Source organism: Bos mutus, chromosome X (assembly GCF_027580195.1).
Source record: "Bos mutus isolate GX-2022 chromosome X, NWIPB_WYAK_1.1, whole genome shotgun sequence".
NCBI classification, from domain to species: domain Eukaryota; kingdom Metazoa; phylum Chordata; class Mammalia; order Artiodactyla; family Bovidae; genus Bos; species Bos mutus.
Genome location: NC_091646.1, coordinates 35,010,973 through 35,083,061, shown reverse-complemented (window position 1 = coordinate 35,083,061; position 72,089 = coordinate 35,010,973). Strand labels below are relative to the sequence as shown.

Genomic DNA, 72,089 nt, shown 5'->3' with positions numbered 1-72,089 from the left:
TGCCTTCTCTGCAGGTGATGTTGAGTAATACCCAAATTGGAACCCAAAACATCTGTGCTTCCTTGACTCCAAAACATGTTTCTAAAGCAGAACTCTGTGTTGTTCCTCTCATCCAAACTTCTCCCTTGCCTCAAGAAACAAATAGCACATAAAGTAAATGCAATAAGTGCCATTCATTTGGAGTTATAAAAGAAATAAATCATTTATAGACTCTGGTGCCATTTCTCTATTGTACAATGAGAAAAAATTCCCTCCACATTTCCGTATTTAGTTATGTGCCAGAACATGTGAAATCATGAGGAAAGTCTTATTGTCATGAATTACAAAATATAATCTAGAAATGCATCATTGGCATGAAAAGCTATTCCTTACATATTGTTTTATGAAAAAGCCAGCTGCAAAACACACACAGGTTAAAGATAAATATCAAGACATTTGAAGTGAATATTTCTAGACAACATTAATACTGGAAATTGCAACTTCATCTTTATCCTCTGTATTTCCAATTTTAACTTTTTCAATGAGCATGTGCAGTTTTTGTAATTAGAAAAAAAGTTATGAAGGTGAAAATGGTAAAATTATGTTTCTCCTTTCTTTTTAGTTGAGATAGGGGCTCTTGGATCTTGAAGTTCCTCATTTGCTTTCTGTTCCCTCTTACTTCTGAGAAGCACCTGGTATAAGTGTCAGAACTCTGTGGATCCTGGCTGAGAAGCTTCCCCTCTCTATGCTACCTCCTTGCCACTCTATCTTCTTAGGTAAATTTATGCTGTATTTCTATCTTTGGTCACAGGTGGCATTTCATAATTATTGATGCTTTCTAAATATTCTCCCATTAAAATGATCTTAATTTTTCAAAAATGGCAACAAACAAAACTTTCAAAGAACACTATTAAATGAATTCCTTATTCTGCTTTTTAAATGTACAGGTATAAAAAATATAGGAAGGATATACCCTCAGATGAATTTGCTAGAGACTCACAAATTTACATTTCATTTCTTTATTCATTTAACAAATATTTACTAGTTGCCTACTATGCGTCAGCCAAAATCAATTAATCCTTCTCAGCATCTCAGACTTTTCTTCTGAGACTCTGTTTTCTATTGTCTGCTGATATTGACCATTTGGACTGAGGCAAATCATTGTCCAACCATATGGGCATAACTCTGCATAAACACATACTCATCACTTTTGACCAGTTTATCCTTTAATCCTGGAGGCTCACCATGTAATGTGGAGACAGTATGAAAACACAGGAAAAGTGAAGAATTAAAGTCAGAAAAACTTTTGCAGTAATAGCCCTTTTCTTATTTCAAAACATTTGTAACTGATGAAAAGAATTCTTGGTTAGGCAAGAAGTAGAATAATAATATCGTTTCAAATGCAAGACATACCTATACCAACCAAAGTTGAGAGTCATAATAGCCATTGTGCATTTGACAACCGTTGATGTAGGTGATTTCCAAGGCCTGCTCCTTTTTTCCTCAATGCTTATCAAGCTCTTGCTAAGAGCCCTAGCCCTTGGCTAGTACCTGAGACACAGCAGTGAACAAAAAGTTCCTGCCTTATTGATGCTTATATTCCAATTTACACACTTAAAAAAAGTGAGACAAAATTTTTGTACCGTGAAATTCACAGATCTTAAGTGTATACAACTGAGTGTAAAATAGGACATTTCCATTACTCCAAAAAGTTTCCTGTTCTCTTCTCAGCCCCCTCCCACCACAGGTAGTCATTCAGCTTATTTCTATCAATTTATATTATTTTTGTCTGTTGTAGAATTTCATGTAAATGGACTACAGCATGCACTCTTTGGTGTTTAACATCTTTCATTCATTTGACTTGATATAATGTTTTTTAGATTCATCCTTATAGTTGTGTGTATTGGCAATTGATTCTTTTAAAATTATTGCTGGATAGTATTCTGATTCTTTGTGAGCATACGGACTGTAGCCCTCCAGGCTCCTCTGTCCATGGGATTCTCCAGGCAAGAACACTGGAGTGGGTTGCCATGCCCTCCTCCAGGGGCTCTTCCCAACCCAGGGATCAAACCTGTGTCTCTTACGTGTCCTATATTGGTAGAGGAGTTCTTTACCACTGTCTCCACCTGGGAAACTGTCAATGCCTTGAAAGAAGGCTAGAGGACTGTTCTTGATTAAAAGAGATTAGAAGACATCACAACTAAATGTGCTGTTTGAATAAGGACTATAGTTTAGATAACAGTATTAAAGCAATGCTAAATTTCCTGAATGTAATCATTGTATTGTGGTTGTTTAGGAGACTGTCCTTGTTGTTAGGAGACAAAAGCTGAAGTATTATAAAGTCTGTTAGCTTAGTCTAGCTTAGTCTATTAGTTTAGAATATTAATAGTTCAGTGTTGAAAAAAAGAAAGGAAAAATATATATTTCTGTCTCAAGAAAGAGAAAGAAAATATGTATATATATTTCTCTTTCTTGAGAAAGAGATAGTAGTTAGCAAAATATTAATTGGTGAGTCTAATTTAGATGAAGGATTAAGAGTATAGGGGCATTCACTCTATTATTCTTGAAATAATTTACAGGTTTGAATTTTTTAAAATAAGAAGTTGATGGTGGGGCTTTCCTGGTGGTTCAGTGGTTAAGACTCCATGCTTCCACTGCAGGGGGCATGGATTTCCCTGATCAAGGAGCTAAGATCCTGCATGTCACGTGGCACAGTCACACAAAAAAAGTTCTGGGTAGTGGTGGGGGGCGGGGAAGAAGAGATATCTTGTCAGTCCTCCAGAAGAAAAGGTTGCAGAATGAGAATCTAGAATCAAGATTGACGAATTTAGTTATCTTTAAGGATGAGGTATGTTGATTAAAGAAAAGCAACTTAAAAGTTGTGAGTTTTATTCAGAGACCTTACTGAGGACGATAGGCCAAAGAGATAGCCTCTCAGATAGTTCTGAGGAACCGTTCTGAAGAGGTAAGAGAGGAGCCAGGATATATAGGAGATTTTGCTGAAAAATAAAACATGTAGTCAAACATCAAAACATTACTGCTAATTGCAACAAGACAAGACAAAACAAATTCAGACATTTCAAGTTAATGATTTTAGTGCTTTCCTATGTATGGGAAGATGTAAGAATCTGGGCCCGTAGAAATTGTTCCTCAGATAGAAATCTTAATTATCTAGGGCCTGTATCTTGTTATCCTTTTCCATCCTGAATTCCCCTCAAGGTGCAATATTGAGAGGTGGCTGCACAGGGCTTGTTGGCAGCAACATTCTTTGTTTATTGAAGTGACAGGAGACATTCTTTGTCCACAGGTGTGACAGGTTATACAAACAACTTTAGGGGAACACAAAAACAGGGATAGCAGGCTGAACTCTGCTTCTGCAATAGTATAAGAAATCATTCCATAAGTCAACTTGTTGGGACAGACCACCACATGTCACCAAAACGTTTTGTGAGAGTTAAAATAGCAATATCTATACACTGTGGATATGATCACACTCATGCAGGAGGACGAGAGCTAGGGACTTGAGAACATTTACATATCCAGTTAAAGTGGACTAGGAGCAACTGTAGGGTTAAGACAAAAAGAAGCATGTAGTTGAATAAGAAAAACTTATAGTATTATATCAGATCGTGATGTGGAAAGACCATGTGAGCTGCTTTGCCAGCAATGAAAGTATGAAAAAGAGAGAGAGTCACAGGGATCAAGGTTAGCCCTGTTCCATTAAACCCCCATCCAGTACAGGAGGAAAGCAGTGGTCAGGAACCCCAGAGCAAGTATTCAGAGAGTGAGTGGAAGGAAATGTAGGGATGCTCAGAATGGAGTAATAGGGTATGAGGATGTAGCAAGGATGAGAGTAGAGCAAAAGAATCCAAAGCAAGAGTAACATAGTCCACATTTACACAAGGCCCAAAGATTCAGACTACAAATATGCCAGAGCTATAGTAATAGTAGTTTCTCAGGACATAAAGTTGCCTAGCAAGAGCCACGTTTTGCTTTTGCTCCAATCTTCTAAATGTTACACAAATGGGGTGTATCTCCAATGACAGCTAAAAGTTGCCATGAGAATACATGAAAATGTTCTCTACATGTTACGTTCTTCTTGCCTTTAAGAATTCTGCAAAAGCAGATTGAGAATTTCCCAAAGATATGCTGGCTTCATAGGGCTGTTTTAAGGATTATTTAATGTGACATCTTCCTATATATATGGAATTCTGGAACCATCCTATTATGGGATGGGGCAACTTCAGGTGGGGAGTGTGAAATAAAATTCGTATTTTATGGCAAGACCATAAAAATTTAAACATACTTTTTTTTTTGCCTTTTGGCCTCCTCTCTCCCTACTGCTGTCCCTTCTGTATCTACATTATGGATTGCCCAAACATCCCCATCGGCAGAAATACCTGCTCGTCCATAAAGAGCAACATTTCTCCTAGAACCCACAAGATAGCTCCTTAAAGGATAATATTCCTTCTTGATCTAATAAGGGGCCAACACATGACCCACTAGTCACTTTGTACACTTAGATCTGATTTGTGTAAACTGTCAGTAATATGTCATGTAATGTACAGCCCTCTGTCTCGAAAACATGTATAACTGCACTTTGACCTCTTAACAGTGAACAGTTCTCAAAGCTTTCTGAGAGGCTGTTCCTGAGTTATAATCCTCAATTTGGCTCAGATAAAAATTTCCATTTCTGTTTTAGATGGACTGGCTAATTTTTCGTCAACAGGAGGACAGACAGGAGGCAGTTACATTAGTTTAAAGGAGGATCAGCAGCAGGTGTTGGTGACTGACTGCAGGGGGAAGACACCAAGAGAAAGTCTAGCATGGAGAACTGGTTGAATCCTGAAGCCATTAATTTAGCTATGGGTCCCAGAGAGATTTGGCTGTGAGAGAGAAGAACTCAGAAAATAGTTTAGGGTAGGACATTTAGGTGGAAAATCCAAAAGTAAAGTAGATAAAATAATGTGGAGCTCAAAAGAGAGATATAAGCTAGAGACACAGCTTTAGGAGTCAATGCTTATGTGAAAGTAAAAATCATAAGATTATTTGAACACTGTTGTAGGCTGAACAATGTTCCTCAATGGTATCTAGGTCTTAAATCCCTGAAACATTTGGATTTCATGAAACATGAATTTCACCTTAAATGGTAAAAAGGACTTGGCTGATGTGATTAAGTAACAAGCTAAATGGGAAAAGAATTTTAAAAAGAATAGATACATATTTATGTATAGCTGAATCACTTGCTGTACACCTGCAACTATCATAACACTGTTAATCAACTATGTGTGTGCATGCCACGTCGCTTCAGTCGTGTCCGACTCTTTGCAGCCCTATGGACTGTAGCCTGCCAGGCTCCTCTGTCCATGGGATTATCTAGGCAAGAATACTTGAGTGGGTTGCCATGCTCTCCTCCAGGGATCTTCCCGACTCAGGGATCAAACCCGCATCTCTTATGTCTCCTGCGTTGGTAGGTGAGTTCTTTACCACTAATGTCACCTGGGAAGCCATAATCAACTATGCTGCTGCTGCTGCTAAGTCGCTTCAGTCGTGTCCGACTCTGTGTGACCCCATAGACGGCAGCCCACCAGGCTCCACCGTCCCTGGGATTCTCCAGGCAAGAACACTGGAGTGGGTTGCCATTTCCTTCTCCAATGCATGAAAGGGAAAAGTGATAGTGAAGTCACTCAGTCTTGTCCGACTTAGAGACCCCATGGACTGCAGCCCACCAGGCTCCTCCGTCCATGGGATTTTCCAGGCAAGAGTACTGGAGTGGAGTGCCATTGCCTTCTCCATAATCAACTATACTCCAATATAAAATAAAAAGTTTTTAAAAAGATCTTGAGATGGGGGGATAATCCTGTATTATTCAGGTGGCCCCTAAGATGTAATTACAAGATGTCCTTGTAAAGGGAGGCACAGGGAGAGTTGACTTTAGGATACAGAAACAGAAAGTGTAGAGGTGCAACCACAAGCCAAAGATATCTGGCAGCCCACGAAAGCTGGAGCCTTCAGAAGGAACCAGTCCTGCCAACACCTTTAGTTTAGACCTGTAAAACCGAGAATTTGGAGTTCTGATCTCCAGGACTTTAAGACAATACACTGCTGTCATTTTAAGTCACTAAGTTTGTGGTAATTTGTTACAGTAACAATAGGCAACTAATAACATTTAGAGAATAACAAGAAAGGTCCATGAAATAGCTGTTGTTGTTTAGTCACTCACTCGTGTTCGACTCTTGTGCAACCCCATGGACTGTAGCCCACCAGGCTTCTCTGTCCATGGGATTTTCGAGGCGAGGATATTGGAATTGGTTGCCATTTTCTTCTCCAGGGGCATCTTCCTGACCCAGGGATCAAACCCACATCTCCTGCATTGGCAGACAGATTCTTTATCACTGAGCCACCTGGGGAGCCCAAAAGAACTGTAAGGGACACCAGTATTTCAGGGGCCTGCAATATAACTGATTGGCTATGACCATAAGTGGTGGTGTCAAACAGATCTGGATTCAAATTCAACTCTTCACTTAAGAGCTGTGTGACTCTGGGTGAGTTTAAAAAACTATATACCTAAGTTACCCTGTCTGTAAAACTGGGACAATAAGACAATGTATCTCAAAGGACATTGTTGAGGATTAGAGGTGAATAACCAGTCAATGTACCTGGTACATTAAATACTTCATAGATAGCAGTTTTCAAGAGCCACATGTATAAGCATGACTTATAGCTATTATTGTGTACTTTATGTTTTTAATGTGAAGATGAGCCAAACCTCGAGAGTTGTATTAGATTGTCCAGCTCAGTTTAGCAATGTAAGAGACTATATGAGGCTTGCATGCCAAGGCCTGTACTTTTTAAAAATTTTATGTATTTATTTTTATTGGAAGATAGTTACAATATTGTGATAGTTTTTGCCATGCATCAATGTGAATTGGCCATTGGTGTACATGTGTCTCCCCCAATCCTGAACTTCCTCCCACCTCCTTCCCCACCCGATTCCTCTACAAGGCCTGCACTTTTAATAAAGAATGCATCCACCTGGGCTGCTGTATGTGTATATGTGTGTTGCATACATGTACATCCAGGTGGCGCTAGTGGTAAAGAACCCACCTGCCGATGCAGGAGTCATAAAGAAACGTGGGTTTAATTCCTGGGTCTGGAAGATCCCCTGGAGGAAGGCATGGCAACCCACCCCAGTATTCATGCCTGGAGAATCCCATGGAGAGAGGAGTCTGGCGAGCTATAGTCTATGAATTCTCAAAGAGTTGGACATGACTGAAGCAACTTAGCACAGCACACATACATTGGGAACAAACAGGTAAAAATACAGCTTGTTGAGGATGTGAGATGGCACAAAAATCTTTTTCTACTTTAATAGTTACTTAATGACTGTGACAATGACACCACATTCTCTATTAAGGTTGCTCTCTCCTTCTTGATCATTTACATAGAAGTGAATTCTGAAAGAGATGGGAATACCAGACCACCTGACCTGCCTCTTGAGAAATCTGTATGCAGGTCAGAAAGCAACAGTTAGAACTGGACATGGAACAACAGACTGGTTCCAAATTGGGAAAGGATTACGTCAAGGCTGTATATTATCACCCTGTTTATTTAACTTATATGCAGAGTACATCATGAGAAACGCTGGACTGGAAGAAACACAAGCTGGAATCAAGATTGCCGGGAGAAATATCAATAACCTCAGATATGCAGATGACACCACCCTTATGGCAGAAAGTGAAGAGGAACTCAAAAACCTCTTGATGAAAGTGAAAGTGGAGAGTGAAAAAGTTGGCTTAAAGCTCAACATTCAGAAAACGAAGATCATGGCATCTGGTCCCACCACTTCATGGGAAATAGATGGGGAAACAGTGGAAACAGCGTCAGACTTTAATTTTTGGGCTCCAAAATCACTGCAGATGGTGACTGCAGCCATGAAATTAAAAGACGCTTACTCCTTGGAAAGAAACTTATGACCAACCTAGAGAGCGTATTCAAAAGCAGAGACATTACTTTGCCAACAAAGGTCTGTCTAGTTAAGGCTCTGGTTTTTCCTGTGGTCATGTATGGATGTGAGAGTTGGACTGTGAAGAAGGCTGAGCGCCCAAGAATTGATGCTTTTGAACTGTGGTGTTGGAGAAGACTCTTGAGAGTCCCTGGGACTGCAAGAAGATCCAACCAGTCCATTCTGAAGGAGATCAGCCCTGGGATTTCTTTGGAAGGAATGATGCTAAAGCTGAAACTCCAGTACTTTGGCCACCTCATGCCAAGAGTTGACTCATTGGAAAAGACTGATGCTGGGAGGGATTGGGGGCAGGAGGAGAAGGGGACGACAGAGGATGAGATGGCTGGATGGCATCACTGACTCGATGGACATGAGTCTCAGTGAACTCAGGAGTTGGTGATGGACAGGGAGGCCTGGCATGCTGCGATTCATGGGGTCTCGAAGAGTCAGACACGACTGAGTGACTGAACTGAACTGAACTGAATTATGGTTACAAAGTTAATAAATTACCTCTTTGAAGGAACACAAACTTGAAATGTTTTTCAAATCCCTTGGTTCTTTCTGAAGTTTCTAAAGTAAGTTGGTGCAATGTTAATAATCTCAAAAAAATTTTTCTCCTCTCAAATAAAATTAGCTTTATGGTATTTATGATTTGAAAAGGAAACTATGCAGAAAAAATCCTGAGAATTAGTAAAAATCACACTTTAGATCCCTGCTACCTTGCATAACAAAAGCAGGGTACTTGGTAGGCATTGATGGCTGGGGGAAAAGGTAAGAGGGGGAAGGGAGGTGGTAGGAGAGGCAGAGGACAGAGAAGCAGAAAAGGCCAAGGCCTGGTGGAAGTAGGGATGGGGAATGGATGGAGATCTTCATTAGTAACCAGAGAAGGGCAAACTCCAACCTAAGGCTGTGATGCCACTTGTAGTTCCTCAGGTTGGTGAGGACGGGAATGAATGACAGGGCAGTGTGCGGACAGGGGCTCCCTGCACAGATTGGTGGAGGGAGGGGGAGCGTGTATGTGGCAAGAGTGAGGTAGGGGTTCCTGCTGCACATCCTGCCAGCTGAGAGGTGGGTGGGGGCCCTTGGAGCTGTTTGTGTGTTGGGGGAGGGTGGTTGGCAAGCTCAGTAATGATGCGAGGGCTTCCTGTGACCAGGAGCCAAGGTGGGCATATGTCCCTCTAGTTCAGGTCTTTTTTTCTGCAGTATTCACTCCCCTTTTCCATTGAGGGAAGCTGGCATCTAGCCAAGAGAGGGAAGGGGATGAACACACTTCCTCAGAACAAAGCAGGTCTGTGTGAGCAATTGGACCAGGAACTCTGCATGTGTCATGGCATGCAGGGGTGTGGAGGCAAAGGAGGACAAAGACTGAAGTTGGTTTGGGCCTGTTTCACTGAGACCTCTTTAACTTCTCGGAAGAAAAATGATGGGCTTCGGGATGGAGAAGAGAAGGCTGGAGAAGAATGGTCAGGGAGGGAACACAGAGACTTGAGAATAGTTTGGAAATAATCTGTTGCTTTTATACCCTGTCTACAGGGAAGTGGTGTATAAACATGGAGATGACCCTTGAAATGAAGAGGGAGGAGGTAAAACAAATGGTCATGTAAGGGCACACAGTGCATTAACAAAGACAAACAAATATTTAAAATGAATTCTCTATTCCAATATGGAGGCATTTAATGGCTGGGGATAGGGGAGAGGCAGGGCAGGAAGGGGCGTTTTGAGAATTGAGGGGATGGGGTAGGCCAATCTTGAATGAGACCCTTGTTTAGAGTACTGGTCTAGCCACCAAGCAGTTCCATACCACACTCTCTCTCATCTGTCTGCAGGTCCAAACGTCCATTAGGTGTGTCTCAGTCCAAGAAGGGAAAAAGGAGGAGGAAACTGCTTGTGACTGGGGCAAGTAGGTATGACACAGTGCTCTGGGCCGGAATCCCTGGTGGTGGTGGGGTAAAGGAGTAGATATGGTCCAGGACATAACCAGGACTTCACATTGCTTCTACCTGCCCTTCATTCAGTAAAAGAAGAGACTCATAGAAAAGACTAAAGGGGAAATTGTTGAACGAGACTGAGGGAATCTAGAGGTGCTCTTTGGGTATGGAAGAACGGCAAGGACCTGAATAACAGGATGAGAGGGAATTTTACACTCTTTTCCTTGATTCAATAAAGCAGATGGGTGATGGAATGGACAACACAATAGAAAGATGTCTGGAAAAGACAAAAAAGATTAAGAAATAAATTTAGAGTAATGCATTGGAAGCAATGATAGTCCAGGAAGCAGCCACATTCCATTTAATTCTTTTTGCCTTGAATTTTTTTTCCCTATATAATTAGAGCCTGACTTTTATTTTTGATAGGGCTTCCCTTGTGGCTCAGCTGGTCAAGAATCCGCCTGCAATGCAGGAGACCTAGGTTCGATCCCTGGGTTGGGAAGATCCCCTGGAGAAGGGAAAGGCTACCCACTCCAGTATTCTGGCCTGGAGAATTCTGTGGACTGTATAGTCCATGGGGTTGCAAAGAGTCGGACATGACTGAGCGACTTTCACTTTATTTTTGGTTGCATTCTCTAGTTATAACTGTGCTTATCTTATTTTTAAAATTCTGATGTTACTGGTTTTATTTTTATTGAAGTGTAGTTGAATTACAATGTGTTAATTGTAATTAACTGTACTAATTAACTACTTAACTGTAATAAACTGTACTGCTGTATGGCAAACTGACTCAGTTATACATATGTATCCATTCTTTCTCATATTATTTTCCATTATGATTTAACACAGGATGTTGAGTACAGTTCCCTGTGCTATACAGTAGGACCTTGTTTATCCATTCTATATATACCAGCCTGCATCTGCTAATCCCAAACTCCTAATCCGACCGTCTCCCACCATCTTCCCCTTGGCAACCACCAGTCTATCCTCTATGTCCCTGATTCTGTTTCTATTCCATAGATAGGGTCATTTGTGTCATATTTTAGATTGCACATATAAGTGATATCATATGGTATTTGTTTTTCTTTTTCTGACTTACTTCACTTAGTCTGATAATCTCTAGTTGCATCCATGTTGCTGCAAATGTCATTATTTCATTCTTTCTAATGGCTGGATAATATTTCATTGTGCATATGTACCACATCTTTGTCCATTCACCTGTCAATGGACATTGAAGTTGTTACCATGTCTTGGCTACTGTGAATAGTGCTGCTATGAACATAGGGATGCATGTATTTTTTTTAATTACAGTTTTTTCCTGGATACATGCCCAATAGTGGGATTGCTGGATCATATGTTAAGTTGGTTTTTAGTTTTCTGAGGAACATCCATATAGTTTTCCACAGTGACTCCAGCAACTTAGACTCCCACCATCAGAGTATGAGGGTTCCCTTTTCTCCACACTCTCTCCAGCAGTTGTTATTTGTAGATTTTTTTAATGATGGCCCTTTCTTGGAGAAAAGGGAACCCTCTTACACTGATCGTGGGAATGTAATTTGGTGCATCCACTGTGGAAAACAATATGGAGATTCCTCAGAAAACTAAAAAGAGAATTAATGTATGATCCAGCAATCCCATTCTCCAGCACCACAGTTCAAAAGCATCCTTTCATTGGTGCTCAGCCCTCTTTATGTTCCAACTCTCTACATCCATACACGACTACTGGGAAAACCATAGCTTTGACTAGATGGACTTTTGTTGGCAAAGTGATGTCTCTGCTTTTTAATATGCTGTCTAGGTTGGTCATAGTTTTCCTTCCAAGGAGCCAGCGTCTTTTAATTTCATGGCTGTAGTCACCATCGGCAGAGATTTTGGAGCCCAAGGAAACAAAATCTGTCACTCTTTCCACTTGTTCCCTCCATCTCCCTTCCCAGAAGTTCATCCTGTTTGGTGGAACAGTTACAAATGTGCTTGGAAAATTGCCACTTAGAAAAGCATGGAGAAAGGTAATATATATAAAGACTTTTTATTGGTTCTCAGGTCTGTCCTGACTGAGCACTTCTTACAACCCTAATGCCTAAAGCAGTGCTGTTCATACCTTAGAGCACAACACTATCACTTGGCAGACTTGTAGACACAGATGGTTGAGCCCTACCTTCAGAGCTTTTATTCAGTCTGGAGTGAAGGGGGGAAATTTGCAATTTTAACAGGTTACTAGGTGATGCTGCTGTCCTGGCCATTATACTTTAAGAACTACTGACCTACAATAGTAGTTAGTAGCCATTCAATACATTTGTTAAATAAATGAATGAAATAAATTAATCTTAACAACAATTATTTGAAATACATTGGAATTACTTTTTTACAAACAGGGCATCTGGGGGACAAAGAAGTGAAGTGAATTGTGCAAGGTAAGAATTGTACCCAATTTTCTTATATCTAAAGACATGGTTCTTCAAACAAGATTGCCGGAGGGGAAGGGATAGTTGGGGAGCTTGGGATGGACATGTACATGCTGCTATATTTAAAATGGATAACCAACAAGGACCTGCTATATAGCACATTGAACTCTGCTCAATGTTATGTGGGAGCCTGGATTTGGGGGAGAATGAATACATGTAAATATATGGCTGAGTCTGTTGTCTGTTTACCTGAAACTATCACAACACTGTTAATCAGCTATGCTGCTGCTGCTGCTGCCAAGTCGCTTCAGTCGTGTCCAACTCTGTGCGACCCCATAGATGGCAGCCCACTAGGCTTCCCCGTCCCAGGGATTCTCCAGGCAAGAACACTGGAATGGGTTGCCGTTTCCTTCTCCAATGCATGAAAGTGAAAAGTGAAAGTGAAATCACCCAGTCATATCTGACTCTTCGAGACCCTGTGGACTGCAGCCTACCTGGCTCCTCCATCCATGGGATTTCCCAGGGAAGAGTACTGGAGTGGGTTGCCATTGCCTTCTCCGTTAATCAGCTATACCTCAATAGAAAATAAACAGTTTTTTTTTTTTTTTTAAAGAAGGTTAAAAAAAAAAGTTACGATTCTTAACAACTATGTTTTGCTATGGCCTCTGGGTAAATTTAATGGTTTTAACTTTAAGATATTAGAGAATTTATTACCACACTCCAGTGTTTGGATGTTTTTCCTATTAGCATTGTTCAATTGTTTTTTTTTTTTTTTTTTTTCTTTTTCTGCTATAAGCATTACTGTAATCAGAAAATTCCATAAAAATATTATAAATGCCTTAAAATAAAATAACATCATAAAGTATGTTAAAAATACATATAAACAGTGCAATGCAATATTTACAACATGTGTTACTGATTTGGAGTTTTTCATAATATTTGGGTGGCTCTTACAACTCAGTAGCATAATAGACTTGGACATGAATGGAAAATTCAGAGTAAGGGAAACATAAAGGGCCAATAAACAAATGGAAACTCAACTAACAACAGAAAAAATACAAATGAAAACAAAAAAAATCCTTCCTTTGTTTAATCAAATCATAAAAATTAAAAAGGCTGATAAGATTCTGGTTTGTCTGGGAGTCAGTAAATATAACTATCATATGCTGTGGGTAGGAATAATATATAAGCACAACCTTTACAAAGTAGGGCTTGTATACAGACGTCAATTAGAACAATTATGATAATATTGAAATTTGAAAACAACACAAATATCCATGAGTAGAGAGGACTGGTTCGATACATTATGATACACATACTGACAAGGAATACAGGCATACTGTGGAGACATTTTTTGGCTTGGTTCCAGACCACCACAATCAAGGGAATACTGCATAAAATTCATCACACTGGTTTCCCAGTGCATATAAAAGTTATGCTTACACTATACTGTAGTCTCTCAAGTATGTAATAGTATTATGTCTAAACAAAGTCAGAGAAGGCAATGGCACCCCTCTCCAGTACTCATGCCTGGAAAATCCCATGGACGAATGAGCCTACTAGGCTGCAGTCCATGAGGTCGCTAAGTCGGACACGACTGAGCGACTTCACTTTCACTTTTCACTTTCATGCATTGGAGAAGGAAATGGCAACCCACTCCAGTGTTCTTGCCTGGAGAATCCCTGGGGTGGGGGAGCCTGGTGGGCTGCCGTCTATGGGGTCGCACAGAGTCGGACACGACTGAAGTGACTTAGCAACTTAGCAACTAAACAAAGTATGTACCTTAATTTACAAATACTTTATTGCTTAAAAAACATGAACTATCATTTCAGCCTTCAGTGGGTCACAGTAGTAACAGCTATGTTACTACTATGTTACTAACAGTAACAGCAGTAACTTAGTAGTAACAGTAGTAAAGATTACTGATCACAAATCACTATAATAAATATAATAATACTGAAAAAGTTTGAAATATTAAAAGAATTACTAAAATGTGACACAAAGACATGAAGTGAACAAATGTTAGAAAAACAGTCCCAATAGACTTGCGTGATGCATGACTGCCTCAAACCTTCAGTTTGTAAAAATACAGTGTTTTCAAATCACAGTAAATTGAGGTATGCCCCATATAGATGTGAATATGTGAATGTATGTGTATATATGAATGAGCACCTATGTCTGAGTGTGTATCTATACATATACAAGTATTGTCTAATTTTTTCCACCCTAATTCTAATTCACTCTAGTTTTTCCTCCCAGAGAGCTTGGGAGCCCAGCACCCCAATAGCAATAAGCACAACTAGAGTCCATATCTTGTCTTCTAAATACTGTTATCCAATAAAAAGGACAAGGACTCTTTGGAGAAATGACTGATTACATGGACAGGGCAGATAAAGAATACAATGGGCCCAGAACATTTTGCTGTGCCAGAAAGCAAGTGCTCAAAAGATGACGGGAGGGGAGCATACCAAAAGGCCACAAAGGTCAGTCTGAAAAGGCTCTTTAGAAACCTGATAAGATAGAAAACAGAACGGCTACACTTCCATGATATTCCTGCCAAATATGCATAACCTGAATCCACTTAAGAAATATTAAGCAAAGCCAAATGGAGGGGCAATGTAAAAAATAACTGAGCTCCAATGTTGTGAGAGCCAAAGAAAGTTGAGGGCATATTTTATACTGAAGGCAAATAGACATGACAACTACATGCAACTGGGGATTCTGAACTGGATCCTTTTGCCATTGTTAGAATAACTGCTAAAAACCTACTGGGATCTGAGTTTAGATGATAGTAATATATCAATGTTAATTTCTTATTTTGATAATTGTATTTTGGTTGTGCTGGAAAATGTCTGTTTGTGGGAAATGTGCACTGAAGATGCTTGGGGTTATGTTTATTTTCTATTGCTGTGTAATATGTTACCATGAGCTTTGCAGCTTAAGACAATGCTTGTTTATTAGCTCACAGTTCTGTAGTTCAGTAGTCTGGGAGGGCTTGACTAGTTCTCTGTTTAGGTCTCATGAAGCTGACATCAAGATGTCGGCTGTTCTGTGCTCTTATTTATCTGGGTGATCAGGGGAAGAAGCCCCTTAGAAGCTTCTTTGGGTTGGTGGCAGAACTCAATTATTAATATTTTGTACTGATAGGACTTATTTCCCCATCTCCTTGCTGGCTTTTGACAGAGGGTTGCTCTCAACTCCTAGAGGTTTCTCTCTGTCCTTGCATTTGGCTCCTGACATCTTCAGAGCAGCAGTAGTGATGCATCCAGGCCTTATCATGTTTCCAAATTCTCTGACTTCCCCTTCTGCCAAAGGCCATATAAAACTTTCTCCTTTTAAAGAGCTTGTGTGATTAAATTAGTCCCACCTGAATAATCTCCATTTTTCCATATATGTAACATAATGGTAGGAGATGAAAGTCATAAGGGCCCTCTTCAAATTTTGTGTACCATGGGGTTAATGGGGTCTCAGGCTGGCATTACTCTCAAACAATTCAGGGAAAAAATTCTCTGTACAGCTTTTGCAATATTTCTATAAATTTGTGATTTGTCTTCAAATTAAAAGTAAACATAAAGATTTATACAGTGCAGTTCTGGCCCCAAATAACATAGAATAAACACTTTCTAACTCTGCAGCCCTGAACAGAGCTGTGAAAAACCAGAGAGAGTGTGTGCTGCAGCTATTTGAATTCTCTGTAAAGGAAATATTAAATGGCAGATGTACTGGTGAAGAATACCGGAATCAAGTACTCTCAAATGGATAGATGTAAACAAGACCCAAAATTTCATAACATTATATTCAATGTCCAAAATACAAACCAAACTCACTCAGCATATAAAAACCATGAAAATCTCAAAAAGTGTGGGGAAAGGCAATCAACAGACACCAGTGATAGTTGCTATCTGTAAATATTTGCTAGTCTTTTAAGCAACTATTATAAAAGTGCTCAAAAGAGCCATCACCCTTGAAAAACTAATTAAAATGGAAATTACCAGCAAAGAAATAAATATAAAAAAGAACTTAATGGAAGTTTTAGAACTGCAAAATGCAATAACTAAATTTTAAAACTGACACAATAGATTTAATGAAAATAGGGAGATAACAGAGGAAAGAGATAGCTAATTGGAACATAAATCAATAGATATTGTCCAAATTGAACAGCACTCAAAATAAAATAGATAAACTCAATAGCCCTACAACTATTAAAAAAATCAAGTTCATGGTTTAAAAACACCCCAAAACAAAACTCTACACCTAGATGGTTGCACTGGCAAATTCTACCAAACATTTAAAGAAGAAACAGCACCAATAGTACACACTCACTTCCAGAAGATAGAATATGCCATAGGCAGGATGATGATTCTCCAGATAGCCACACCCTAACCACTGGAACCTATGAATATGTTATGCTACATGGCAAAAGGGACTTTGCTGATTTGATTAAGAGTTTGGACCTTGAGATGAAGAGATTGCCCTCATTATCCATGTGAGGCAAATCTAATCTTTAAACACAGAGAACATTTCCTATCTAGGTCAGAGAGATGAGATAGAAGGAGAAAGAGAAATTGAAAATGTGGCAAACACTTTACCAGCCATTACTGATTTTGAAGATGGAGAAAGAGATTCATGAGCCAAAATATACGGTTGGCTTCTGGAAGCTGGGAATGACCTCTAGCTGACAGTCAATAAGAAAATGGGGATTTCAGTCCTACAATCACAAGGAACTGAATTTTGCCAACAGTCTTTGAGGAAAGAAACAGATATTCCCCTAGAACCTCCAGAAAGGAATACAGCTCTGCTGACATCTTGATTTTTGGCAGATGAGGCCTATGAACAAGATAATTGTAAGGTAATATATTTGTATTATATAAAGCTCTAAATTTGTGGCAATTTCTTATCACAGCAATTGAAAACTAATACAAAAAGGAAAAAATACATTCCAACTCATTTTGCAAAGGCAACATTACTCTGATACCGAACCAGAGAAATATACTACAAATAAAAGTAAGACCAATATCTCATATCACCAAATTAAATTTCTCAATATAGAGAAAGAATAACCTACTGCAACCAAGTGGGGTTTATCCCAAAAATGAAAGGTGAATTCAACAGTCGAAAATCAAGCAACATAATCCACTGCATTAAGAACCCAAAGAAGAAAAACCACATGAGCATAGCCATAGAAGCAAGAAGTTTTTTGACAAAATACAATATATATTAATGATTAAAATTGTGAATAGAAGTCAACATCCATAACCTGATAAAAGGCTTCTACAAAATCCTCCAGCTAACATATTTAATGGTGAGGGACCAAATATTTTCTCTCAAGACTAGGAAAAAAGCAAGGATATCCACTCTCAGCACTCTTATTCAACATCATAATGGAAGGCTTATTCTGTAAAACAGGAAAAAGGCAAAAAAAAAAAAAAAAAAATAAAAGACATAGAAATTGTAAAATAAATTTTTTTCCCGTATTCGTGGATGACATTATTGTCTATGAATAAAATCCCAAGGAACCTATATTGGAAAAGAAGAAATAAAACCAACATAACTAGACATGAGTAACTAAAATATGGACTTCAGCACATACATCACAACTTATAGAAAAGTGACTCAAAATGTAATGTACTTAAATGGTAATTTACATTTAGATATATAAAAATGACTTAAATATAAATGAAAGCATAATGTAAATCATAAAATGTAGATGCAAGACTTAAGAAAATAAAGATGAACTCCCCAGATCGGTAGGTGTCCAATATGCTACTGGAGAAGAGTGGAGAAATAGATCCAGAAGGAATGAAGAGGCTGAGCCAAAGCGGAAGCATTGGCCCAGGTGTGGATGTGTTTGGTGGCGAAAGTAAAGTCTGATGCTGTAAAGAACAATATTGCATAGGAACCTGGACTGTGAGGTCCATAAATCAAGGTAAATTGGAAGTGGTCATACAAGAGATGGCAAGAGGGAACCATCAACAGTTTAGGAATCAGTGAACTAAAATGGATGGGAATGGGCAAATTTAATTCAGACCATTATGTCTACTACTGTGGGCAAGAATCCCTTAGAAGAAATGGAGTAGCCCTCATAGTCAACAAAAGGGTCGAAAATGCAGTATTGATTGGGTGCAATCTCAAAAACGACAGAATGATCTCAATTTGTTTCAAGGCAAACCATTCAGTATCACAGTAATCCAAGTCTATGCCCCAATTGCTAATGCCGAAGAAGCTGAAGCTGAATGGTTCTATGAAGACCTACAATACCTTCTAGAACTAACACCAAAAAAAGATGTCCTTTTCAGCATAGGGGACTGGAATGCAAAAGAAGGAAGTCAAGATACCTGGAGTAACAGGCAAGTTTGGTCTTGGACTACAAAATGAAGCAGGGCAAAGGCTAACAGAGTTTTGCCAAGAGAAAGCACTGGTCATAGCAAACACCCTCTTCCAACAACATAAGGGATGACTCTACACATGGACATCACCAGATGGTCAATACCGAAATCAGATTGACTATATTCTTTGCAGCTGCAGATGGAAAAGCTCTATATAGTCAGCAAAAACAAGACCAGAATCTGACTGGCTCAGATCACGAACTCCTTATTGTAAAATTCAGGCTTAAATTGAAGAAAGTAGGGAAAACCACTAGACCATTCAGGTATGACCTAAATCAAACCCCTTATTATTTTACAGTGGAAGTGAGAAATAGATTCAAGGGATTAGATGTGACAGACAGAGTCTATCATAGCCTGAAGAACTACGGATGGAGATTCATAACATTGTACAGAAGGCAATGATCAAAATCATCCCCAAGAAAAAGAAATGCAAAAAGGCAAAATGGTTGTCTGAGGAGGCCTTACAAATAGCTGAGAAAAGAAGAGAAGTGAAAGGCAAAGGAGAAGAGGATAGATATAACCATTTGAATGCAGAGTTCTAAAGAATAGCAAGGAGAGATAAGAAAGCCTTCCTCAATGATCAATGCAAAGAAATAGAGGAAAACAATAGAATGGGAAAGACCAGAGATTTCTTCAAGAAAATTAGAGATACCAAGGGAACATTTCATGCAAAGATGGACGCAATAAAGAACAGAAATGGCATGGACCTAACAGAAGCAGAAGATATCAAGAAGAGGTGGCAAGAATACACAGAACTATACAAAAAAAATTCTTAATGACCCAGATAACCACAATGGTGTGATCACTCACCTACAGCCAGACATCCTGGGTGTGAAGTCAAGTGGGCATTCGGAAGCATCACTACGAGCAAAGCTAGTGGAGGTGATGGGATTCCACCTGAGCTGTTCAAATCCTAAAAGATGATGCTGTGAAAGTGCTGCACTAAATATGCCAGCAAATTTGCAAAACTCAGCAGTTGTCACAGGACTGGAAAAGGTCAGTTTTCATTCCAATCGGAAAGAAGGGCAATGTAAAAGAATGTTCAAACTACCCCACAAATGCACTCATTTCACTTGCTAACAAGGTAACACTCAAAATCCATCAAGCTAGGCTGCAACAGTATGTGAACTGAGAACTTCCAGATGTTCAAGCTGGATTTAGAAAAGGCAGAGAGGAACCAGAGATCAAATTGCCAACATCAATTGGATCAGAGAAAAACCAAGGGAATTCCAAAAAAACATCTATTTCTGCTTCATTGACTATGCTAAAGCCTTCATTGTGTGGATCACAACAAACTGTGGAAAATTCTTAAAGTGATGGGAATACCAGACCACCTTACCTACCTCCTGTGAAATCCGTTTGTAGGTGAAGAAGCAACAGTTAGAACCAGACATGGAACAATGTCCTGGTTCCAAACTGGGAAAGGAGTATGACAAGCCTGTATATTGTCACCCTGCTTATTAACTTATATGCAGAGTACATCATGCAAAATGCCAGGCTGGATGGAACACAAGCTAGAATCAAGACTGCCAGGAGAAATAACAACCTCAGATATGCAGATGATACCACTGTTATGGCAGAAAGCATAGAGAAACTAAAGAGCCTCTTGATGAAGATGAAGGAAGAGAGTGAAAAGCTGGCTTAAAGCTCAGCATTCAAAAAACTAAGATCGTGGCATCCAGTCCCAGATTTCTTGGCAGATAGATGTGGAAACAGTGCAAACAGTGACAGACTTTATTTTCTTGGGCTCCAAAATCACTGCAGATAGTGACTGCAGCCATGAAATTAAAAGATGCTTGCTCCTTGTAAGAAAGTGAAAGTGAAAGTCACTCAGTCATGTCTGACTTTTTGAGACCCCCATGGGGTATACAGTCCATGGAATTCTCCAGGTCAGAATACTTGAGTGGGTAACCTTTCCCTTCTCCAGGGGATCTTCCCAACCCAGGGATCGAACCCAGGTCTCCCATATTAGCTATGACAAATCTAGACAGCACATTAAAAATTGGAGACGTTACTTTGCCAACAAAGTTCCATATAGTCAAAGCTATGTTTTTTCCAGTAGTCATGTACGGATGTGAGAGTTGGACCATAAAGAAGGTTGAGCACTGAAGAACTGATTCTTTCCAACTGTGGTGTTGGAGAAGACTCTTGAGAATCTGTTGGACTGCCAGGAGATCAAACCAGTCAATCCTTAAGAAAAGTGAAGTCGCTCAGTCGTGTCCGACTCTTTGCGACCCCATGGACTGTAGCCTATCAGGCTCCTCTGTCCATGGGATTTTCCAGGCAATAGTACTGGTGTGGATTGCCATTTCCTTCTCCAGGGCATCTTCCCGACCCAGGGATCAAACCCGGGTCTCCGCATTGTAGACAGGCGCTTTACAGTCTGAGCCACCAAGGAAATCAACTCTAAATATTCATTGGAAGGACTGATGCTCAAGCTCAAGCTCCAATAATTTGGCCACCTGAGGCAAAGAGTCGACTCACTGGAAAAGAACCTGTGCTGGGAAAGACTGAAGGCAGGAGGAGAAGGGAAGGGCAGAGGATGAGATGGTTGGATGGCATCACCGACTCAATGGACATGAGTGTGAGCAAACTCCAGGAGATGGTGAAGGACAGGGAAACCTGGAGTGCTGCAGTCTATGGGGTCGCAAAGAGTCGGACAGGACTGAATGACCAAACAACAACAAAGACAGAAGAAAATCTTCATAACTTCCAGGAGAAAATATAGGAGAATATCTGTGATATACAGGTTTTGGCAATGAGTTTTCAGGTATGACACCACAAGAAAATATGTATCAGTATGACATTAATTAAAAAATGATAAATTGAACTGTATCAAAATGAAAACTTTTGGTCTATGAAAGACACTGTTAAGAGAGTAAAAAGGCAAGCCATACTGTGTGAAAGTATTTGCAGATCACATGTCTTATAGAATACTTATATTCTGAATATTTTAAGAACTCTCAAAACTCAGCAAAAGAAAAAAATTCAATTAAAAATTGTCAATATAACCGGACTTCTCTGGTGTTTCAGTTGTTGAAAATTCACCTGCCAGTGCAGGGGAGATGGGTTTGATCCCTGGTCCGGGAAGATTTTACATGCCAAGGGGTAACTAAGCCCACTCACCACAATTATTGAGCACACATTCTGTGACTACTGAAGTCTGAGTGCCCTAGAGCCCAGGCTCTGCAGCGAGAAGCCACAGCACTGAGAAGCCCATGCACCACAACCAGAGAGTAGCCCTTGCTCGCTACAACTAGGGAAAGCCTGTGTGCAGCAACCAGGACCCAGCACAGCCAAAAATAGACAAGTAAATAAACATACAATTTTCTAAAATTGTCAAAATGCCTGAAGAGACTTAACTGAAGGAGATATCCAAATGGAAAAAAACATAAATGAAAAAATGCTCAATATTGAGAGTCATTAAGGAAATCCATATTAAAACCACAATGAGATACTAGTGCATACTTATTAGGATGGATAAAATTTTATAACCCTCCACAATTGCATATGGTGGTGAGAATGTGAAAGAAGAACTCTCATGCATTGCTTCTGGGGATGCAAAATGATACCGCTATGTTGTAAAACAAATTGGCAGTTTAATGTAAAGTTGAATATATATTTACCATATGACTCAGTGAATTTCAAACTCATATTCACACAAAAACCTGCAAATGAATAATCATAGTAGCATTATTCATAGTCTCCAAAATCTGGGAATAATCCAGATGTTCTTCAACAGTTGAATATATAAATAAATATTGGCACATCTATAAAATGGAATACTACTCAGCAGTAAAAAGAAATACACTTTTGTTTCATGCAACAACATGTAATCATGCAAAATTTAAGTGCATTATACTGGCTGAATAAAGTCAGATACTAAAGGCTACCTATTGTGTAATTACATTTATATGATGTACTAAAAAAGTTAAAATTATGGAATTAAAATCAAATTAGTGAGGGAATTCCCTGATGGTCCAGTGGTTAGGACTCAGCACTTTCACTGCTGTGACCTGGGTTCAATCCCTGGTTGGGGAACTAAGGTGCCACAAGCCGTGGCCCAAAAAAAAAAAAAAAAAAAGATCAGTGGGTCACAGGGATTGGGGGTAATGGATGTGTTTGATAGCAAACAGGCTGCAAAAAGGAATTCTTAGGGTGGTAGAACTCTTCTATATGTTATTATGGCGATTAACACGCATATGCAAACCCATAAAACCATACACCACAGAGTGACTTTTACCTATGTTAGTACTTCTAAACTGGGAGTGATTTTGCCCATAAGGGGATATTTAGGAGTACCTGCAGACATTTTTTGTTCTCACACTGGGGAACTTGGTGCTACTGGCACCCTAGTAGGAGACTAGGAATATTGATAAACATCCAACAACTCACAAGACAACCATCCAAACAAAAGATGATCCAGCCCAAAATGTCAACAGTACCAAAGTTGAGAAAGCCTTCTACATGGAAATTTTAAAAGTCAACTAGAATGTCAGGAGAATACAGGAAAGAGTACAGATACATCTAACTGAATTACACATGTCTTAGTCTATTTGGGCTGCTATAATAAAACACCACAGGCTGGGTAGCTTATAAACAACAGAAATTTATTTCTCACATTTCTGGAGGTTGGAAGTCAAAGATGAAGGTGCCAGCATGGTCGAATTCTAATGAAATTGTTTTCTGGGTTGTAGGTTGCCAATCTCACTGTGTCCTCACATGGTGGAAAGGATTAGGGAGCTTTCTGGGGTCTCTTTTATAAAGACGCTAATTCCATCCATGAAAAGTCTGCCTTCATGACTGAGTATCTCCTAATACAATCACATTTCACATTAACATTTCAACAAATTAACTTTTGGGAGACACAAACATTCAGACCATAGCAAAATGTATGAAATCACTTCCTTGAAGTGGATAGGGAATAATGGAGACGACCTAAGTAACTTCAAGAAATGACGTTTGACGGGGTGGTAGTAGTGTTTAGTCACTAAGTCATGTCTGACTCTTTTGCAGCCCCATGGACTGTACCCTGCCAGGCTCCTCTGTCCATGGGATTTCCCAGGCTAGAATACTGGAGAGAGTTGCCATTTTCTTCTCCACCGGATTGTCCCAACCCAGCGATTGAACCCACGTGTCCTGCATTATTAGCAGGCGAATTCTTTACCATTGAGCCACCAGGGAAACCCTTTGGGTACTGCAAAGCAAAAGCCAAAATTAACTGTACTCTAGTTGGTATATCTGTTTCAGAGTGTAGTATAGCAGTTCATTACATGTATAGCCATACATTGCATGTGTAAACCGGAGAAGGCAATGGCACCCCACTTCAGTACTTTTGCCTAGAAAATCCCATGGACAGAGGAGCCTGGTGGGCTGCAGTCCATGGCGTCGCTAGAGTCGGACACGACTGAGCGACTTCACTTTCACTTTTCACTTTCATGCGTTGGAGAAGGCAATGGCAACCCACTCCAGTGTTCTTGCCTGGAAAATCCCAGGGACCGGGGAGCCTGATAGGCTGCCGTCTATGGGGTCGCACAGAGTCGGACACGACTGAAGCGACTTAGCAGCAGCAGAAGGTTAAACAAAGAAGTTTATATTATATGTTGTAGATAGTGGAAGCCAAGTTTCCAACGTCAGAGAAAAAAGTTGCAAAAAGGAAAAGATTTAGTGTCAGAGACATCAATATGAACTCCTGTGTGTGTGTGTGTGTGTGTGTGCACAGTTAGTTCTGTCCACTGAGAGGGCCTAGACACAATGCCGCACCATTAGCAATGAACACACACAGGGCACAGATCTTGGTTTCTAAATACCATTTTCTAATAAAAGGAACCATGACTCCTTAAAGAAATAGTTGATCCTAGGATCAGGGCAGGGGAAGTACAAGATGAACCTGGAATGTCTTGTAGTACTAGAAAGTAAAGAAGTGTTTTGTAAAGAATATGCAAATGTATTTGTTTTCCTTTGCTGTGTAACAAATAACCACAAAAGTAGTGGCTTGAAACAGAAATCCAGGCGGGCTCAACTGGATTCCTTGCTTAAGGTCTCAGAATGCTGAAGTCAGGGTGGCAGTAAGCTTGGACTCCTATCTGAAGGTTCTGAGGAAGAACCTGCTGCTGGACTCATTCAGGTTGTTGGCTGAATTCAATCCATGCAGTTAGAGGACTGTGGTCCCTGTTTCCTTCCTGGCTGTTGACTGAGGGTTGTTTTTGGTTTTTTTCCCAGCTTCTAGAGACTCCTTATATTTCTTGGCTCTTGGTCACCTCCATTTTACAAACCCAGCAATGACAAATTGAATCAATCTCTTGCTTTGAACGTCCTCGACATCCTCTCCTTTCTTTTCTGCCTTCCTCTTCTGCCACCAGCTAGAGAAGGGTCTATGCTTTAACAACTCATGTGATTTTACTCAGCAGATCAGGATAATCCAGGATCATCTCCCACTCTTAAAGTCAACCGATTGAGTGTTAAATTATATCTGAAAAAAATCTCCTTACAGCAATACCAAGATTAGTATTTTATTGAAGGACAGGAATCTTGAGGGGAATATCTTTAAAATTCTGCCTAACACATTGGACATGTCAAAGGGACATGAGCCAATACCAAAGAGCTTCTAAAGGACAAAACTGGATCAATTTGAGAAAATCAGATGCTATTTGATTATATCACAAAGAATAAAACATCGAGGTAGCTCAGTGGTAAGGAATCTGACTGCAATGCCGGAGACGTGTATTCAATCCCTGGGTCAGGAAGATTCCCTGGAGAAGGAAATGGCAACTCACTCCAGTATTCTTGCTTGGGAAATCCCATGGACAGAGGAGCCTGGCAGGCTACAGTCCATGGGCTCACAAAAGAGCCGGACATGTCTTAGCAACTAAACAACAATAGCAATACTGATATAAGTTAATGATTAAATAAATAAGGTAGGACTTACTTACAGAGTAATTCCAAGTAATAAATGTAGGTGATATGAAGGACATAGAAAATCACCATTAGAACACCAAAGTAGTAATTTGATGCAGGTAAGACCCACTGATGAATGTTAAACCTAATGGGCAAAACTTTAAGGAAAATCAAGATATTTGCATAGCTTCAAAGTATCTCACCTCCAAATTTTAATTAATAATTGTGTTTATTTTTATACTCACAAATTCTTTGGTACTTCTTCCTCCAAGAGGTGAAGCTTAATCCACCTCCCCATTCTATTGACTATGAGCTGGACTAGATGACTGATTTCTAAGAAATAGAGTATGGAAATGGAGAAATAGAAATTTACAGAGGAAAAACTTAGCTAAGGGATCAAAGTAAACACCACCACCAATAAGTCATGTTGATATCATATAATTTATATGAATGATAAAAAGAGCTATCAACACTGTGGTCTTATTCCCCAAATCTCATAGTAATCCCAGTTATCATGAGAAAACATCAGACAAGTCCAAATTGAAGGCCATCTACAAAACAGCTGATAAGGACTCTTCAAAAAGTGTTAAGGTTATTAAAAACATAAAATAATAAGGAACTGTCAGAGAATGTAGGAGAATGAGGAGACATGATGACTAAATACAATCAGTATCCTGGATTGAACCTTGGGGAGGAAAAAGGACTTTGGGGAAAACTTGTTAACATTTGTATAATGTGTCTAGCTTAGTTAATAGTACTGAACTAATGTTAATTTCTTAATTTTAATAGGTGACATATGTTAACTTAGGGGAATCTAGATGAAAGGTATACAGGAACGCTCCTTACTACCTTTGCAACTCTTCTGTAGATGTAAAAGTATTCCAAAGTAGAAAGTTAAGAAAGGATTATTAGTTTACTTGGGCTTTCCTTGTAGTTCAGCTGGTAAAGAATCTGCCTACAATGTGGGAAACCTGGGCTCAATCCCTGGGTTGGGAAGATACCCTGGAGAAGGGAAAAGCTACTCACTCCAGTATTCTGGTCTGGAGAATTCCATGGACTGTATACCCCATGGGGTTGCAAAGAGTCGGACATGACTGAGCGACTTTCACTTAATTCTTGTGAGATTTCACAAAGAAAGGAAGACAAAAAACCTTGTAGTCAATTTGCAAAATTTAATCAGAAGTCTCCCCTAAGTTTTTGATTTGCTATATACTACAAATCATACCTCATACCTCGAGGCAGACCTCATTTTATTGTGCTTTGCTTTCTTGTGATTTTTACAAATAGAAAGTTTGTGGCAATCCTGCCTTGAGCAAAATGTCTATTGGTGACATTTTTGAAAGAGCATTTGCTCACTTTGTGTTTCTGTGTTACATCTTGGTAATTTTGCAATATTTCAAATTTTTATTGTTACTATATTTGTTTCAGTGATTCATGATTGATGATCTTTGATGTTTCTATTGTAATTGTTTTGGTATTTTTTATCAATAAGGTATTTTTATATTCAGATATGTATTTTTTAGATACAATGCACACTTAATAGACTGCAGTATAATATAAACATAATATTGTGACTTGCTTTATTGTGATATTCACTTTATTGCTATTCTGGAACTGAACTTGCAATATCTCTGAGGTATGCTTGTAATGCTATTATAAACACTTTTGTACAGGTTTTGCGAACACGTTTTCAATTCTCTTGAGTATATACCTACAAGTGGAATTGCTAGGTCGAATGGTAGCTCTACATAGAACTTTTAGGAGGACGGTCACAATGCTTTCCACAGCAAGTGCATGATTACACTTTTCCACCGGCAATGTTTGAAGGTTATAGTTCTCCACATCCTTGCCAACACTTGGTACTGCTTTTTTTGTTTAAGGTGTCAGCAGGGCTGCATTCGTTACTGAGACTCCAGAGAAGAATACATTTCTCTGCTTTTTGAGCCCCTCAAGCCTGCCCACATTCCTTGGCTCAGAGCCCCTGTGTTCTATCTTTAAAGCTAACACCACCAAACTGAGTCGTGCTCATGTTACCACTTCTCTGCTTCTACTGTCTGCTTTTTTTTTTTTTTTGGATACTAGCCTTGCTAGGGGATGTGAAGTGCTGGAGGGGCACATCCCCAGTGGCTCTGCTCTTCTCTAACCTTTCTGCAGAAATTGGTCCTCCTGACTGATTTACTTCTGGACCAAATTCTGCCATTCACTTGGAAACATTTGGCCTAATGGCATCCTTTTCGGATCTCTATCAGAAAGGATCTCAATAGGTTATTTCCATGAAGCTATACTTGACAAGCTGTGATGAATGTAGGAAACTTCCAAAAATGAAAATGAGATAGAAGGTATCCTATGTGAAAGACTCAAGAGTTTTCAGCCTCTTTCAGTTTACAGAGACCCCAGGGGCTGGTTTAAGATGTTAGAAATACATCTTATAAGGTGACATTATTTCTTACATGTAAAACTAAAACAAGCTTCTCAAAGTAATAATTCTTAACACTACTTGTGGGTGATGAACAGATGCATTTCTTTTTAAAAAATTGCTTGTTGTGACCCACAAAACTGATTTCAAGAGCTGTAATTTACAGCAGTTCCCACTATGAAGAACACTGGATTGAAGGATATTTGAGATTTCTTTCTGCTCTATTCTAAAAATTAACCAGTCTACATTGGAAAGACAAAAAAGCAAAACACAGAAAAACAGCCTCGGTCTTGCTGAGTCTGGTCTTCTTGAGCTTGTTGTCAGTTAAAATAGTCAAATATTCTCCCTTTCCAGATGACAAAGTCCTACAGAAAAAGCCCCAAGTCAGACCCCCCCACCAAAATGTACAGCAGAAGGTAACCTTGGTACTTGGCATCTCAACTCCAGTACCCTCATCTGCCATTGTCCCTACCCTTTTTATAATCAGTCTACTTTAAGGTCTTGTACTTTTCTTTTTTAATGCTTTTGCCCAGTGAATTCAGGAAGTATTCATCATGTTATTACACTTACTTCGTTTACACTTAATGTGACATGATACACATATGTGTTCATGAAATATACGTACAGCTTCCTTGGTGGCTCAGTCGGTGAAGAATCTGCCTGCAATGCAGGAGACACAGGAGACACGGGTTTTATCCCTGGGTGGGGAAGATCCCCTGGAGAAGGAAATGGCAACCCACTCCAGTATTCTTGCTTGGACAGTTCCATGGACAGAGGAGCCTGGTGAGCTACATTCCATGTGGTCGCAGAGTCAGACAGGACTGAGCAACTAACACTTCACTTTCCAACATACACACATACAATAGTGGCCTCTAGTGATATACACTAGAATTACCTGGAAAGCTTACTAAAAACGGGATCATTTGGAGTTCCCACTCTGGTTCTGGGCTTCTCTGGTGGCTCAGCTTGTAAAGAATCTGCCTGCAATGTGGGAGACCTGGGTTCAATCCCTAGTTGGGAAGATCCCCTGGAGGAGGGCATGGCAACCCACTCCAATATTCAGAATCCTCAAGGGCAGAGGAGCCTGTCAGGCTGCAGTCCCTAGGGTCGCACAGTCACACGACTGAGAGACTAAGTAGCGCTCTTGTTCTACAGGATAGAAACCAGAGGTCCCACATTCTCAAAGAGCTTCCCCCACTAAGGTATTTTTATGAAGATGGTGGACTCACACTCCTCGAAAACAGTAGGACATGCAAGGAGATCGAACCAGTCAATCCTAAAGAAAATCAACCCTGAATATTCATTGGAAGGACTGGTGCTGAAGCTGAAGCTCCAATACTTTGGCCACTTGATGCAAAGAGCCAACTCATTGGAAAAGACCCTGATGAGAAAGATTGAGGGCAGGAGGAGAAGCGGACAACAAAGAATGAGATAGTTGGATGGCATCACTGACTCAATGGACATGAGTTTGAGCACTATCTCAGGGAGATAGTGAAGGACAGGGAAACCTGGCATGCTGCAGTTTATGGGATTGCAAAGAGTTGGACACAACTTAGCGACTAAACAACAACAACAATGCATTCTTAAAGTTCTATCAGATATTGAATTATGAATATGATCCTTCCTGGTTGGTTGAGGACAAAAAATCACCAAAGACAATTGATATTTTGTGTCTAGGGAGCTAGAAGAGGAAAGGTAACATTAACAAAAAATAAAACAAGGTGTGTACCAGGAAGATTGCTTTAAAAACTGCTTTATTAATTTCATATTATGAAAAGAATACTTTTTCTTATAACTGAATGAAATTGCCCTGCTGACAGAAAGTTATACAATGAGACAAAATAGTATTCAGTTAGAAACTGGCAAGTGGAAACACCAAAAGATTTACAGAAAAAGTAACTCACAGAAACTACAAGCATGTAGAGCAGAGGCCATTTTATTAACCTCAGGAAACCTCTTTAACATTCAAGGTATAAGGCAAAACTCACAATGATTGTCAGGTTCAGGAGTTTGATAGGGCACATGATGTCTCATCTGCTGCTTCTTAGTCTTTCCCTTGATTTCTATTATCTGCCCCATATGCTTTTCTACATTATTTCCCACTTCATTGTGATCAATACGCCTGTTGGGTATAGCCCATCGAAAATTAGGGACAAGTCGTCTAACCCATCCCAGTCTGATATTTCCTCCAGACTTCTGGACTTTGCCCCCTCCCAAGTCGCGTGATTCCTCTCCAGTCTTCAAAGAGGCCTGGTCTCCTCGTTCGTTTTCCTGTTGGGCATCTTCCATGTTGAAACTTTCTATTGCTCGTTCCTCTTTGGAAGCCATTGCTCCTAGGGAGACAGAAGATGCAACAAGGGGCTATTTTCTGGATGGAATGATCAGCACCGAGGACAGAGGCCCTACTACGCACCTCTCAGGCTTCCCAGCCCTGGTGGTCAAAGGCTTTTCAAATTTTCCTTTTCCCACCTGGGAGGCCTCCTACGCCCTCTAGGAAGCCCCCAGTCCGAGCACTACCCCCCTCCCGCGCCCCAAACCTCCCATTTTCCCTGCCGATCCAGGCCCAGGTCTCTGCAGGCACCAATATGGAGGACGGGGCTGCAGGGAGCATTTGGAGTCTTAGGGTTTTCCCCACGTTCCCCCCACCGCCCCCCACCGTCCCCCACCGCCCCCCACCGCCCCCCACCGCCCAACTGTCCCTCGCACCGACCTGGGCCTATCCTTGCTGTCTCCTGCTCCTTCCGATTCTTGCTGCAAGTGCGCCGCTGCAACACTTCGACTCGCAGACCTGCAGAGGGTCGGGGTAGGGGCAGGGGGCTGCTACAGTCAGGCGCTCGGCTCCTTCCTGGCCCCGCGTCCCCTACCCCCCAGCCACCCCCACCCAGTGTGCCCCGATCCCAGGCTCAACCGCCCCCTTCTCAGTCCCCACACGTCGCGCCGACCAACATTTTATAACCCGAGAAGAACGGGGGCGGGGCAGGGGTGTGGGAAAAGCTCGCTACGGTGCGAGAAGCAGGTGTTAGCAAGGGCCTGCGGCCTTAAGGCCTCCCGGCCCGTCCCCCACCCAAGCCCCCGGGAAGGCCTACCGCTTTCGGCGGCCAAACGCCCGGTGTCGGGGCCGGGGCGGGGTGGCGTTGGAGCTGCAGTCTCCACTCCGAGGCAACGGACTCCCGAGGAGAGGTCCTCAGGCTGCGTCCGCTCGCCCGCGCCACCTTTGCCGACCCCACTCTGGGTCCCTTACCTGCTCCTCTCGCTTCTCCTGCTCTTAGGGGTCGTCCCCGGCCCGCGCTCCCTCACGGCCACCCGGAGCAGGTACCAAGAGGCGAGCCGGGTCCGACGCGAGAGCGGGGCGTGCAAGCAAGACTAGGCACTGGCCGGTCACGTGGGGCTTGTGTCACAATGGAAAGCCACGCCCTCGCCCCGCCCTTCCTGCCCCTCGGGGTCTCGCAGAGCCCTTGGTGGTGCACACACACTTTCCGTTGCCCCTCAGTCCTCACCACCACCACCCGCCGCCCTGTGACACTTGTCCAGGAGCAGGCCGTAGAACCCTCCTTTCTTCACGTGTTCCTGGGCCTTTCTCTGCCGGCCACCTAAGGGCACTATCTTCCCAGGGGCCGATAGCCATTCCCATTTCTCTTCTGAGGACTTGCCTTTTCCCTCCTCTGCACCCAGGATACACCCCTCCACCTGCCGGGATTTAGGCGCAGCATTGTAGGGGATGCTAAACCCCTCAGCACTTAAGATAATCACACTTTAATGCAATATTCTAAAAAACAAAATTAATGCAAGAATATCTGTGATGAGCAAGTTGTCCCACCCACTTCACTCCCAAGCTGTTATTCTCCTTATCATGATTGTCCGCCGGTTTCTTATTTTCTCTGAACACAAATGCATGGGGGAGAGTGGGGAACAGGAAATGAGCCAAGGAGATGGTGTTGTTTCTAATTATTTTCACACTTTTTTGTTTTGTTCCTATTTTTGACTAAAAATTTCTTCTATTTATAGTTCACATTAACTTTATCTTTTATTATGGAAAATTTCAAACACACGCAAAAATAGAACAGTATCATGAAAGGCAACGTACTCATCACTGAGTGTACGCAACAACTGAAAATGTATCGGGACAACTCATGGTCAATCTTGTTTAATCTATATCCCCTTACCCACTTTCCACCCTTAGAGATTATCTTTGAAGTAAATCCTAGACATATCACTTTGTGCACTTCTGCTGCTGCTGCTGCTGCGGCTAAGTCGCTTCAGTCATGTCAAACTCTGTGCGACCCCATAGACGGCAGCCCACCAGGCTCCGCCGTCCCTGGGATTCTCCAGGCAAGAACACTGGAGTGGGTTGCCATTTCCTTCTCCAATGCATGAAAGGGAAAAGTGAAAGTGAAGTCACTCAGTCGTGTCCGACTCTTAGCGATCCCATGGACTACAGCCTACCAGGCTCCTCCGTCCATGGGATTTTCCAGGCAAGAGTACTGGAGTGGGGTGCCATTGCCTTCTCCGTTGTGCACTTCTACAAGGACTCTTTTAATGACAACCATTATATCATTAACATGTGCTTAAGTCGCTTCAGTCGTGTCCGACTCTTTGTGACCCTATGGATCATAGCCTGCCAGGCTCCTCTGTCCATGGGATTCTCCAGGTGTGAATACTGGAGTGTGTTGCCATGCCCTCCTCCAGGGAATCTTCCTGACCCAGGGATGGAATCCATGTCTCCTTTGTCGCCTGCGCTGCAGGTGGATTCTTTACCAATAAGCCACTGGAGAAGCCCCTTGGCTATGACAATTTGATGGTACTGTGTTTTGGTGAGTGTTTCCTGCTTTGTTTGTTGAGCTTCTTGGATGTGTGTGTTTGTGATTTTCCTTGAATTTTAAAAATTCTATCCATCATTCCTTCAAATAATCTTTCTTCCTTCTCTCTTTCTCTTTTTTCTTTCTGCTCCTCAGACTGAGTAATAGACTTATCTTAAAGTTCCCTGATTCCTTTTTCTGCCTGTTTACATTTGATGTTGAACCTTGATATTGAATTTTTCATTTCAGCTTCTGTACTTTTCAGCTTCAGGATTTCTGTTGCTTCCTATTTATAATTTTTTTCCTGTTTATTGATATTCCCTATTTGGTGAGACATCATTTTCCTGGTTTATTTTAGTTCTTTATCCTTTACCATTTTGATCATATTAAAGACAGATGATTTAAAGTTTTTGCCTATTAAGTCCAATCTCTGGGCTTTCTGAGTAACGTGCATGCTAAGTTGCTTCAGTCATGTCTAATTCTTTGTGACCCCATGAACTGTAGCCCACAAGGCTCTTCTGTCCTTGGGATTCTCCAGGCAAGAATACTGGAGTGGGTTGCCATGCCCTCCTCCAGGGGATCTTCCTGACCCAGGGATCGAACCCACGTCTCCTATGTCTACCTGCATTGGCAGGCAAGTTCTTTACAACTAGCACCACCTGGGAAGCCCTTCTGAAGGACAGTTTCTATTAATGTTTTTTTTCCTGTGAATAAGCCATATTTTATTTGCATGCCTCATAATCTTTTTCCTGTTGAAACTGGACATTTTGACTATTACTATGTGATACCTCTGGAAATCATATTCTTCCCTCTCCCCTGGATTTGTTGTTGCTGGCCATTGTGAGTTGTAGTTGAATTTTTCTTTAGAGATTTTTCCAAAACTGTTTTGGTAAAGTCTTTATCCTTTATCATGTGTTTCCACTGAAGTCTGTGTTGCCTAAACTTAGTGGTCAGCTGGTGTTTGGACAGTTTATATAAATCCCCGGAGTCAATGAAAGTTAAGAAGAAACACTCTTCCAAGTCTTTGCAGATTGGTCCTTGCTGGGGAACTCATTCAGTGTTTAGCCAGGCAATTTACAACTCTCTTAGTTTTTACTTCCTACTTCAGACTTGCCCTGGGTAGCTCAAATGATAAAGAACCTGCCTGCAGTGCGGAAAACCTGGTTTCAATCCCTGGGTTGGGAAGATCCCCTGGAGAAGGAAATGGCAACCCACTTCAGTATTCTTGCCTGGAGAATCCCATGGACAGAGGAGCTTGGTGGGCTACAGTCCATGGGGTCGCAAAAAGTCAGACACATCTGAGTGACTAACGCTTGCTTTTCTTTCAGAGTCTGAAGGACATCCAGAGGTGAAAGCTTGGGGTCTCCTCAGGCCTGTAAAGCACATTCCCATTCTGGGCATATGTGTGGTCTTCTTGATCCCCCTGTATATCTGAGAACTTTTAAAAGCCCTTATTCTCCCATGTGTCTCCTTTCACAACCTCTTCCTCCCAGTTTTTTCATTACGTTTATTGTTTATTCTGAGTTTTGTCCTTTGCCCCAGGCAGCTAGGGAAAATATCTGAGCCTTTAAATGCTTTTAGCAAAAACCACTTTACTCCTTGGGAAAGCTCCGAATCAGGCAAAACAAAGATAAACATTCTGCCAGATGAGTTGAGATCCAGAGCCACAATTCACTGAGAATAAACTCCATAATGCTCCTTCTGGTACTAGCAACCTTCACCAGCTGATCTGGGGTGTTGGGGATGACTACTCGGCAGTTTAGAATACCACAGCACTCTAACTACAATACAGGAGCTTCTCTCTTCAACAGGTTTTTCCTGGTTGCTGACAAATGGAATGTTTCCTGTCATATCAGTAAACAAAGGATGTCACAGTCATCAGCAATTGTAGCCACCACCGAAGGTGAGCTGATGAGTCCTGAGGGAACTCAGAGGAAAGAATATCTTCCATTTAGAAGCCATCAGACTGCAAACACTTCCTACTCTGAGCCCTGAGGAAACTCAGGGTGTGAAAACACAGGGTACTGGCCCCAGATAGCTGAGGTGCACATCAAATGAATGATTACAGTGAGTCCAGACTTTTGCATCTTCCCAAACAGAGAAAAGCACTAAATTCTGTAACTTGACATATCCGGTTTCTCTAATCAACAGCAGTCTTTGGATGTTCCTGACTACCTGCTCTTTGTTGCAAAACTCCTATATATCCTAGCTCCTCTCTCACCTCCTTGGAGCAGCAGTTTCACAGAGCTACCTGGGATGCTGTCTCCCCAGCTGCAGCCCTCATTTTGTACCAGATAAAACTTAACTCACACCTCCCATATTGTGCCTTTTTTCTAAGGCAACATTGCTGTAGTTGTTTGTGTTTTTAAAAAATTAGATTCCAGTGTGATGCAAAAGTTACTCTGCCATTTTTTGAGATGTCTTCTCTCTGTGTTTTTAAACTCTCTACAATATAATGTCAGCATGCAGTTATCTTTCAAAATTCACCTAAGAAAGCAGTACAAGATTATGCTTGATTTTCAGTAATTTTAAAGTGGAATACTCGGTTAATTATAATGTTTGGTACTTTGTCACAAATAAATTTATATATTTGACTTGATTAAAAAACATGCTTTCTGGAATATAGCTATGGGAATTTCATAGTTTGAAATATGTTTAAAAGTTATTACAAGGTTAAAAATTATAGATGAATATCAAAAATAAGTTTTGTTACCATTGTGAATAGTAAATATTTGGGTACTGTTTGAGTTCTTCTCAATTAAAAAATCATTTCTATTCAAAACAAATGTACTTAAGTTTCAAAGGTTACTAGTACATGCTTTCCCCTTTTACCTCATGCTCGTACCATGTCTGGTTACAGGAGCATTCCTTCCCTCAAGTCTCTCAAAAATAATCAGGATAAAAGATGAGTGAAAAAATAACTACACATGACAAAAGATCCAAAATGATAATGAAAGTGAAAGTGAAAGTTGCTCAGTCCTGTCCGACTGTTTGTGACCCCAGGAACTATACAGTCCGTGGAATTCTCCAGGCCAGAACACTGGAGTGGGTAGCTTTTCCTTTCTCCAAGGGATCTTCCCAACCCAGGGATTGAACCCAGATCTCTGACGTTGCAGGCAGATTCTTTACCAGCTGAGCCACAAAGGAAGCCCAAAAATGATAATAAAACATCATAATGAAATAGAATATGTCCTAGCAGCATTAAAAAAAAAAAAAACCCATTTGTGCAACAACATATTTCTAGTCATATGGAAATCAGCACAAGATACAACCACACTTGCATTAGGTATATTTCTCATTACACAAGTATACTTCTTCATTCAATTCTCCACATCAAGGATTTCTGGCATAAAGTTACAATACAATATCCTCTGACAGTCTCCCCTCCCTAATAGGCAAGACGTGGCTTGCAAAGTAAACATCATAGTGGGTTATATGCAGAGGGAAGCAGGCCATTACAAAAGGAGGGATAAGTCTAGCGAAGTGGGAGAGTTACTTGTCCAAAGTGGATAGAACACATAAACAGCCACTCCACGGGTTTCTTTTGGGGCTATCCTAGATAGAAAGACCCATGGCTGGGCCCACTCTAAAGAGGTTCATCCTAGGGGTAGCATATTGTAAAGGAAAGAGCACAGCTGAATTGGGAGATGAACACCTGGGCTCTTGATACTGGTTCTGTCATGTGCTCACTGAAGACTCTTGAAGTTCATAGGTTGGGAGTTCCTTGGTGCCCATTTTTGTCCACAGTTCCCTTTCATTCCACATTCTCTCCTTTGGCAGCCATCTCACCTATACTTATACCTTCAATTGCCATTCATCCACATATGATTCCTGTGTTTCCCTCTCTAGGTCAGTCTCTGATCTAAATATCTTGCTACATTCTTAACATTCCCACTTGGGTATACAAAGGTATTGAAAAATCAAGATGGTTCATCATGTTCCCACCAGAAAGGATCCATTATACATTGCTCATCCCGGTTGATATCACTACCTGTCACACAGATAATCAGGTGAAACAACTGAGACTCACACTAACACCTCCTTCTATATCCCCCATCCAGCTCTCAAATCTTTCATGAGTTCATCTGTTTGTTCATTCTTTCATATGTCCTCTTGTCTAGTAGAAAGAAGACTATTGCTGGCTTAAGGGAGAATGGGGATAATCAATCACACAATCAAAGTCCTAGAGTGATCCATTGCAATTAGAAGGGGCTACTTCAGGAAGTTTTTTCACAGCAGGGAAAGTAGGGAGCATAGGTGGTGAGGCAGGTAAATTGGTATGTTTGGTGCTAGGGGCATATAGACAATCTCTTCTGTGATATTTTTGATATGCAGACAATCCGCATCTACTTTTCCAAAGAAACAAGAAGCCAAAAGAGCAGTTAAAAATGATGAGGTCTGAGAGAGTATTGAAGTTTTGAACGCAGACTAGATTGTTGTGCCACAGGGTTCTCAGATATTGAGAAAGTATATTGACTATGGAAATGTGGTAAAATTGCCAGCTAGGCCTGAATTCTTTTCCATATCTTACAATAGCTTCCCTTGTACTTTTTTTTCTCACAGCTCTCCCTGCATTTTCCACCAGGTTCCAGCCACACTGGTTTTTATCTTTTTCTGGAATAAGTCATACTCACTCCCACTTCAGAGTATGCTATTCCTTAGGCTAATATCAAAAGATTGCATACACACTCAGCTCATTCTTATCATCAAGGTGTTAGCTGAAATGTCATGTCCATAGCATGGCATTCTCTGGTCACATAACACGGTGCAGCTCCAGGTATCATCATGTACATTGTAGTCAAAGTAAGTGATGATGATCTTTAAAGTTGTCAAACTGGGGGCCCTGGAAATCCTTGACTGCTCTCTACAGAAATGTTATTTTTGATCCCATTTGTCTGTTTTATTTTCTTCATGGCACTCCTTGCTCACTGAAATTATATTAGTTATTTTATGTGTATCCAAAAAAGAATAGAAGCCCTATAAAGGGAGGGGCCTTTCCTGTCTTTAGCACTCAGTAAACAAGGCAATGGCACCCCACTCCAGTACTCTCGCCTGGAAAATCCCATGGATGGCGGAGCCTGGTAGGCTGCAGTCCACGGGGTCAATAAGAGTCGGACACGACTGAGTGACTTCACTTTCACTTTTCCCTTGCACACATTGGAGAAGGAAATGGCGGCCCACTCCAGTGTTCTTGCCTAGAGAATCCCAGGGACGGGGGAGCCTGGTGGGCTTCCGTCTATGGGGTCGCACAGAGTCGGACACGACTGAAGCGACTTAGCAGTAGCAGCAGCAGACAAGTGCTGCGTGGCTCGATTGTTACCTACCAGGTACACTAATACAGAAACAGATAAAGTTGAATGGCAAAACCACATTCCTGAGTTCTAGACTCCAGGGAAAGTATTTAGCAGGTCTGGGTTAAGGTCTTAGAAGTTGTGATTTTTACAAGATCCCAGCTGATTCTTATAAAAGTGACCTGTGCCTCATGCTTAGGCCAATGCATATCTTTTAAAATGTTGTTTTACTCATTCTCAGACATAAATTGTGGCAATATTTTCTTAGGTTTGTCTCCCAAAGTAAAAGAAATAAAAGCAAAAATAAGCAAATGGGACCTGATCAAACTTATAAGCTTTTGCACAGCAAAGAAAACCATAAACAAAATGAAACAACAACCTACAGACTGGAAGAAAATCCTTGCAAAAGATTGACCAACAAGGGACTAACTTCTAAAATATACAAAGAGCTCATACAAGTCAATATAAAAACAAACAAACAACTCAATCATAAAATGGGAGAAGACCTAAATAGACATTTCTCCAAAGAAGACATTCAGATGGCCAATAGGCACATGAAAAGTTGCTCAGCATCGCTAACCATTAGAGAAATGAAAATCAAAACTACAATGAGGTATCACCTCACACTGGTCAGAATGGCTATCACCAAAAAGTCTAAAAACAATGAATGCTAGAAAGAGTGTGGAGAAAATGGAACCTTCCTACACTGTTGGTGGGAATGGAAATTGGTGCAGGCTCTATGGAGAACAGTATGAAGGTTCCTTAAAAAAAAAAATAGAGTTACCATATGATCCAGCAACCCCACTCCTTGGCATATATCTGGAAAAGATGAAAACTCTTATTTGAAAAGCTACATGCACCTGAATGTTCATAGCAGCACTATTTACAATAGTCAAGATATGGAAGAAACCTAAATGTCCATTGACAGATAAATGTATAAAGAAGATGTGGTACATATATACAATGGAATATTACTCAGCCATAAAAAGAATGAAATAATATCATTTGCAGCAACATGTATGGATCTAGAGATTATCATACTAAGTGAAGTAAGAGAGAGAGACATATATGATGTCACATGTAGAATCTAAAAAATAGTACAAATGAAGTTATTTACAAAACAGAAACAGACTCACAGACATAGAAGACAAATTATGGTTACCAAAGGGCAAGTGGGGGGAGGGATAAATTGGGAGTATGGGACTAATAGATGCAAACTACTATGTATAAAATAGATAAAAAATAAGGATGTATTATATAGCACAGGGAGCTATATTCAATATCCTGTAAAAACCATAGTGGAAAAGAACCTGAGACTTCCTTGGATAAATCTCTGTACTTTGAATTCAGGGGGCATGGGTTCAATCCCTGGTCACTGAAGATCCTTCATGTGGTGGAGTGTGGCCAAAAAAAGAACCTGAAAAATAATATATATTTCTGATTTAACAAGAATGTAAACATTTGCCATTTGCAATCCGTTTTATTTTCACTTCTTTAAATTATTCATTAACTGATATAATATACAAAACACCAAATGAGTATTTTGTACCTAGAAGGTAATGATGAGTTTGTCCTGGTATTCTGAATGCTAACATTCCTGAGTGGCTAGGAGGACTCCATATTTTTATCTCGTTTAATCAATGAGGCTGGTGGAAGGGAGTAGCCTCTCCAAAAGGCCTTTATGATGAGAACATCTAACTCTCATTTCAATGTTTTACTTAGCCAAGTCAGTATCGCACTGTGTGCTTCCTTATCAGCATCAGTGCCTTAAGATCAAAGTTCACACACTTTTCTGATGTTAAATCTAAAAGTCAAAATAAGACAATTGGAGAGCTTTTTAAATAGAAGGGTAGGGGGAGATTTTCTTCCTCTACCCTGGACTCGACTGTAGATGATTCAATTAAATGGAAAGGATATAATGACATTCTTTCTCTAGGACTCCATCTGGCAGCCAATTCTTCATAACAAACTGGCACAGAAACTCGTGTGGGCATGTAATGAATTTGTATGCTTATCCCTTTATGCTGTTACATTTTCAAGTAAGAGGGAATCCTCTAGTAGTCAAACTTTTCCATTCATGTTCAGGACATCTCTTTTAAGGATGGAAGGGGCATTTTAGATCAGATAGAGAGAGACCTTCTGCCTTACTGGGCTTCCCTGGTGGTTCAGAGGGTAAAGCGTCTGCCTGCAATGCAGGAGACCCAGGTTCGATCCCTGGGTCAGGAAGATCCCCTGGAGAAGGAAATGGCAACCCACTCCAGTATTCTTGCTTGGAGAATCCCATGGGCAGAGGAGCCTGGTGGGCTACAGTCCATGGGGTCGTCTGCCTTACTAGGCAGGACTACACCCACTCTCGGCTGGAAGAAGTTACAGAAGAAAAAGACTTCTGCCCCAATTCCCAAGAAATATTTTGAGTATGAAGTCTCTCAGTGGGGAGTTGTAAAGGGTGACACACTGACTGAAACCACCCACCCTGACCAGCACCATAGTAACCATTTGCATGAGTTATTTTATAACAGGAGGTCCTGGTAAGGAACACAGAACTAACAAGCCACCATCAACCAGAAAAATTCAGGAAATGTCAAAAGGAGACACCACATGTCCTACCACTTCCCAGAATCCTTCTCGCTGTCATCTACCTTGGCTGAGCAATGTGAGTGCCACCAGGAAGAACCCTGAATCAGAATGACTGGACAAAGAAAAGCCAGAAACTAATCCCATCACCATAAAGCCCAAGACTTTGAGCCACATGGCAGAGCAGTCTTCCTGGGTTCCGTTACCCTCCTGCTCTCCACCCAGGTGCCCCTTCCCAATAAAGTCTCTTGTTTTGTCAAAAAAAAAAAAAAAAAAAAAAAGAATGTAGGGGCAAATTGGGAATCAAAATGGCATCTTCTAAAGTGCCCCACTAGGTGCCCAACATTGGTACTTTAAAAATGAGGAAGGCTGAATGTCAGAGCAGTTAAATATCATTTTCAGGTCCCACAGTTAAAAGGCTAAGACCATCTCTGTGAGGGTTGTCTGACTCTAGTGACCATGGTCTCACCACTCTCCCACTTGAACTTCTCTTCTATATGGTGGCCTTGAAAGGATGAGGAATGAGTGAGTTTATGCTTTCTGGGTAGGAAAATCTGTGTGGAGTGGTACAGGTTACCAGGGGATTTGTACTAATATTTATCTTCCTCCATTTGAAGATTTCTGATAGATACACAGGATTAGAGTTCATGTAAGAAGTCTGGGATGAAATGTGGATAGGATCCTAGCAGATACCTAATACATGCATGGTAGCCATGTTCTATTTTATTCTTTCTTGTCTTTTTTCAACTTTTACCGGTTAAAATTTTTTTTTAATTTATTTATTTTCATTGGAGGCTAATTACTTCACAATATTGTAGTGGTTTTGCCATACATTGACATAAATCAGCCACGGGTGTACATGTGCTCCCCATCTTGAACCTCCCTCCCCCTCCCTCCTCATCCCACCCCTCTGGGTCATCCCAGTGCACCAGCCCTGAGCACCCTGTCTCATGCATAGAATCTTGACTGGTGATCTGTTTCACATATGATAATATACATGTTTCCATGCTATTCTCTGAAATCATCCCCCCCCACCTTCTCCCACATAGTCCAAAAGACTATTCTATACATCTGTGTCTCTTTAGCTGTCTCGCATATAGGGTTATTGTTACCATCTTTCTAAATTCCACTATATGTGTTAGTATACTGTATTGGTGTTTTTCTTTCTGGCTTACTTCATTCTTTATAAAACTCTCACTGTTTGCAGAAGACATGATCCTCCACATAGAAAACCCTAAAGATTCCACCAGAAAATTACTAGAGCTAATCAATGAATAAAGTTTCAGGATATAAAATTAACACACAGAAATCCCTTGCATTCCTATACACTAACAATGAGAAAACAGAAAGGGAAATTAAGGAAACAATTGTGTTCACCATTGCAACAGAAAGAATAAAATACTTAGAAATATATCTACCTAAAGAAACAAAAGACCTATATATAGACAACTATAAAACACTGGTGAAAGAAATCAAAGAGAACACAAAAAGATGGAGAAATATACCATGTTCATGGATTGGAAGAATCAATATAGTGAAAATGAGTATACTACCCAAAGAAATCTATAGATTCAATGCAATCCCTATCAAGCTACCAATGGTATTTTTCACAGAACTAGAACAAATAATTTCACAATTTGTATGGAAATACAAAAAAACCTCGAATAGCCAAAGCAATCTTGAGAAAGAAGGATGGAACTGGAGTAATCAACCTGCCTGACTTCAGGCTATACTACAAAGTTACAGTCATCAAGACAGTATGGTACTGGCACAAAACAGAAATATAGATCAATGGAACAAAATAGAAAGCCCAGAGGTAAATCCACGCACCTATGGACACCTTATCTTTGACAAAGGAGGAAGAATATACAATGGAGAAAAGACAATCTCTTTAACAAGTGGTGCTGGGAAAACTGGTCAACCTCTTGTAAAAGAATGAAACTAGAGCACTTTCTAACACCATACACAAAAATAAACTCAAAATGGATTAAAGATCTAAATGTAAGACCAGAAACTATAAAACTCCTAGTGGAAAACATAGGCAAAACACTCTCCAACATAAATCACAGCAGGATCCTCTATGACCCATCTCCCAGAATAATGGAAATAAAAGCAAAAATAAACAAATGGGACCTAATTAAACTTAAAAGCTTTTGCACAACGAAGGAAACTATTTGACTCTTTCTGAGCCTGATTATTGTCTCTGTGAACTAAAGTTGCTGGACTAGGTAACTGGTAAGGTCCCTTTCTGCTTTGTTTTTATAAGGACTAAAGATGGCTACTTAGTAGTTTTTGGATGCTACAAAGTGAGTCAGAGTTCCTCATCAACACCCCATCCCTCCTTGTAGGCTGTACTTCAGCCATATCAGACTGTCTCCTGGCTGTGTACCCCAAGCACATTGGGTACATTTCCTCTTCCATGTTCTTTGCATAGTCAAGAATATCCATATAGGTATTCCACTTCCTCTCGACAATCCTACTCCTGTACGATTTAGCTCAAAACTCATCTCTTTCCCTCCTGATTCTGACTGGCCTTGCCTGGCATGCAGTATTTTCTCAAGAAGGACAAAACAAAAGAATGAAGCCATTGCAGTGAAGGTTTAATATTCTTAATGCATAAAAGCAATAAATATCAGGAAATGTGGTTAATTGTATTGGTAACTAGGGAAATGGAGGTGAAAACAACAGAAAGCAATATTTCAGAGTAATCAGTTGAGGAAGACTTATTTTAAAATTCTCACATGAGTTTGGGTGAACTCCAGGAGTTGATGATGAACAGGGAGCCCTGGCGTGCTTCGATTCATGGGGTTGCAAAGGGTCGGACACGACTGAGCAACTGAACTGAACTGAACTGAAATACCAAAGCTCTGGTTTGTTTTTGGTTTTATTTTTTGTTTCTATGATACATAAATTGAGAATTTTTACCCATTGCTGGTGGCAGTTTAAAAAGGTAGAAACATTTGGGGGCATAATTTTATAATTTCAAGTAAATCTTATTCATATCCTAAGACTCAGATGTTTTATGCTTAGGCACATAACACCTGGAAACTCATATATACATACATACATATATTCATAAAACACTATACTACTTAAGGAGTGGGGCAAGTATTTTGTAATACTTTTTAAGGTCACATAGCTTGTTAAGAGGATTACTAGGATTCTAACCCTAATTTTTCTCACTCTACACTAGCATACTGACTCCCCCACGGATAGTCGCCCTTTGAGACTCAGGTTCGGGTTTGTGTAAATTTATTTGATGTGAAAACCCTGGTAGAATCTTGCAGGTGTAAAGGACAGAACCACTAAGTAGGAGGTTGTAGATAAGTTTAGGGTTGAACAGAGAGAAAGGTGTGAAGTAAGAGTTTGAATTCAGGTTGCCAGTGCCTGGCACATAGAAGTTGCTCATAAATATATAGTGAAAGGAGGAATGAAATATCAATATTGAAAAGATCAGCCTCTGACAGTGATCATATTTCTTTCCAACCTTTTCTTAATTGTATACAAGATAAAGGCTTGTTTTATACTTCCAGTTTTAGAATCTGCTTTGTAAAAATTAATTTTTTAAATGTTACTTGCTTTGAGAATGGGAAATATGAACTTTGGGTGATAAAGTGTATGTAGGTTTATTGATTGTAAGAAATGGACCACTCTGAGGTGGAATATTGGTAGTAGTGAGGGGGAGATTGTGTGGGTGTGCAGGAGCACTGGGTGTATGGGAACTCTCTGAACTCTCTGTACTGCTCAGTTTTTCCTTGAACTTAAAGCTGATCTACAAAATAAAGTCTACCTAAACAAACAAAAATGTTTATTGCTTTGGTTTTCTTTCCTTGCTAAAAGAAAGTGTTTTTGCTTCGAGAAAATTTAGGAATGAGAGGTCTTCATCAGCTGGTGACAAGAACTGAAATTGCAACTTGAATCTCATGGTTGAGAAGAACAGATTAGGAAGGGGTGAGGGAGGACTGCTGCTGCCGCCGCCGCTGCTAAGTCGCTTCAGTCGTGTCCGACTCTGTGCGACCCCATAGACGGCGGCCCACCAGGCTCCCCCATCCCTGGGATTCTCCAGGCAAGAACACTGGAGTGGGCTGCCATTTCCTTCTCCAATGCATGAAAGGGAAAAGTGAAAGTGAAGTTGCTCAGTCGTGTCCGACTCTTTGCGACCCCATGGTCTGCAGCCTACCAGGCTCCTCCCTCCATGGGATTTTCCAGGCAAGAGTACTGGAGTGGGGTGCCATTGCCTTCTCCAGAGGGAGGACTAGGGTTCCCTTAAACTCACGTAACAGACTTTTCTAGATGTGAAATGCAGCACAAGACCCTGTGCTTCCATTGCTATTACCTATGCAGTCTCTGAGCCTCATGACAGACAGATCCTACCTGATCAGTAAAATTTGGGATGATGGTATACATAGTATCTAATTTGCTTCCTCCTCTATTCATGATTAATTATGGACATATTTTCAGAAAGTAAATCTCTCATTACAACAACAATTTGCAAATAAATGTAAGACCAGATTCCAATCTCCTGTTTTAAAATGTTATTTTTATCGTAATTACGTAAGTAGTAAATTTTGGATGTAAGGTAAATTCAAACAACACAGAAATACATATAATGTCTATATTTTGCCACAGCCCTGGAGATATCCATTACTGCAGTTGGTGTATGTATAATTTATATATAATGTACACTATTTGAAGAGCTTTATAGAAATACCATTTTGTAGAACATTCTCCACATCCAGCCACCTGTAAATGATGAATTCAGTGTTTACACATTGTCCTGGCAATGCAGAAGAATCAGAAAAACTAAAGACTGTTTATCATCTTCATCAACTTTTAGGCCTTGAACCCTTACATTTTCAACATTAATACAAACTGGTTTATGATTCTCTTTTCAATGAAGAGATAAACAAACATACCAAGACCCCCCCAAAACGCTTCCTTACAAATCAATATTCCTGAACTACATCCTCCCCTCTCTCTTTTCATTTTCACAAACAATAAACTTCTCAAAACAGCAGGGAACTATTAATATAGTCACAGTCTCCACTTTCCAACCTCCCTGTCATTCCTCAGCCCGTCCTTGTCTATTGCCTCTCCATTTAGCTCAATCTGTTCTTAACAAGGTCACCAATGGCATCATTGTTATAAAATCCAAAGGGGTTCCTTTCAGCCCATATATATAGCCCATATATATACAGGAGCCCACGTTTCTGATGAAAATAATACATGCTCTTTGCTTCACCTTGTTAAAAAATCACAAACTTATAGAAAAGTTGCTGGTATAAAACAAAGGATCCTCTGCCCCACCTCCTTCTCTGGACCCTAAGAGAGCAAGTTGCCAACACAATGCTGATGCCCCGTAGCTCCCAAATACTTTAGAGTGTATGTTTTAAAGACAAGAATATTCTCCTGTGTAACTAGAAGACAACCATCAAAATCAGGGAATTATCATTAATAATATTTATTACAAGCTAATCCTCAGACCCTGTTCAAGTTTTGCCAGTGGTCTTAACAATATCCTTCATAGCAAAAGGATCCAGGACAGAATCTTATATTGTCATGTCTCTTTAGTTTTCCACAGTCCAGCAAAGCTCCTCAGTTTTTTCTTGACTTTGATGACCTCAACATTTTTGAAGACTGTGAGTCAGTCATTTTAAACCCTCTCCTCCCTCTCTTCCCTTTCCATTGCTTACTGCCTTGACACTTTCAGAGATACAATTCTAGATCTGATCACCAGCGGTATTTGTCCACATTGACTACATTTTACAAAGGAAAAGCTATAATTTTCTTTCTTTCTTTCTTTTTCTTCTGCTCTTATTTCAGTGACTCATCAAACTGTTTACTATTTCCATTATAACTTTCAAGTCTGTTTTGTGTATGACTTCTCTGGCATGTGATTGATTTGCACTAACACTTCACCTAAGAAATTACATAAATGGCAAATACGTACATGAAAAGATGATCAACAGTATTAGTCAAAAAAACAAACAAAAAACAAACAAAAAACAAACATTATTAGTCAATACGGAAATGTAAATTAAAATTACAATGAGACATCACTACACCCTGTGTGAATGGCCAAAATGTAAAATAATGACTACACTAAGCACTGACAATATTGTGCTTGGAGGATTGAACCCTCGTACACTGCTGATGGGAATGAAAAATGGTACAACCACTTCAGAACCAGTTTGGCGATTTCTCACAATATCAATCTTACATCTGCCATATGCTCCAGCCATTGAACCCCTAAGTATTTACCCTACCGAAAGAAAGCATGTGTTCATCTAAAGACTTAAATACAACTGTTCATACTGGTGTCATTTAAAAGAGCTTCATATTGGAAACAACCTCATATCCATCACCAGATGAATGGATAAAACAAATTGTGATATATCCGTATAACAGAATACCATTCAGCAATAAAAAGAAATTACCTATACAGTCAACAAATTAATAAATCTAGAAATAGCCTGAATGAAAGAAGTAGAAAAAAGTACATTCTGTACAATTCTATTTACATAAAATCATAAACAATGAAATTAATTAATAGAGACAGAAGTCCAGTGGTTTCCTGGGAATGGAAAAGATCCAGGGGAGGAAGTTTGAGGCCAGAGGCAGGTGGGTGGGGAGGTTACAAAGAGGCAGGAGGAATTCATTGGCTCCTTTGTAGTGTTAGTTTCATGATGTAGACATGAGGTAGGAGGTAGATGGACCCCCACCACCCAGGAAAAGCAATTTAAGTTCCCTCCCTGTGGACAGAAACTCCAAATCATCAATAGCAGAACAACTGAGAGGAGGCTGGGCCCTACCCAGATAAGAAATAAAAGATCACATGTTATTCATTCTTACTCTTCAGAGGCACAGGTCAGTAGTGGCCTGCCAAAGGGACAGGGTTTCTGGATGCAGCAGACCTGGGAGGTGCAGTGTGTGGCGTGAGTCTTCTTCAAGGAGGTCACCATTAGCTCCACTATAGAGCCACTGAGCAGATGACCCACAAACTAGAGACAAATTATACCAAAGAAGTTCTCACACTGTTGTAAAAATTCTAGGGCCCATCACAGATTTCCCAAAGTGGGGATGCAGCAAAGGGACTGAGAACTCCCAGGGAATTTGACTTTGAAGGCCAGTGGGATTTGATTACAGAACTTCCCTCAGACTGGGGAAACAGACTCTTGGAGGGCACAACAAAAGCTGGTGTGCACCAGGACCCAGGAGAAAGGAGCAGTGACCCCACAAGAGACTGCGGCAGACTTGCCTGTGAGTGTCTGGAGTATCTGGTGGAAGCATGGGTTGACAATGGCCTGCCGCACAGTCAGGGGCACGGACTACAACAGTCCTGGGAGCTGTGGTGTGCTGGCATAAGTCCTTTTGAAGGAGGTTGCCATTACAGCCATTACCCCTACCGTAGCTTGGCCTCAGGACAAACTACAGGTAGGGAACACAGTCCTACCCAGCAGCAGAAAATTGGATTAAAGATTTACTGAGCATGGCTTTGCCCAGCAGAGGAAGACCCAGTATTCCACACAGCTAGTCCCTCCCATCAGGGAGCTTGCACAAGCCTATTATCCTTATCCATCAGAGGGAAGACAATATGCAAGCCACAATCACAGAAAACTAGTCAAACTGATCATTTGGATCACAGCCTTGTCTAACTGAATGAAACTATGAGCCATGCCGTGTAGAGCCTCAAGACAAACAGGTCACGGTGGAGAGTTCTGACAAAATGTGGTCCACTGGAGAAGGGAACGGCAAACCACTTCACTATTCTTGCCTTGAGAACCCCATGAACAGTATGAAAAGGTAAAAAGATATGACACTGAAAGATGAACTCCCCTAGTCGGTATGTGCCCAACATGCTACTGGAGGAGAGTGGAGAAATAGTTCCAGAAGAAAAGAAGAGGATGAGCCAAAGTGGAAAAAATGCCCTGTTGTGGATGTGTCTGGTGGTGAAAGTAAAGTCTAATGCTGGAAAAACAATATTGCATAGGCACTGAGAATATGAGGTCCATGAATGAAGGTTAATTGCAAGTGGTCAAACAGGAGATGGCAAGAGTGAACACTGACAGTTTAGGAATCAGTGAACTAAAATGGATGGCAATGGATGAATTTACAAATGGGAATCCCTTATGATTATACAGTGGAAGTGACAAATAGATTCAAGGGATTAGATCTGATAAGAGTGCCTGAAGAACTATGGATGGAGGTTTGTGACATTTTATAGGAGGTGGTAATCAAAACCATCTCCAAGATAAAGAAATGCAAAAAGGCAAAATGGTTGTCTGAGAAGGGCTTACAAATTGCTGAGAAAAGAAGAGAAGCGAAAGGCAAAGGAGAAGAGGAGATACACATCCATCTGAATGCAGAGTTCCAAAGAATAGCAAGGAGAGATAAGAAAGCCTTCTTCAGTGATCAATGCAAAGAAATAGAGGAAAACAACAGAATGGAAAAGACTAGAGATCTCTTCAAGAAAACTAGAGATACCAAGGGAACATTTCATGCAAAGATGGGCACAATAAAGGGCAGAAATGGAATGGATCTAACAGAAGCAGAAGATATTAAGAGGTGGCAAGAATACACAGACGACCTATACAAAAAAGATCTTAATGATTCAGATAACCATGATGGTGTGATCACTCACCTAGAGCCAGACATCCCAGAGTGTGAAGTTAAGTGGGCCTTAGGAGGCATCACTACGAACAAAGCTAGTGGAGGTAATGGAATTCCAGCAGAGCTGTTTCAAATCCTAAAAGATGATGCTGTGAAAGTGCTGCACTCACTATGCCAGCAAATTTGGAAAACTCAGCAGTGGCCACAGGACTGGAAAAGGTCAGCTTTCCTTCCAATAACAAAAAAGGGCAATGTCAAAGGATGTTAGAACTACCACACAATTGCACTCATCTCACATGCTAACAAAGTTATGCTCAAAATTCTCCACGCCAGACTTCCACAGTTCGGGGACCGTGAATTTCAAGATGTTCAAGCTGGATTTAGAAAAGGCACAGGAATCAGATATCAAATTGCCAACATCTGTTGGATCATAGAAAAAGCAAGAGAATTCCAGGAAAACATCTACTTCTGCTTTATTGACTATGCCAAACCCTTTGACTCTGTGGATCACAACAAACTGTGGAAAATCCTTAAAGAGACGGGAATACCAGACCACCTTATTTGCCTCCTGAGAAACCTGTATGCAGGTCAAGAAGCAACAGTTAGAACCAGACATGGAACAATGGACTGGTTCCAAATTGGGAAAGGAGTACATCAAGGCTCTATATTGTCACCCTGTTAATTGAATTTATATGCAGTGTATATCATGTGAAATGCCAGGCTGGATGAAGCATCAGCTGAAATGAAGATTGCTGGGAGAAATATCAATAAACTCAGTTATGCAGATGACACCACCCTTATGGCAGATAGCGAAGAGTAACTAAGGAGCCTCTTGACGAAAATGAAAGAGGAGAGTGAAAAATCTGCCCTAAAACTCAACATTCAAAATACTAAGATCATGGCATCTAGTCCCATCACTTCATGGTAGATATATGGGGAAAGAATGGAAACAGTGACAGACTTTATTTTCTTGGATTCAAAAATCACTGCAGATGGTGACTATGACATTAAAAGACGCTTGTTCCTTGGAAGAAGAGCTTTGACAATCCTAGACAGCATATTGAAAAGCAGCGACATTACTTTGCTGACAAAGGTCCTTATTGTCCAAGCTATGGCTTTTCCAATAGTCATCTATGGGTGTGAGAGTTGGACCGTAAAGAAAGCTGAGCGCCAAAGAATTGATGCTTTTGAACTGTGGTGTTGGAGAAGACTCTTGAGAGTCCCTTGGACTGCAAGGAGGTCAAACCAGTCCATCCTAAAGGAAATCAGTCCTGAATATTCATTGGAAGGACTGGTGCTGAAGCTGAAGCTCCAATACTTTCGCCACCTGATGGGAAGAATGGACTCATTAGAAAAGACCCTGATTCTGGCGAAGATTGAAGACAAGAGGAGAAGGGGATGACAGAGGATGAGATGGTTGGATGGTATCACTGACTCGATGGACATGAGTTTGAGAAAACTCTGGGACACAGTGATGGACAGGAAAGGCTGGTTTGCTGCAGTCCACAGGGTCGCAAAGAGCTGGGCATGACTGAGGGAGTGAACTGAACTGAACTGAAATGGGCCTCAGGACTACTACAAAGCAAGTAGCTGCTAATGGATTGACATTCCACTTGTTAACTCTCTTTCCCATGAGATCAAAGGACCTTCTCTACTTTTAGGGTAGAATCTCACAGGAGTATTTCTTTTTATTTTCTTAAAATATCTATTTATTTATTTATTTATTTATTTATTTGGGGTTGTGTTGGGTCTTCATTGCCACACTCAGGCTTTCTCTAGTTGCAGAGAACTAGGGCTACTCTTTGTTGCAGTGCACGGGCTTCTTATTGTGGTGGCTTCTCTTGTTGTAGAGCACAGGCTGTAGAGTGCCCAGACTTCAGTAGTTACTGCACATGTGTTCAGTAATTTTGGCTCCTTGGCTCCATAGCTCAGGCTCAGTAGTTGTGGCACATGGGCCTAGGTGCCCCATGGCGTGTGGGATCTTCCCATACCAGGGATCGAACCATTGTCCCTTGCATTGCAAGGCAGATTCTTAACTGCTGGACCATCAGGGAAGCCCAGGAGCCATTTCATAACATGCTTTCATCCAGATCTATGAACTCCCTAGAGCCAGATGTCATATTCCACCACGAAGTGAAGTGTTGGGGTCTCCAGAGGACCACTGCCCTTGAACCTGGAGTAGAAGCTCCATCAGCCATCAGGACACAGGTCCTCAGAACCTGCCTCCTTCAGACACCTGATATGAGCAAGGGCATCAGCATGAGGAACCCACTCCAGTACTCTTGCCTGGAATATTCCATGGATGGGGGAGCCTGGTAGGCTACAGTCCATGGAGTCGCAAAGAGTCAGACAGGACTGAGTGACTTCACTTTCTTTCTATAGTTCCTTTTGGAAAAGGAAACGGCAACCCACTCCAGTGTTCTTGCCTGGAGAATCCCATGGACAGAGGAGCCTGGTGGGCTATGGTCTATGGGGTTGCAAAGAGTCGGACACGACTAAGCAACTAACACACACACACACACACACACACACACACACACATATCAGCATGAGAGCTGCACAAGGAAAGACACATCCAGCAATCACCATGGTTTCCCGGTGTAACTGCGTGCCCTGCACGGTGCTAGGCACTGGGTTAGCTGACAATGACATTGAAACAACTGGGTAGTGATTAAAACAACCAGATGTTACAATGAGCTTCCCACCATGGCCTTTTTCTTCTCCTTTCCTCATCTATCCCTTAACAACAAAGTTGAAAAGGAGTAAGAAGTGGCCTGACTTCATACAGATGTTCATGATCCCGCAATAACCACAGGGCCATAGGCTTACTCATGTGTTATCAGTGAATGTTCTCAGCGATCCTGTGGGGAAAGCAATCTCATCCCCATTTTACAGAGGGAAAAACTGAGGCTCAGAGAGTCGCTACCTGTCTCATCTCCTGCGCTCCTGCCTTAAGGAGGAAAGTGGCTCCAGGACACCCCTGGAGCAGGACGCCACACTCACTGGGGCCGGGTGGGACCCCAGAGCTTTACCTACGAGACAGCGGGACACCGAGCCCCAAAGCGGGAAAGCGGCGGCTTGAATGCGGATCCCTTTGTCTCCCCACAGCCCAGGGCGATCCCGCCCCCCACCCCCTGCCGGGCCCCACACCCTCAACAGAGTCCCAAACACCTCAAGATTGAACCTGTGGTACTCACAGGTTACGCGTCTCGGCAGAAAAGTCGTCACGGTCGGCATATTTACGTCAGGTTTCCATGGCAACGGCGATACGCAGGCTAGTCCGCCACATCCGGAAATGCCTTTTCACCCTCCTTCACCACCCTGGACTTCTGTGAAAGCAGAGCACGTTAGCTTTGGCTGCCAACAGAAAAAGCGTACTAATTAGAGGTACTAGACTGGGATCTGGGAAACTGGCAAACTCCAGGAGGAGAGTTGCCCCAGAGAGGTATCCATCCTGGGGTTCTTAGAGACGGTCTACCCCTCAGAAGGCTAACAGCCGTCGTCTGTGGTAAGAACATTCAGAGAATGCTTATAATCATGTGATTGAACAATCTAGGAACTCGGCAAGATGTCATTTAAAGAAACATTCAGAGGTGCTTCAGGGAGGCAGGCCTAGAATAATATAATCATTTAATAGGCAGAAAGAAATCTGGTTGATTCCCTATACAATTGGCTTCTGTTTGGGAAATTCTTATTATCCATTCCTGATACTTTCTTCCATGAGGAGGGACATCTATGACCAAAACATTTCTAGCTTCTCTATTAATTGACTTCTCTACTGTGGGAATCACTTACCTGATTAGTGGCTTTGGAAGGAGGAACACACAGCCCAGACCCTTCCCCTTCAAAACTCTTGAAGCAAGCTGCCTTTATGGAGCACATGTTTGCTTTGCTCTCAGGGCTGTGTCCACAGCTCTTCTTCCCTCCTCTGAGTCTTGATGGCTCCCCAACTAGTTCTACGATCTGTTACAGAATGTTTTTGTGTTTAAGAGGTTCCCCAAATACATCCTTTCTCCACATCTGGGCTCTGACCCAAGAACTATGACAAAAGAATAAAAAGAACATCAATTCTATTACTTATAAAGGTGATATTGGGGAAAATGGCTTAGATTTGTAGGCAATTGAGCTTCCTTTTAATGAACCCCAGAATCGTACTGACTTGACCAACTGAAAGTGCTTCGTGAGGACTTCCATGGTGGTCCAGTAGTTTACAATCTGCCTGCCAATGCAGGAGACACAGGTACAATCCCTGGTCTGGGAAGATTCCACATGCCACCGGGCAACTAAGCCCAGTCTCCACAACTACTGAGCCCATGTACCAGGGAGCCCTAGAGCCTGAGCTCTGCAACAAGAGAAACCACCATAATGAGAAGACTGTGCACTAGAGAGTAGTCCCCCCTCCCCTGCTGCAACTACAGAAAGTCTGCACACAGCAAGGAAGACCCAGTGCAGCCAAAAAAATACAACTGTTTCAATTGCAGCAAGTAAGTTTTTTAAAAAGTGCTTCATGAGACAGTCACAAAGGCCAAACACTGCAATGTAGAGCTATCTGCTGCTGGTGAAGAAGCTCTGTCTATACGTGTTCAAGGAAAGTAACTTTTTTGCCAAAGGTCATCCCAGTAGCAAAAGAGTGTTTCAGGAAACAACCTTTGACAATCATTTTTCAAAGTGAGTAAACACCCCTAGTTCTGACTGCCTACTCACCAAGCAACTCTTTGAGGATATGGAGCCAATTGTAGTAACAATCTCTCAGATCCTTAACACAGGAGATTGCACTGGAGGCTCTTGTTGTGGAGGGGGATTGGAATTAGGTTCTAAATCCCAAGAGTAGGGTGAAAAACATGCATCATGAAAATTTCCTGTGGAAATCCCTTCAAGAAGGAATGGAAATATTCAGAGATCGATACCCACATATAAACTGGCATGCAATCTATAGCCGAAACTATACCAAGCCTTCAAGAACCAGTGAATCCCTATCCTAGTCAATGATTCCAGACCACAGGAAAAAAGTACACCCAAAATGTATGTTTTGGATATTCATTTTTACTTAATAAATTCCCCCAAATAACAGCCATGTATTATCTCTCAGGATTCAGTGTGTTGACTTGGCTCAGTTGAGTGATTTTTGCTCTACATGATGTCTTTCACTCAGACTCACAGTCATCTGGAGGTGTCATTCTGCTGGGACATCCAAGAAAGGGTACTCACATGGATGATTGGTGCTGATTATCTTCTGGGGGGCTCAACGGGGACTGTTACATTCACGGTCTCCTACCCAGGGTGTCCTGATTTAGCAAATACAAATAAAGGACACCAAGTTAAATTTCAGTTTCAGATAAACAAAATCACATTATATTTGGCATACTTTGGCTAAAAATCAGTCTTTAGTTCTCTGGAATTCAAATTTAATTGGGTGTCCTGATTTTATCAGGCAACCTGACTCTAGGAGAGCTATGTGGAGAGGAACCAAGGTGCTGGTAGTGAGATATGGCTGTCTTGTCTTCATGATGTGTGACAAAAAAGCTTGGGCTGCTCACCAGAAACAGGTGGTAGAGAGGTTTCCCCCCAAGCCCACTGCCATAGTTAAGGATACAATCGGCAGCCTGGGCACGTTTTGTTGTGGGTGACAGATCTGTACAAAATGTGTTAGGACACATACTGCTGCAGTGTTCATCTCTGTTCTCCCTATGTTTACCTTCCCTACAGCAAGAGCCAGTCTTGATGCTCCTTCCCCTTGTCCCCAAGGAAGTTTGTGACAGGGCTGGGAGCAGAAGTTGTCTTACATCCACGTTTCTTCCATCCTTTGTAAAACCTTAAACTCAATATGAGGACTGGGCTGTTTGTACCTGCTACAGAAGGGAGGGTTTCTGAGAGCCTGGAGAGGGAGAGGAAGAGAAATTTCTTCTACACAGGGATGAGATCAGAGATCTACAAGTCCCTCCAGAAGTAGGGACCGAGCACTGCTGCCGCTGCTGCTGCTAAGTCGCTTCAGTCATGTCCGACTCTGTGCGACCCCATAGACGGCAGCCCACCAGGCTCCCCCGTCCCTGGGATTCTCCAGGCAAGAACACTGAAGGGGGTTGCCATTTCCTTCTCCAATGCATGAAAGTGAAAAGTGAAAGTGAAGTCGCTCAGTCGTGTCCGGCTCTTAGCAACCCCACGGACTGCAGCCCACCAGGCTCCTCCCTCCGTGGGATTTTCCAGGCAAGAGTACTGGAGTGGGGTGCCATTGCCTTCTCTGGACCTAGCACTACTCCATATCAATACTTGTGGTGGTTCTGTGGATGGTTCATCAAGGCTGGGAAAGCAGCAGTAAGAGAGATTTTCTCCTTTGAATCAAGGAGTCAGGGGATCTGAAGACACTGAGTCATCTATGTTGATGGTTCAACCCTGAGCAGTGTGGTCAGATGGGTCATGATGGCAAGGGTCTACCCTGGCTGCCTCAGGAAGACAAGATCCCATAAGTGGAACTGCTTTGTCAAAGAGCACACACATTGAATATTTTCAGTATTTACTGTTTAGTTGACCTTTACAATTTACAATCTTTTTATTAGTGTTTAGCACACACAACCATAAGACAAGAGAACCTGTTTTAGTAGATCTGAATCCATGATGGATTTTACACTTTTATTGCTTGCTAATTTGATATCCTGGAACTAAAATGTTAGATTATTTTAATCTTTCATTTTATGTCCCTATAAGTAGCATATTTTGTATTTGTGCCCAAGAATATATCCTGGAATAATTCCAGAATTTGAAAGAAAATCTGATCAGTGAGTTTATGTTTATACTGCATCCTCTTTAAGTGGAAAATGTAGGGCTACAAGAACTTCATATACTGCTGGTGGAGGACAGATTGGTACAACCTCTTTTCAGAAACATTGGCAACATCGATGAGAGAAGAAAAAGCAAGATCCCCATCAGCTGCTGCACTTTTGGACACTGACTGCAGAACATCTTGGGTACTCATGCTCTGGGAAATATGTGCAAAAATGGTCAAGGCCACATGGAATCATATCAAAGCAGTCCCATAGTCACTTTATTAGAGAAATCTGGAAAAGAAGCTATTTTCAGATTTAAAAGAAGGTTGCCAAAAGGAATTTTGTCTAAGATGCGGGTGTGCTAAGTCACTTCAGTTGTGTCCGACTCTTTGGGACCCCATGGACGTAGGCTGCCAGGTGCCTCTGTCCAAGGGATTCTCCAGGCAAGAATACTGGAGTGGGTTGCCATTTCCTTCTCCAGGGGATCTTCCCCCACCCAGGGATGAAACCTGCATCTCTTATGTCTTCTGCATCGGCAGGCAGGTTCTTCACTACAGCACCACCTGGGAAGCCCAAGATAGTATTTATATATTTATAGCTGAAACATTCACACAATTACATACCTTACATTATCCTCAAAACAACTCTGGGAGGATGGCATCATTATTCCAATTGACAGATGACACACTCAGATTCACTAATGGAAGACCAATCTTTCAGAGTCATCTTAAGGAAAAGGAATGAGATCTACCTCTTACGATCCCCAAAGGTCATCATCCAACGGTCTCCTTGACAGGTGATGGCCTTCTAGAATTTAAAACTTGTAGTTTTATATGTTTCTAAACTATGCCCACTGAGGTAGTGTTCACTGCCTATCCTCTCTCTTTGAAGAAGCTGATGGTGCAGATGAAATCCTAGTGCATAGTCATGTAGGGGGTAATGGGTCTGGTGTCAAAATCAAGAGTTTGTGATTCCTGCGGGGGCTCTATGGGAAACTGCTTCTCCCACTATCAATCTAAAAGGTAAACTAAGGGGCAGTAAAATGACTAGGAATTAAAGAAATAGCTTGATGATCTTCCTTCACTCTGGATTCCTCAGGAAAGCCATCCTGCAATGCCTCAGGCTTGCTTTACTATGGAAGTGATGTTGCTGTTGTTTAGTCACTCAGTCGTGTCTGCCTCTTTGCAACCCCATGGACTGCAGCATGCCAGGTTTCCCTGTCCTTCACTATCTCCCAGACTTTGCTCAAACTCAGGTCCATTGAGTCAGTGATGCGGTCCAACAGTCTCATCCTCTGTCATCCCTATCTCCTGCCCTCAATCTTTCCCAGCATCAAGGTCCTTTCCAGTAAGTTAGCTGTTCGCACCAGGTGGCCAAAGTATGGGAGCTTCAGCCTCAGTATCAGTCCTTCCAGTGAATGTTCAAGGTTGATTTCCTTTAGGATTGACTGGCTTGATTGCCTGGCTGTCAAAGGGACTCTCAAGAGTCTTCTCCAGAACCACAATTCAAAAGCGTCAATTCTTCAGTGCTCAGCCTTCTTTATGGTCCAACTCTCATATCCGTACATGACTACTGGAATAACCATAGCTTTGACTATATAAATGTTTGTTGGCAAAATAATGTCTCTGCTTTTTAACACACTATCTAGGTTTGTCATAGCTTTTCTTCCAAGCAGCAAGCGTCTATTAATTTCATGGGTGAAGTAACAGTCCACAGTGATTTTGGAGCCCCCCCAAATAAAGTCTTTTACTGTTTCCACTTTTTCCCCATCTACTTGCCATGAAGTGATGGGACCGGATTCCACAATCTTAGTTTTTTGAATGTTGAGTTTAAAGCCAGCTTTTTCACTCTCCTCTTTCACCTTCATCAAGAGGTTCTTTAGTTCCTCTTTGCTTTCTGCTCTTAGGGTGATGTCATCTGCATATCTGAAGTTACTGATGTTTCTTCCAGCGATCTTGATTCCAGCATGAGCTTCATCTAGTCTGGCATTTCCATGATGTACTCTGAATATAAGTTAAACAAGCAGGGTGGTAATATATAGCCTTGAGGTATTCCTTTCCCAATTTTGAACCAGTTGGCTGTTTCATGTCCAGTTCTAACTGTTGCTTCTTGACTCACATACAGGTTTCTCAGGAGGCAGGTAAGATGAACTGGCATTCCCATATCTTTAAAAAATTTCCACAGGTTGTTGTGAGAACAACAATATGGCAGAATAGAAGGACGTGTGCATCTTCTCCTGTGAGAACTCCAGAATTGCAACTCGCTGCTGAACGACCATCGACAGGAGAATGTTGGATCCCACACACACACAAAAAGATACCTCGCATCCAAAGGCAAAGGCAAAGATACCTCACATCCAAAGCCCCAACAAGATGGTAGGAGGGGCAAAATTGCATTTAGAATCAAACCCCATACCCACCGGAGAAGTTTGGAGGGCTCAAACAAAACCTTGTGTGCTCCAGGACCCGGGGGCCCCACAGAGACTGAGCCAGACCTGCCTTTGAGTGTATGGGTGTCTCCTGTGTAGGCATGGATCAGCAGTGGCCTGCTGCATGGACAGGGGCTCTGGCTTCAGCAGACCTGGGTCACCCCAGTCTCTATGTTAGCCACCATAGAGCCACCAAGCAGATGATCCACAAACTGCAGAACAATTATGCCAAAGAACTTCTCACACTGTTAAGAAAGTTCTAGGACCAACAACAGATTTCCCAACCCGGGGATCAGGCAAAGGGACTGTGATCCCTCACGGAATTTGAGTTTGGAGGCCAGTGGGATTTGATTACAGAATTTCCACAGGACTGGGGAAACAGCCTTTTCATGAAAGCAAAAGAGGAAAGTGAAAAATCTGCCTTAAAACTCAACATTCAAAAAACGAAGATCATGGCATCCAGTCCCATCACTTCCTGGCAAATAGATGGGGAAACAACAGAAACAGTGATAGATTTTACTTTTTGGGTTCCAAAATCACTGCAGATGGTGACTGCAGCCATGAAATTCAAAGACTCTTGCTCCTTAGAAGAAAAGCTATGACAAACCTAGACAGCATATAAAAACGCAGAGACATTACTTTACTGACAATGGCCCATATAGTCAAAGTATGGTTTTTCCAATAGTCATGTATGGATTTGAGAGTTGGATCATAAAGTAAGCTGAGCACCAAAGAACTGATGCCTTTGAACTGTGGTGTTGAAGATTCTTGAGAGTCCCTTGGACTGCAAGGAGATCAAACCAGTCAATCGTAAAGGATATCAGTCCCCGAATATTCATTTGAAGGACTGATGCTGAAGCTGAAGCTCCAACACTTTTGCCACCTGATGCGAAGAACTGACTCATTAGAAAAGACCCTGATGCTGGCAAAGACTGAAGGCAGGGGATGACAGAGGATGACATGGTTGGATGGCATCACCAACTCGATGGACATGAGTTTGAGCAAGCTCTGTGAGTTGGTGATTGTCAGGGAAGCCTGGCGTGCTGCAGTCCATGGGGTCGCAAAGAGTCGGACACAACTGGGCAACTGAACTGAACTGAACCAAACTGAACACAGTTAAAGACTTCAGTGTAGTCAATAAAGCAGACGTAGATGTTTTTCGGGAAATCTCTTGCTTTTTTATGATCCAATCGATGTTGGCAATTTGATCCCTGGTTCCTCTGCCTTTTCTAATTCCATTTTGCACTTCTGGAAGTTCTCAGTTCGTGTACTTGAAGCCCAGCTGGAAAGATTTTGAGCATTACGTTGCTAGCATGTGAGATGAGTGCACCTGTGTGGTCGTTTGACCATTCTTTGGCATTGGTCTTTGGGATTGGAAGGAAAATTGAACTTTTCCTGTCCTGTGGCCATTTTTGAGTTTTCCAAATTAGCTGACATATTGAGTGGAGTACTTTAACAGCAGCATCCTTTATGATTTGAAATATCTTAGCTGGAATTCCATCACCTCCACTAGCTGTGTTCCCAGTAATGCTGCCTAAGACCCACTTGACTTTACCCCAGGATGTCTGGCTCTTGGCGAGTGATCACACCATCGTGGTTATCTCGGTCATTAAGACCTTCTTTTGTGCAGTTCTGTTGTGCATTCTTTTCAATTCTTCTTAATATATTCTGCTTCTGTTAGGTGCAAACCATTTCTGTCCTTTATTGTGCCCATCTTTGCATGGAATGCTCCCTTGGTATCTCTAGTTTTCTTGAAGAGTTCTCTAGTCTTTCCCATTCTATTGTTTTCCTCTTTTTTCTTTGCATTGTTCACTTAAGAAGGCTTTTAAAAAATCACTCCTTGCTATTCTTTGGAACTCTGCATTCAGATGGGTATATCGCCCCTTTTCTCCTTTGCCTTTTGCTTCTCTTCTTTTCGCAGCTATTTGTAAGGCTTTCTCAGACAACCATTTTGCATTTCTTTTTCTTGGGGAAGGTTTTGATCACCGCCTTCTGTACAATGTTACTAACCTTTGTCTTTAATTTTTCAAGTATTCTACCAGTCTAATCCCTTGAATCTATTTGTCACTTTTGTTGTATTATTAGAAGGGACTTGATTTAGGTCATATCTCAATGGCCTAATGGTTTTCCCTTCTTTTTTCAGTTTAAGTCTGAATACAATCCTGAAGAATTGATGCCGTTGAACTGTGGTGCTGGACAAGACTCTTGAGAGTCCCTTGGAGAGCAAGGAGATCAAACCAGTCAATCTTAAGAGAAATCAACCCTGAATATTCATTGGAAGGACTGATGCAGAAGCTGAAACTCCAATACGTTGCCCAGTTGATGTGAAGAGCTGACTCATTGGGAAAGACCCTGATGCTGGAAAAGACTGAAGGCAAAAGAAGTTGGTGGCAGAGGATGAGATGGTTGGATTACTTCACTGACTCAACAGACATGAATTTAAGCAAACTCCATGAGATGGTGAAGGACAGGGAATCCTGGTGTGCTGCAGTCCTTGGGGTCACAAAGAGTCAGACATGACTTAGCAACTGAACAACAAAAACAAGAACAATAGGAAGTTAGGAGAAACTAGATAAAGGGGGAAACTGCTTTTTAATATGTGCTTAGTCGTGTAAACTCTATTTCACTAAAGATTTCCCCATTGAGTCCTGTAGCCTCCAGAACATGTCTGAATCCTAATTTCTCTCAGTACTCACATTTCATTCTGTCCAGGGTAGCAAATGTTTTAGATGTAATGAACGATATTATTTTCAAGTTATAATATTTAAAATATTAAAAACAGTATTACAAAATAATCATTAAATCTTGCTTGACAAGGCAGGAGTAAGTACTTACAAATTATATGGAGTGAGTTCTCATGATATTGAAGCATTCCCAGAGAAGTTCTAGAATAACACATGAAAAAGATGTCCATTTCTTCATGGGATTGGAATGCAAAAGGAGGAAGTCAAGAGACACCGGGAGTACCAGGAAAGTTCGGCCTTGGAGTACAAAATGAAGCTCAGCAAAGCCCAGTAGAGTTTTGCCAAGAGAATGCACTAGTCATGGAAAACACCCTCTTCCAACAGTACAAGAGATGACTCTACACATGGACATCACCAGACGGTCAAAACCAAAATCAGGTTGATTGTATTCTTTGCAGCTAAAGGGGGAGAAGTTCTATAGAGTCAGCAAAACAAGACCGGGAGCTGACTGTGGCTCAGATCATGAGTTCCTTAATGGAAAATTCGGGACTAAACTGAAGAAAGTAGGGAAAACAACTATGCCATTCAATATGATCTAAGTCAGTTCCCTTGTGGTATGCGGTGCAAGTGACGAATAGATTCAAGGGATTAGATCTGATAGAATGCCTGAAGAACTACGGATGGAGGTTCATAACATTTTACAGGAGACGCTGATGAAAACCATCCCCAAGGTAAAGAAATGCAAAAAGGGAAAATGGTTGTCTGAGTTGGCCTTAAAAATAGCTGAGGAAAAAATAGAAGTGAAAGGCAAAAGAGAAAAGGAAATGTAGAGTTCCAAAGAATAGCAAGGACAGATAAGAAAGCCTTCTTAAGTGGACAATGCAAAGAAACAGAGGAAAACCATAGAATGGGAAAGACTAGAGATCACTTCAAGAAAACTGGAGATACCAAAGAACATTTCATGCAAAGATGGGCACAATAAAGGACAGAGGTGGCAAGGGCCTAACAGAAGCAGAAGATATTAGGAATACAGAGAAGAACCGTCCAAAAATGGTGTGGTCACACCAGTGACCACAATGGTGTGGTCATTCACCTAGACCCAGACATCCTGGAATGTGAAGTCAAGTGGGCCTTAGGAAGCATTATAAGAACACAGCCAGTGGATGTGATGGGATTCCAGGTAAAGATGAGTGCTCTTAAAGTGCTGCACTTAATAGGCCAGCAAATTTGGAAAACTCAGCAGTGGCCGCAGGATAGGTTAAGTTCAGTTTTCATTCCAATCTCAAAGAAGGGCAATGCCAAAGAATGTACAAACTACGGTACAGCTGTGCTCACTTCATATGCTAACAGGTGGCAGTAGTGGTAAAGAACCCGCCTGCCAGTTCAGGAGACATCAGCAAAACAGATTCGATCCCTGGGTCGGGAAGATCCCCTGGAGGAGGGCATGGCAATCCACTCCAGTATTCTTGCCTGGAGAATCCCTTGGACAGAGGGGCCTGGCAGGCTATGGTCCATAGTGTCACAAAGAGTCAGACACAGCTGAAGCGACTTAGTACAGGTGTTTTTCTGGAATCCCCTGGCTCTTTCTATGACCCAATCGATGCTGGCAATTTGATCTCTGGTTCCTCTGCCATTTCTAAATCCATTTGTACATCTGGAAGTTCTCAGTTCACCTACTAATGAACCCTAGCTTGATGGATTTTGAGCATGACCTTGCTAACATGTGAAATGATCTCGATTGCATGGTAGTCTGAACATTCTATGGCCTTGCTCTTCTTTGGGATTGGAAAGAAAACTGACTTTTCCAGTCCTGTGGCCACTGCTGAGTTTTCCAAATTTGCTGATATGTTGCATGCCACACTTTAACAGTGTCATCTTTTAGGATTTAAATAGCTCAGCTGGAATTCCATCACTTCCACTGGCGTTTCATAATCATGTTTCCTAAGGCCCAGTTGACTTCACACTGCAGGATGTCTGGCTCTAGGTGAGTAGCCACACCATCGTGGCTTTCTGGGTCACTACTATCTTTTTTGTATAGTTCTTATGTGTTTTTGCCACTTCTTTTTAATCTCTTTTGCTTTTGTCAGGCCCTTGCTGTTTCTGTCTTTCATTGTGCCCATCCTTGCATAAAATGTTCCCCTCATACCTTAATTATCTTGAAGACATCTCTAGTTTTTCCCATCCTATTCTCTTCTGTGTTTTTTTTTTTTTTTGCATTATTCACTTAAGAAGGCTTATCCAAGACACTTTATTTGTAGAAAAAAATGAAAAATGCATTTAGGAAAAAATCATTCAAAACCCCTGAAACCATCTTATTTGTGGAGAAGAATTCCTAACGGTTGAGTATATATTTGTTTCTGAGACATTTTACTATATAAATATAACTGTTCATCATAGAGCATGGTAGTGAGGTGATAGCCTACTTATTATTTTATACAACTGCTTTCTTTGGAGCAATATCAATGTGGGCTTTCTATGTGGTACTAGTGGTACAAGAACCCATCTGCCAGTGCAGGAGACCCAAGAGACAGGGATTCGATCCCTGGGTCAGGAAGATGACTTCAGGGAGGTCATGGCAACCCATTTCAGTGTTCTTGCCTGGAGAATCCCATGGACAGAGGAGCCTGGCGGGCTAGAGTCCATAGAATCACAAAGAGTCATGATATAGGCCCATGTAAACATAAAAATGGGAATAGAAACACCAATGGCCAATTTAGGTATGATAATTCTAAGAATTGTTAATTATTATTGCTGACTCCCTTGGTTCCCCACAGTTGTAAGTGCTAAACCTGTAGTTGCTCATTAAACCCTCACCACAATCTATGAGGAGGAGCTACTGTTGCCCAACTTTAAACATCAGGGAAATGAGGCACACTGAGGGCAGGGCTAAGCTTAGTCACGACTAAGACGTGAACAGACTCTAGGTGCCTGCTGAGCCCCACATCTAACCAGTGCCCACTGCTACCTCTCACCTGATAATACTCATTGTCATCAGGTCACACAAAGCTTTGGAAAACCATACATAAAAACAAACTCAAAAGGGACTAAAGACTTAAGTGTAAGGCCAGAAATTACAAAACTCTTTATTAAAACATAGGCAGAATAGTCTATGCCAAAAACCGTAGCAAGATTCTCTTGCACCCACCTCCTAGAGTAATGGAAATAAAAGCAAAAATTAACAAATGCAATTTAATAAAACTTAAAAGTTTTTGCACAGCAAGGGAAACGATAAACAAACAACCCTCAGAATGGGAGAAAACAATTGCAAATGAAAAAACTGACAAAGGATTAATCTCCAAAACATATAAGGTGCTCAGTCAGCTCAATATGAAAAAAACAAACAACCCAATCAAAAAAATAGGCAGAAGACATAAACAGACACTTCTGCAAAGAAGACATACAGATGGCCGATAAACACATGATACGATGCTTCAACACTGCTCATTATTAGGGAAATGTCAATCAAAACTGCAATGAAGTACCACCACATACTAGTCAGAATGGTTATTATAAAAAAAAATCTATAAACAATAAATGCTGGAGAAGATATGGAGAAAGATAACCCTCTTGCACTTTTGGTGGGAATGTAAATTGATACAGCCACTGTGGGGAACAATATGCAGATTCGAAAAAACTAGGAATAAAACTATCATATGACCCATCAATTCCACTATTGGGCATATATCCTGAGAAACCCACAACTCAAAAAGAAACACGTACCCTAAGGTTTACTGCAGCACTACTTACAATAGCCAGGACACAGAAACAACCTAGATGTGCATATACAGATGAATGGACAAAGAAGTAGTGGTTCATATGTACAATGGAATATTACTCAGCCATAAAAAGGAACGAATTTGAGTCAGTCATAATGAGGTGGATGAACCTAGAAACTGTTATACAGAGTGACGTAAGTCAGAAAGAGAAAAACAAATATAGTAAATTAAAGCATATCTATGAAATCTAGCCAAATGGCACTGATGAACCTATTAGCAGGGAAGGAATGCAGAAACAGAACAGAGAACAGACTTGAGGACACAGCAGGGGAATGAGAGGGTGAGACAAATTGAAAAAGTAGCACTACACACACACACACTACAATGTGTAGAAGAGACAGCTAGTGAGAAGTTGCTATATAACACAGGGAACCCAGACTGGAGCTTTATATGAACTAAAGGGGAAGGATAGGGGGAGGGGAGTGGAGAGGGAGAGGATACACATACATAGTGGCAACTGATTTGTAATGTTGTGTGGCAGAAACCAGCACAACATTGTAACACAATTATCCTCCATTTAAAAATTTAAAATGTCAAACTGAGGTCCAATATTTTCCTCCAATTTAATAACAAGAAATTTAAAGCCCCGATATTCATCATTTTGGTTGTTATTGGAGGGGAATTTTCTTGTTACATGGAGGAAGGGGCTTCCTCAACCTCTCATCTCTCTTCCTGTCCCTGAAAAATATTACCGTTCTAAAGGCTTTTATGGGGGTGCAGTAAGAATGTACTTGCTTCCCTGCCATTTTATGTTTTACACACTTGCAAGAACAATAGACATCTCCCCTAGGTAAAAAATAAATAATATAAAAAAAGAGCAGAAAAGCAAGCTTTCCCCAAAACATACAACCCCAAAACACCTGCTGAATGTTTTTATCTGCATTTCATAGTTCAAGAATATATTATATTCTTTCTTATGCAGGCATTTATATATTTACGCATGTAGGGATGTGTTTGTATACTGATCTACAAAAGGTAACATCTCATTTTAGTTTTCCAACCCTCCTATCACTATAGTGGGTTGACATATGTCCTGAAAAAGACATGTCCAAACCGCAATCCCTGAACCTGTGATGAGACCATTTGGGGAATAAGGTCTGTGGCATGAAACTACATGAAATCATGAAATTGACATTAAATCATCCTGTATTTAGGGTAGACTCTACAATGAATGATTGGTGTCCTATAAGAAAAAGGCGAGAGGGAGAGCGTTGTGACCTCACTAGCCCTTTTGAGATTGCTACAGCACCGCCCCCAAGATTAGGCTTCCCTGATAGCTCCGTTCATAAAGAATGTGCCTGCAATGCGGGAGACCTGGGTTCGATCCCTGGGTTGGGAAGATCCCCTGGAGAAGGGAAAGGCTACCCACTCCAGTATTCTGGCCTGGAGAATTCCATGGACTGTATAGTCCACGGGGTCGCAAAGAGTCAGACACACCAGGGCGACTTGCACTGCACAAGAGAGAGGAGGGTCGGCTCAGAGCCCTGAGAAGTGCACAGGTGCAGTAGACCCCACAGCAAAGGTCAAACGGAAGTTCCTCTGCTGAGGCGGCATCCTGGAAGAAGCTTTGGTCTTTGTGGAGTGGTGGCTTGGGGCCTGTGCACCTCAGCAGTCTCGGGCTTAGCTGCTCAGAACTGAGGGAGAAGCCTCACCTGCAAACAGGGAGGAATGGAACTTGGCGCCTGCCTTGTGCCTCACTACGGAGCCCTGCGCCCACCACTGCCCTACTGCAACGGTTGGCAGTGCCTGGGAACAGTCAAGGTTAGTTTGCTTCCTTTTGGGATACTTGTCTTTAACACCGACAAACACACCGCCTTCTGGGGTCGTACAGTTTTCCTGGCCCACAGAAGACATTTGAAGCTCCCAATCCTGGAATTCTGGTATTGATGTGAATACACCTTATAGCATATTAGAATGGCTGTACTCAGAGATACCATCCCTTCCTTGTTGGAATGCCAGTGCCACATCTGTCTGGAAATCCTCATTGAGCCTGTGACACTGCCTTGCAACCACACGCTCTGTAAAGCATGCTTCAAATCGACTGTGGAGAAGGCACATTTGTGCTGTCCTTTCTGTCGCTGCCGGGTCTCTTCGTGGACTCGGTACCACACCTGAAGAAATTCTCTTGTCAATATGGAACTGTGGGAGATAATTCAAAAACACTATCCAGAGGAATCCCGGCTTAGAGTCTCTGGGCAACAATCAGAGGAAATCATTGATGACTATCTCCCTGTTCATCTATTAAGTCAACCTGGGGAGTTAAGAAGAGAATATGAAAAGCAGAGAAGCAAGGAGGAGGCAGAGCGATGAGCCATTCAGGAGGGAGAAAACAAAGCCAGTGAAGAATACATACAGAGATTACTGGCAGAGGAGGAAGAAGAGGAAAAGAGACAGGCAGAAAAAAGGCAGAGAGAGATGGAAGAAGAACTGAAAAGAGAAGAAGCGCTGGCAAGAAGGCTAAGCCTTAATATTAGCGATGTCTGTGAGGAACGTGTCTCGGCTCTCCTCTCGTATTCCAAAAAATCTAATCCAGTCACACCCAAGTCACGAAGGAAAAGGAAGAGCAAACGAAAAAACACTGGCGATATTCAGAAGTATTTGTCACCAAAATCTCAACTTGAGTCAGCGTCACAGTCTGAAGTTGTAGAAGAAGACAGGAAACCTCCAGGTCCGAGGAAACTGACAGCGGTGATGGGAAGAACCCTACATGGCAAGACATAGAAGTTGAGGAAGATATGCCAGCGCTTTCTCCTCAAATATGCCTTGAAGTTCAAAAGCAAGATGCAGAAGCTTCACTGCAGTCACTGAAGTAGACCTCAGTTATGTGCCAGTGGTGGAGAATGGTAGCTTGGAGGCAAAGTAAAAACAAAACAAATCAGTCATGAAAGAGAGTTATGTGTCATCAGTCATGAAGAGCCTAAAGCTGGAGTTTCCTCTTCTGGAGAAACTGCAGTTAAATTTTTATGGCGAAACGGAGAGTGGATGTACAGTGTCAGATGTGACACAGACACTGAAAAATAACACAGCTGTGACAGAAAATGAGGAGTCTCACCTACTGACCAATAAGGACATCTCCAGAGCAAAAAACCAGGAATCTTTGTCTGAAGCAGTCAGCAATCCATGCTATTCTACAAAAAGAAGGAAAATGTTCCTCAAAGTTTCCTCCGACCAAGAGTAAACAAGTCCTCTTCACCCCAAAACTGTTAGATTTGGAACGTCTATTTTTTGTGAGACATAAACAAGAAGAACAGGATAGGTTATTAGCATTGCAGCTTCAGAAAGAGGTGAATCAAGAACAAATGAGGCCAACCTGGCTAAAAGGATCCCCAGATGAATGTCAGCTACGAGCTACGTCTTCACCTCCAGGCAAATTACTAAATGGACAGAGGAAGCATGCCAAAGAGAGAAGCTTCCACAGACAAACTGATCTAGAGCATCCAGCACCTCACAGAACCTCGAAAAGTGAACATTGGCAACCTTCTTTTAGGTTCCAGTTGGAACATTGTTCAGTTAATGCAAGAAAGTACCAAGTTCTACTGTAGATACTTGTACATAAAATGACTCATTCCCTACAGCCTGGTAAGTCAAAGAAAAGTATTTTTCAGATGTTTCACAGATACACAAAGTAATGCTTGGGTAAGAAGAGTGTTTACAACCTAGTAAAGCTGGATTGTGAAGCTCTATCATAGACTCCTTATAAATTTTTCATTAGTGCTGCTCTGTGGGCACACTCATTGTCCCTAATTAAAGGCCTGTGTGATCACAGAGGCAGAGTATACAGATGTGTTTCTGCCAAACCCAGTTGTAAGCAAGAATTCCACTCCTTTCCTTTTTTTTAATAACTGTGACAGACTAAGTTTAAGTTGACAGTCCTTATGGATGTAAAAATGCCTTGGCCAACTCCCAGGAAATCTTAATGTCCATGCATTTCCCCCCAAGATGCATATTTTAGTGCCTTTGAGCACTTTATTGTCCTGACTAGTAATCAGAGCAACATTATCGTATACCGAGTAACTAAGGAAGCCAGGCAGAGTTTAAAATCTGTTTTCTTGCAAGTTTCTCATTACCTTTGCAGAGCACTTGACATGTATCTTCCACAACACTAATTTCCATCTCTAGTTTGATTGTTTTCAGTATTACAGCATTTTCTTTGACTTCAAATGGGTTAAACCGTGGAGTCAGAAAAATCAGACTTTTCTGGAAAATGATGACTTAGCTGAGAGAAAGGAGAGTTGGTGCAAAAGGAGTTAATCTTGGCTTGAGACTGAGTGGGGTAGATTGAGAATTTGGAAGTACTGGAACTGAGTGGATGATAGACAACTGGGTCTAGGATGGAGTAGCAGGTGGAGTTTGGCAATATATTCTTTCTTGTCTTTCTTTGCTAAATGACACAAAAAGCATGTGTGTTTTACTGCTTTTCACACCATACTATGTAAGCTGCTCTTCCAAAACACACAATGGGAATTTACTGTAGCAGAGTTATGTCCTAGTATCCTGTGTTATAGAACCTGACTAAACACGTTGTCTCCTTACGTGGTCATTTGTATTGATACTGACTCTTATTTGTGTTTATGCACAAAAATGGAAAGGATGATACTTGGATTTTGCCCTGTCTTACCCCAAAAGTTAAATCAGAGAGCAGCAATTTCACCTGTGAAATTTAACTTAGAGACTGTTAAACTTTTATTTCATTCATATGAAAAACTTGGAGCAAAAAAAACCCAACAGCTTTAACAGCATTTCTGCTGATGTCTAGTTTGCCATCCTTTTAAGGTTATAATACAAAAAATGTCCTAAAGCTAATAATACTAGCTTAAATTTGTCAGTGATTTTATACATAATTATGCTTTTTGCCTCCAAATTTCATAACTGAAATTCTGTAATTTTGCATACTTGATGACATATACTTCAGTATTGATTGGGTGATAATGGGTAGAATTCTGAAGGTAATTTAAACTTTAATTTCCCCTTTCTCATAAATGATTGTCCCCTGAGTGATGATTGTGCTGAAATGAAGTGTAGTTAGAAACTAACCAGATTTGTCTAAATAGACAAAAATCTCTCTTTTCATCAAACCTATATTTTTTAAGACCTGTTTTGCTTTACATTTTTAGAACTCCTTGAATTTAAAGTTTTGTAATTACATCTTCCTGGAGTAGTCCATTACCAAAATGGATATAAAATACTGTAATGTATTTAGGATTTACATATATAGCCACTTATTTGTCTGTGTAAAGTTTTCTAACATATTTTTAAGGTAAATTTTAATTTTTCAGTTACTCTTTCTGATGCTCCTATCATAAATGCATTTTTGTGATAAACTAGTAAATGTTTTGTGTCAGTCATTAGTATATACTGATGCGTTTCCTCCCATTTTTTTTTTCCTCCCATTTTTATGGAAGGGATATGACAGTGTTTAATTTCTCAGGGAGTACTAAAACTGTGCAGAGCTCAAGAATCTGGAAATGAAAATAATTGATAAAAAGAAAAAGAAGAGAAGGAGAGAGAGATGTCATACAGGCAAGAAGGCCATGTGAAGATGGAGGAGGAGATTGGGGCCCTGCTGCCACAAAGGAGCTCCAGAAGCATTCAGACCCAAACTACCCCAGAACATATGGAAGAAGCAGGGTCATGCCCAACATGCTGACTTTGGGCTTTATGTCTCCAGAATTATGAGAGAATACATTTTTTACGTTTCAGACAACATAGTTTGTGAAGTTTTGTTACACAGTCTTCAGGAGCTAATATGCTCACTAAATGCATCCCCAAATGTTCTTGTAAATAATCAAGACACTGCATTCTATATTTTTCATGCCTACTGTGAGAGAAATTGCAATAAAGATTTATAAGTAGAAATAAATATAGATAACGTTTCTCATTACCAGGGTTTATAAAATGTATTGTCACTTTCAGAGCTCACAGCATCCCTGTGAGGTAGTCATTGTTACTACTTCCCATTTTGTAATAGGAAAATAAAAAAGGATAACTGAGGGACAGGGAGAAGAAGAACTTGGGGGAGAGGGAAGAGGTTACCCAAGAAAAACATAAAAAGTACAAAAAAAGAGGTGTGTTGTTGTGTGTGTTGTTGTTTAGTCGCTCAGTCGTGTCCGACTCTTTCGTGACCTTGTGGAATGTAGCCCGTCAGGCTCCTCTTTCCATGGGATTTCCCAGCCAAGAATGCTGGAGTGCCGTTTTCTTCTCCAGTGTCACCTCTATAGAACCCCCTTAATTTAAAAAGAGGAGGAAGGGCTCACTGGAGTCATCAGAAATTCCTGAGAGGAGCTGGGCCTGGGATAGTGGGCAGGACCTAAGGGGGCTAGATGGAAAGGAGGGGATGGGGAGTCCATCCTGACTGGAGTGAAGAGTAGGGGTGCCAGGTGAGCAGATAGGGCTCAGAGGCAACTGATGGGACACTCCAGGGATCTGAGGCCATCCGGGTGTAGGACTGATTGGGGAAGGACCATAGTTGCTTCCATGGGACACTACACTGCCCCTTTATACACTGATATGGTGTACAACGTGGGTAAGGAGTAAAGTGCCCCATGTCTGTCACTGGTCTACAGGGCAGAGAAGGACCAGGTCCTCTGACAGTAGGGAAGCTGAGCTGATGCTAAGTTCCCAGAGCCTCCTTTAAAGTAGGAAGCAGGCATAAAGCAGAAGGATTCATGACTAAGGGGTCCCCCACACCTCCTGGAGACCATAACACTCTCTTTAGTTTCTCTCTGACCCCAGGTCCTATGGACTCCATCTGCCAGTGAGGTCCTGTCTGCCTCCTGGGGTCACATTCCTAACCAGAACACTCTGTCCACTCGTTAGCTCCTCCCACGTTCTGGTCTGTTCCATCTCTGCATCGTCCCTGAGATCACTCAGGCATTTCTCCTCCTTTGTTGCCTCAACCCCGTTCATCAGCTCGGTGAGGTGTATCCCAACACTGTGCTTTCCTTCACACCTATTATGATTTATTCCTTATAATGTTTCTTTGAAGAATTCAATGATTTGCACTCAGAAGTTATATAGCTAAGAGATAACCAAGTGTAATACAAAGATTGATCTGAAGTCTTCACAGTGAAGCCCATACACAATCTCTTATTTCAAGGAAATAGGAAAAATGAACAAAAGGAACACAAGACTCCTTTGGCTTCAGAATCTCAATAAA

The 72,089-nt window shown here is 41.3% G+C and overlaps 1 protein-coding gene, 1 non-coding gene and 1 pseudogene across 3 annotated transcripts; 2 read left to right on the top strand and 1 right to left on the bottom strand.

Annotated features, from left to right (window-relative positions):
• Positions 1 to 22,669: 22,669 nt before the first annotated feature.
• Positions 22,670 to 22,741, top strand: TRNAE-UUC (transfer RNA glutamic acid (anticodon UUC)). Its single transcript has one exon. It is a non-coding gene; the product is annotated as a tRNA-Glu (tRNA).
• A 7,018-nt stretch (positions 22,742 to 29,759) lies between these two features.
• Positions 29,760 to 52,787, bottom strand: BEX4 (brain expressed X-linked 4). Of its 2 annotated transcripts, none has more exons than XM_070365746.1 (3): positions 52,482 to 52,787; positions 30,724 to 30,801; positions 29,760 to 30,346 (listed from the first exon to the last, which is right to left on the bottom strand). In XM_070365746.1, the coding sequence occupies exons 1-3, from the start codon at positions 52,519 to 52,521 to the stop codon at positions 29,979 to 29,981; spliced, it is 486 nt and encodes a 161-aa protein (XP_070221847.1). In that variant the 5' UTR covers positions 52,522 to 52,787; the 3' UTR covers positions 29,760 to 29,978. The 2 variants fall into 2 exon arrangements, with proteins under 2 accessions (XP_070221847.1, XP_070221848.1); XM_070365747.1 differs by lacking the exon at positions 52,482 to 52,787 and adding an exon at positions 31,255 to 31,412.
• Positions 52,788 to 66,847: 14,060 nt separating this feature from the next.
• On the top strand, positions 66,848 to 68,562 carry LOC138986453 (E3 ubiquitin-protein ligase RNF168 pseudogene; annotated as a pseudogene).
• Positions 68,563 to 72,089: the final 3,527 nt, after the last annotated feature.

Coding starts and splice junctions, on each gene's coding strand:
- BEX4 (XM_070365746.1), bottom strand. CDS start 52,521: ATGCCGACCGTGACGACTTTTCTGCCGAGACGCGTAACCT. Junction 30,802..52,481: donor TCTGCCGAGACGCGTAACCT/GTGAGTACCACA, acceptor GACCCTCTGCAG/GTCTGCGAGTCGAAGTGTTG. Junction 30,347..30,723: donor GACAGCAAGGATAGGCCCAG/GTCGGTGCGAGG, acceptor CTGTCTCCCTAG/GAGCAATGGCTTCCAAAGAG.